This window comes from Camellia sinensis, chromosome 1, assembly GCF_055761805.1.
Source record: "Camellia sinensis isolate YWXY chromosome 1, ASM5576180v1, whole genome shotgun sequence".
In the NCBI taxonomy this organism is placed as follows: domain Eukaryota; kingdom Viridiplantae; phylum Streptophyta; class Magnoliopsida; order Ericales; family Theaceae; genus Camellia; species Camellia sinensis.
The window spans coordinates 13,502,896-13,574,984 of NC_138961.1; the positions used below are offsets into that span (position 1 = coordinate 13,502,896).

Genomic DNA, 72,089 nt, shown 5'->3' on the forward strand with positions numbered 1-72,089 from the left:
TTACTCATACTAAAAGGGGTTAATATAATTATGTAAAAAACATAGGACTAAATTAAGGTGAGATTAATTTATCTATTTTTTTTTTTTACTAATCGATGTGACACGCACATCGACACAAGCTAGAAAATTTCATGTCTTGTGGAAACCATGATGCAAAAATATTCATGGTTAAGAAGAAGGTAGTTCTATTTTTGCAATGATTTAAGAAAGATCTTGAAAAACCAAAACTTTTTTAAGTTTTGGTCTAGAGAGTTATTCTAACTTTAAAATTGTAATATTTGAGGCACATATATACCATAACAAATACTAGGAGTTTTAAATGTAGCAAAAAAACATTTAAGGACAAATTATTGTGTTTGAAAGAATAATCGCTAAAAAGTCGTCTCAAAAGGTTTAAAAAATATATTTAATGACAAATATTTGAAATTATCGCTAATACATGCATTTTTATAAACAAAATAATTTGGTCAAAAAAATTATTTTTTGAGAAAAATTTTGGTCCCAAAAGTAGGGATGTAATCAGTTCCGTATGATCGGTATTTAGGCAAAATTTTCTATCAAACCAATAATGTCGGTTTTATTATTTTGAGTACCAATACAAACTGTTTCTTCTATCAAACCGCACTAAACAGCACCAATTAAAATGGTTCAATTTGGTACGGTTTAATCGGTTGAAGATCTTTCAAATTTAAGCAATTTTTTAGTATAATCACTCACTTATGTAAAAATGTTGAGTTAGCCATTTGTCAACTATTTCAAACATATCATATCCATCCATTTAATAAATATTTTACAATTTCTAGATTAATAAAAATACAAACAAAAAAAATTTTAAAAAAAAATATTAAGGCTTCAAGAATAGTGACTTGGAGTTATATATAATAAAGGTATATTGACTTAGATTAGAGGGATGATAGGCTTAATTAATTGAGATTAATAATTTGTTATACTTATTAATATTATTATATTATTAAATTATATATATTATAAATATAATATATGTTGAAGTGGTTGGTTTCAGTTTAGTTTAATGCATAATGTGCTTAAATCGTTACGGAACCAAACACTGAAAAACAAATAATCAAATTAGAAAACTATATAAACCAATTCTTTTTTTAAAAAAAACAAATCAAATACAGACGGCTTAGTTTGGTTCAATCGGTTAAGTTGGTTTTTTTTATTTTTCTTATAAACCTACCCAAAAGAATAATAATTCATTACTAATTATCTAATTTTACTGCAAAAAATACAATAAGATACTTTTGATAACAAAAATATTTTATTTTTAAAAAATAATTTTGTTTCTAAATTTTTGTTTTTGAAATCTTAATTTATTGTAGTGATAGTAGTTTAAAAAGTAGTATTTTTAAATATATATTTGAATTTTTAACTATTTTAACCTGGATAAAATAGTTACATTTGAGAAGATAATTAGTTTTTTTTATAATAATTAATTTTGAAGGTTGTGAGACAAAAAATAAAATAATTATAAGTTATTTTTTAACTAAAATAATTATAAATTAAAAGCTTAGTGAACTATATCATAATTTTTTATGAGCATTAAATGTGTAACTAAATGAGAGGATCTCTAAGCAATTACCTTTATTGGAACAATTATCAAATTTTATAATACCAAATATATTCTTGCTTCAAGTTTTTTTTTTTTTATTACAAAGTAACAGAGTTTTATTCTAGTAATAAATATAATGGAACTAGACAAATAATTTACATTTAAACTAATTTAAAAATGTATACTTCAAATTGATAAAATATTAAAAATTTTGAGTTTATTTTGTTATTGTAGTCAAATTTTAGTCTTTTTTTCTTTATTTTTTATTGATGAATAATTACGACTCATGTTTATAGAATCTTTTCAAGTTTCTTAAGAGTATGTGTTAACTAATAAGGCTTACATTTAAAACTTAAAAAATTTCTACAATGAAACATTAACTCCAATTCATTTTATTTTGAAAAAGAATAATACTATTGCAACATAATTAATTCAATGTGAGATATTTGGTAAAACTTTTGGTAGAATTTTTGAAATCTCCAGTATTTTTGTTTTTTCCAAAATTTGAAAAATAATTATCTTTAATTACAACATAATTAATTCAAAGTTTGTTAAACACAATTTTATGACATTAATTATGGGTAATACTAGGGAGACCAAATTTTCTACCAAACAAATGACCAAATGTCTCACATGGGTGTGGGGTCTGCAATTTTGTGAGCCCCACACCCATGTGAGACATTTGGTCATTTATTTGGTAAAAAATTTAGGACCTCTAGCATTTTCCATTAATTATTGCTATGTGCTTTATGAGGCATTGTTTGCAGTACCCAAATTTTAGTAATATTCATTTAATTAAAGACTTTGTCAATAGTAGTATTTTAAAAATAGGCACTTGTTTTAATTGCTATCACCCAAAGTTTTTCATAGGAGAACGATATAGCAAAAACAAATCAAAGTTTCAAAAAAATGTTTTGAAATTTTTTTTTGTATTTCAACTACAATAAAATAATAAAAAAAGACAATAAAATAAAAATTATTCAACAACTAACTCATTTATACTACCTTATTAAAGCAAGAAATTAATAGGCAATAACAACCTCTTTAATGCAATAATCATTTTATTTCTTTAATAGAGAAGGGTATTATTAAGGGGTATTTTTTTTAAGGTCCCTGATATTATGATTTTATAATATAAAGGACATCAACTATTTTCATGATGTCTAAGGTCCCTCAACATCAATCCAGAGAAATTTCAGTCCCAGAGAAAATTCGATCCAGAGAAAATTCAACCAGAGAAAATTCAACCAGAGAAAATTTAATCCAGAGAAATTCTCTGGTCCAAACCAGAGAAAATTCAATTTAGAAAAATTCAATTCTGTCTAAAATTTACCTCTCATTCTAGCTAAAATGAGGTGTACAGTTCTAAAAACTAAAGAACGAGAAAATGAAAAACATGAGTTGCAGAGATAAATCTCTCAACAGCAACGGTATACGGACACAGCTCGTTGCCTTGAAGGTGGCATGCACATAATCACCATGATGAGTATGAGAACAATCAGCATAAGAGTTGACTTGATATCTGGAGCTTCGTCTTCACCTTCTGCCATGATCAACACTTCTTGCTCAAGCTTTCTTCTTCTTTAGTTTGTTTCTCTGTAAACTATCAGTTTGATACTTTTGCTTGTTCTTGTACTCTGCCCAAAATAAAATGTAAAGTTGTGGTTAACAACCAAGTTGACTTGTTAATTATTTTGTGCCTGAGTTGGGAGTGTACATTGAATTTGCATTTAGTTTCTTTGAATTTGCATCTAGTTTCTTTGAATATTTGACCTAAAATTCAGTTCAAATGAAAAAAAATAATCGAAATAGACGTTTTGTGAGCTAAATTACCAGAGAAATTCTCAATCCAGAGAAAATTCTCAACCCAGAGAAAATTCAGTTCCATTGCCAAATACTCTTGGAAGCTTGAACCCAGAGAAATTTGAATTTTCTCTGGGTTGAATCCAGAGAAAATTCTCAACCCAGAGAAAATTCAGTTCCATTGCCAAAAACTCTTGGAAGCTTGAATCCAGAGAAAATTCAAATTTCTCTGGGTTGAATCCAGAGAAATTTGAGAAATTCTACTACTAAGAAGGTGGAGAATTTTTAAAAACAGAAAAAGAAAAAAAACCTATTTTAACCTCCTTCACTTGTGCATGTGTTTGGTCTCCGACTTCAGAATTTATCAACTATGAACCATTGCCTCCACTCTCACTCTCATTCACTGACATACCCACTAAATTGATTATGACAATACCAGAACAAATTCCATAAAAACAAGCACACAAGTGTGTTTATAAAATTAGAGAGAGGGAGAGAGAACAGAGTAGTAGAGAAATCCAGAGAAGTTCTGAATTTATCTCCAAAGAAATTTTGAATTTCTCTGGAACTGATATTGATGTTTTATGGCAGGATGGGAAAATACAAAGGCTCAAGGCTTGTATGATGATGCTGAATTTTCTCTGCGTTGAACCCAGAGAAATTTGAATTTTCTCTAGGTTGGATGTATATATAAGAATCAGTTTGTGTGCACACTTTTAAAAAAATCAAAATAGAAAGCACACCGGGATTGAAAAACCTGAAAACACACTCAGATTTCTTCTTCCCACAGTAACGAGTAGCCATTGGATTAAACTAACCAAACTCTTTTTCTCTCTCTCTCTGAAACAGTGATAATAACTGATTCTTGGTTGCTCCAATGGGTTGATGATTGAGTACTGAAACAGAAATTCAATGTAACAACAACACCACCAGTGTCCAATATCAACGCCTCTGGATCGCCGCTCCTCAGACGGCTCGGCGACGCCATTGAAGGTCGGATCCGGTGAAGGTGGAGTTCAATCGGTTGGAGAATGAAGTCAGAGCTGAGGACACAAGAGTTGATCTGGACAGGTATGAGAATGGAGAAGTTTAGAGAGAGAAAGTGAGAGATGAGTTTTGATTTGGTAAGGTCAAATTTCTCTGTGATATGTTTAGGGACCTTAGATATCAAAAAATAATTTTGTGGATCTCTCCCATTATGAAAAGTGGGAGAGGGACCCTAGACCAATTTTCCCTATTATTAACGGGGTGCCTTCAGGGCACACATTAATAAATTTGAAATAGTTATACATTCTCTATAAAGTAGGTTCAGTAGAAAATGTATAACCATTTAATTAATATTTTGTTAACAAAAGCCAATAAAAAAACGAAGGTAAATTATAAATACACCTCTTGAAATTTGCTTAAATGTACAAATTGTCTCCTATGATTATGAAAATTACATCTTGCCTCTTGAAATTTTTAATTTCATAACAAATATGCTTTTTATTAATAAATCATCAAGTCAATTAATAATTTTTAATTATGTCAAAAAAATTATTTTAATTAATAATTCAAATAATTATATTATTGTATAGGAGAGTATTTAGGAATTTTATTTTTTTCAATTAATTCTGTTAAATAAAAAAATTATGACAAAAGGATATTTGAAAATTTTCAAACTCTAAAGGGCAATTTATATTTTAAGCAAATCTTAGAGAGTACATTTATAATTTACCCAAAAAGGGGTACAAATATTAACCATTCCAATAAAGGCAAATGAAAATGAAGATGACATAAAATTGCAAAAACCGATAATTAGATAATAGGTAGGCATTATATATCAAATTTCATTAAACAAACTGAAGCACAACTAATGGGGTATAGCCTGTGAAAAAAAATTACTTAAATTAATGCAGAATTTATGTCATCTTCATTTTTAAAATCATTCTTAAAATTAATTTTTTATGTCATCTTCATTTTAAGTAATATCAAGTTAGTTCTTAAAATCACCATGAGGATGACATAAATTAGTAATAATTAGGCACAATGAAGATGACTTAATTTATGTCATTTTCATAGTGCCTAATTATTGAAATCATTCTTAAAATTACTTAAATTAATTATTAAAAATTGATGAAAAACAATTTTTTTTTTTTTTTTTTTTGAGCAGAGATAGTATTAGATTTAGTCAATACTTCAAAAAAAAAATCTTGTTGAAGAAAATAAAGCCAAACAAATGAATAATTCAATTGTAAATGTTCCTTTTTTTGTTTTAGGCAAGTAGGAAGTACATGTATGATTCAGCCTCCGTTTGAGAAGTGGGTTGGCTTTTTGACTTTTTTGGCTATTTTAGCCTGGGCTAAAAAGCTTGGTTTGGGAAGGGCTTTTTGGCTTTTTGGCTTTTTTGACTTTTTTTGTGAGAGAATAGTGTAATGATTATGGGTTGGATGTGATGTTTTGTTTGTTATGGTTAAAATAGCCTATTTTATTTTTTGTGGCTAAAATAACCAAAAAAGCCCAACCAACTTCTTCCCAAACGGTGCCTCAATTTTGTTGCAAACACCAAACGGATCTCTCAAATTTTGATGCATTCAAAATGTACAAATTAGGTAGAGAATTGAGCAATTTTACCATATAAGAAGTTACTTTGTTAGTATCATTTAACAAATATATTTATTTAGTAAACAAGTCTTAGGTACTGATATCTTGAGTCTTACTAAACAAGTTCTCTACCTCCACTACTAGATACCCTTATTTTGGCAAGAAAGATGATCAACACACAAAACTAAAAAATAAAACACTAATTTGCCAAAATAAAACATGAAACTTTTACCTGATCAATGAAACCATTCATCATGATTGCAGTATAAGCATAAAAGGTATTAAGATTAGCTGGAGGAAAGTTCAGATCAATTGTCTTACTGACCTCTCCATTAAAAGCAGCGCTAAGGCTGTCTTCCAATAGAGCTCTTGTAAGATAACAATGGATCTCATCACAATTTTTTAGACTTGGGGCCATTTCTTCAATGAATTAGAAGAAACGATGAATAATGGCACTTGAAATCTCATATATTTATAGGAAAAATTGAGGGGAGGGTTGGGGTGTCACTAAAATGTGGGCACCACAATTTAACTTTTGCCAGCTATTCAAATAAAAATAAAATTTATTTACAAGCATCAAAACATATTACATAACTATCTACCAAAGACTATTTATCATCTTTTTTTTTTCAAAATTTGAAAAATAAATTTATTAAAAAAATTTTTATCATTATTAGAAGGGATTTTTATTGATAAGTCCAATTCAGAAGTGTTTTAATCCAAGAAGCCCATGAAGGAATTTTTTAACCCATTTAGTCCCATGTATATATAGTTTTATTCCATAAAATCCATTTTCTTGATTTACACTATTTTCTTGGACACTTATGCCCTTATATTTAATTTTGATACCCTTATAAATATTTTTTGAACGATTAGCAATTTAATAACGTGAACATTTATATTTTAAAATTCACATTGGTAGGAATGTAAAATTGGCCCGTGGGCGGCCCAAAACCCACTCGCGAGCCAGGGTGAGCCCGGCCCGTTGACAATGTGAATATTCACATTGACATGTTAATATTCACATTAATAGGAGTGTAAAATTGGCCCCTGTCCCGTGGCGGCGCGAAACTCGCCCGTGGCCCATGGGCGGCCCAGGGCGGGCCTGGTCCGGCTCGTTGACAATGTGAATATTCACATTAACATCTTAACATTCACATGGATAAGAGTATAAAATTGGACCGCGGCCCATGGGCGGCCAAAACCCGCCCGCGGCAAGGGGCCGGCCCGGCCGGCCCGTTGACAATGTGAATATTCACATTGACATGTTAACATTCACATTGATAGGAGTGTAAAATTAGCCCGCGCCTCGTGGCTGCCCAAAACCCGTCCACGGCCCGTGGGCGGGCCCGGCCCGGCCTGTTGACAATGTGAATGTTCACATTGACATGTTAACATTCACATTGATAAGAGTATAAAACTGGACAGCAGGCCAGAGCAGGCCCGACCCGGCCCGGCCCGTTGACTATGTGAATATTCACATTGACATGTTAACATTCACATTAATAGGAGTGTAAAATTGGCCCCCGTTCTGTGGCGGCGCGAAACCCGCCCGCGGTCCATGGGCGGCCCGGGGTGGGCCCGGTCCGGCCCGTTGACAATGTGAATATTCACATTGACATGTTAACATTCACATTGATAAGAGTATAAAATTGGCCCGCGGCCCATGGACTGCCAAAAGCCCGTCCGCGGCCCGGGGCGGGCCCGGCCCGTTGACAATGTGAATATTCACATTGATATGTTAACATTCGCATTGATAAAAGTGTAAAATTAGGCCGCAGCCCGTGGGCAGCCCGAAGCCCGACCGCAGCCCGAGGCGGGCTTGGCCCGGCACGTGACAATGTGAATATTCACATTAACATGTTAACATGCACATTGATAGGAGTGTAAAATTAGCTCGCACCCCATGGCTGCCCGAAACCCGCCCACGGCCTGGGCGGGCCCGGCCCGGTCTGTTGACAATGTGAATATTCACATTAACATGTTAACATTCACATTGATAAGTGTGTACAATTGACCTGTGACTCGTGGGCAGCCCGAAGCCCGACCTCGGGCTGGGGCGGGCCCAGCTCGTTGGCAATATGAATATTCACATTGACATGTTAACATTCACATTGATAGGAGTGTAAAATTAGCTCGCAGCCCATGGGCATCCCGAAGCCAGACTGCAGCCTGAGGCGGGCTTGGCCCGACCCGTGACAATGTGAATATTCACATTGACATGTTAACATTAACATTGATAGAAGTATAAAATTTGTCCGTTGCTCGGGGTAGGCCCGGACCCAAACCCGGGCCGCCCACGGGCTTCGGGTCGCCCATAGGATGCGAGTCAATTTTACACTCTTATCAATGTGAATGTTAACATGTCAATGTGAATATTTATATTGTCAACAGGTCGGGTCGGGCCCGCCTCGGGCCGCCCACGGGCCATGGGCGTGTTTCGGGCAGCCACGGGGCACGGGCTAATGTTACACTCTTATCAATGTGAATGTTAACATGTCAATATGAATATTCACATTGTCAACGGGCCGGGCCCACCTCGGGCCGCCCATGGGCCATGGGCGTGTTTCGGGCAGCCACGGGGCACAGGCTAATGTTACACTCTTATCAATGTGAATGTTAACATGTCAATGTGAATATTCACGTTGTCCGGCCCAGGGCCAGGGCCGGGCTTCGGGCTGTCCACGGGTCACAGGCCAATTTTACACTCTTATCAATTTTAATGTTAATATGTCAATGTGAATATTCACATTGTCAACGAGCCGGGCCGGGCCCGCCCTGGGCAGCGGGCGGGCTTCGGGCCGCCCACGGGCCACGGGTCAATTTTACACTTCTATCAATGTGAATGTTAATATGTCAATGTGAATATTTACATTGTCAACGAGCCGAACCGGGCTTGCCCCGGGCCGCCCATGGAACGCGAGTCAATTTTACACTCTTATCAATGTGAATGTTAACATGTCAATGTGAATATTCACATTGGCAACAGGCCAGGCCGGGCCGGGCACGCCCCAGGCAGCCCACGGGTCGTGGGCTAGTTTCGGGCAGCCACGGGGCGCGGGCTAATTTTATACTCTTATCAATGTGAATGTTAGCATGCCAATGTGAATATTCACATTATCAACGGGTCGGGCCGGGCCCGTCCAGGACAGCCCACGAGTCGCGGGCGGGTTTCAGGCCGGCCACAGGCCGCGGGCTAATTTTACACTCCTATCAATGTGAATGTTAACATGTCAATGTGAATATTCACATTGTCAACGAGCCGGGCCGGGCCGGGCCCACCCCGACCCGGGCCCGGGCTTCGGGCTGCCCACGGGTCACGGGCTAATTTTACACTCTTGTCAATGTTAATGTTAATGTTAATGTTAATATGTCAATGTGAATATTCACATTGTGAACGGGCAGGCCCGGGCCTGCCCTGGGCGGCGGGTTGGTTTCGGGCCACCCACGGGCCGCAGGCCAATTTTACACTCCTATCAATGTGAATGTTAACTTGTCAATGTGAATATTCATATTATCAACGGGCCGGGCCTATTTTTTTGGCCTGTGGGCCGGCCCGGCCCGACTCGAATTTTTCCGAGCACCCACGAGGATCGACATGGGCCGAGCCCCTACACATTGACGATATGAACATTTACATTGACGGTGTAAACATTCACATTATGGGTATTTTGGTAATTATGTCACCCATAGGACTTATTGAAACATAAGAAAATAATGTGAATTAAATTGAACATAAGTAGATGAAAAGGGTATTTTGGTCTTATTATCTCAAATTGGACCTAATGGAATAGTCAAAAAGAATATGGGTTGGATGGAATAAAACTCTTAGAAAATGGATTTACCAAAAAAGCTCCCTTATTAGAACAAAATTTGAAAAATAAATTTATTAGAATTTTTTTTATCATCTTTTTTTTTTCAAAATTTGAAAAATAAATTTATTAGAATTTTTTTTATCATTATTAGAACAATATAAATCAACATGGCAATTGCAAAATAGAGATATCTTTCGAGACAATTTAATGCATTCCAAATTTTAAAAACTAAGTAATCCGGTTACGTTTAACTTGGTTTGGGATGAGGAGGAATTTATTGTACTGGAAAAAAAAATAGCGGCCTCGTTTGGAAACAGACTATTTTAATCACATCACATGATGGTAACCAGTTGATGACTGAGTAAGTTACCGTGGTATTTGTAATGAAGGGCTCATGATGCACATACCATAATTTGATGACATGGTCACTAATGATGGTGATTTCGTAATGGACCTATGCAAAACCATGTGAGGAGGTTTTTGAACAGGTCACTATCATGTTGATAAGGATAAGCCAAAACATACTGAGGTTGTAATTTATTTAGCCGTTTGAATTTTAACTATGTGCAACTAATGAGCCATTTCATGATCCAAGAACTTTTGTACATAATATTGCACCCTCAAAAGCTTAGAAAAAAGTTCCCTATGGCCCTTAACAGTCACACTCACGTATAATTAATTTAAGCGTCAAAGATTCTTAAGACGACACACACTAATATCCCCATCTTTGATAATTCTCTATTTGTTCACTTTTGCTGGTAATCTTCAAGAACTTGAGTTATTGAGATCAAAAACCAATTTCCAACATCAACAATTGCCATGTTTAAGACTCAGAGAAAAACTATTGTCCAAATTTCTTATTAGGTTTGCTTTCATTTATCTAAAACTTCATGCTTAAAGCACCTTGCTCAAGAACTAATCATAGGAACATTGGAATTTATGAATATTGAAGTACGAAGGGGTTTTATGCTCATTGGGAGAATAGAAAATTATACTATTTCAAACTCAAAACATTTCTATTGCAAGAAAAAAAAAATTCTAGCATAAAATTTGTTTTAAAGCAAGTTCTAATTTTTTGAATGTTTTTGCTATATGTATAATTTTAGTTTTGATTTGGAAATCATTTTGGTAGTTTTTCTAACAAATTCTAGTGACTTATCAAAAAAGTTTTCAAATTGGAGTTAGGCAATTGGTTCTTTGCCCTGTTTTAGGTCTTCCTTGGAATGGAAAAAAAAACATAGAAAAAGAAAAAGGGGAAAGCATAAACAAGATTGAAGGAATATAAAATAACAATCTCAATTTGAAACCAATAATGAATTTTTTATTCCTTCATGAAAAGTTAGTACCAATTAGGCCTTGCAATTTTTTTTTAACAATTGCGATTCGTAACTCGAAAGTGTGTGGCTCGAGAGTAGCTCAACACCAAAATGACATCATTTTAGTTTTTTTTTTTTTTTTTCTTCGTGTTTTTCTGAAGATGAAGAAGAAGAAGAAAAAGAAGGAGGAGTTGGGTCTACTGTCTGCTGCTGGGTTTCATCAATATCAACAACATCTTCATCAACTATTTTTTTTTTTTTCCCTTCATCTTCAGATTTTGAAATCATTACAACATCTTCATCAACAAAAAAAAAAAATTCCCTTTCATCCTCAAATCCAAATCTACTGGAAAGGGGAGAAAAAAAAAAAAACCCACCGACAGACAGAGATCGCCATCACCGCCGATCTTCCTTCTCTTCCTCACCATCACCGCCATCGCCTCTTCTCTTCTCTCCTCTCTCTCTCTCTCCCCTCATCTCTTCCCTCTGTATTTGAACGCAAGAGAAAGAAAGAAAAGAAGGGGAAAAAAAAAATACCCAAAACAATGTCATTTTAGGTATTCAGGCCAATTTCAAGCCAACCATTTCGAGCAACGGATCATTTTTCTTTTTCTAATTCAGAATAATTGCTGTCGCACTCAAATTTTCATTTGTAGTTGTTTGTGAAGGGGGGAAAAAAATGATATCAACAACTGTTCACTCATTTTTCCTATGAAATTTCTTGCAACCAAGATTATTCTTTCATACCCTATTTTCATATTCAAGTCATACCTACTACCTAATATATGAAAATTTTGGTAAAAATAATAAGTGGATTTACCATACGTTTAAGTGGATATGACTTTCAAACGATATGTATGACTCTTTGATTTTACTCATGTGGACTTGACAGTTATGCAACAATTAATTGGGCCAATCCAGTCGTGAGTTTATAACATCTCTGAATTCTCCAATAATCGGTATCAAAACTGATGACAAACGATTTATGGATGAACTCCCTTACATTCTCATTAGTGTGCAAAATGAATACCTACGCAAATTTGAATTGGACAACTTACAAACAGAATCAATTTCCTGATATTATACAAGTGGGGGGAAGGAAAAAGCAACATTTGAAATAATCAAAGGCTCGACGAAAAGGAAAGTTTCAGCTCAAAGAACTATTTACCAGACAATCCAATGCTCAAAACTTGTGATTTAAAACACTGGTCTGTGGTCAAAATTTGTTTTTCCATCATGATCATCATCTTCACCATCACCATCAGTGTCATACAATAAAGCATCATCATCGTCATCGTCACCACTAATGCCTAATCCATCATCATTATGTGAAATTGAGTTAGGAGTATTGTATGAGTTCCAATCAGGAGGGAAGGTCTTCTGCAGTGATTCTGTGATCTCTCCACCTGCCCTCTCAATCTTGCTTAGGCACTTGGACCAGTGAACTGCAGTACCCATATCAACAGTCAATCCAGATTGCACCATCTCACCACACACAGACAGAATTCCTGAGTAAATGTACTCTTCGGCCATAGTAGCCCTTGACAACAACGATGTCATCAAGCAATGGTATACAGCTTTGTCCGGCTTCAACCCCACCATCTTCATGTCTTCGAAGCATCTTAAAGCTTTCTCTGGGAGAGATGCACGTGCCCACCCATGTATGAGCGTGGTATAGGTTTTGACATTTGGCTTCACTCCGACAGCTTGCATTTCTTCAATCGTGTTTGTAGCTCTCTGCTAACAAAATCGAATCTTAGCCAACTGGATGAGAATGAAATGATCCCATTACTTGAATTATAGACAAAATGTAAGACTGAGCATTCTGGATTGAAATGGAGCCAGCAACAAAAGACCAAGCTAATAATTGAAAATAACCCGACATGGAAATTTTCCAAGAACATAGAACATAACATAAGGGGACACGTGCAAAATATATAATTTAATATATTTATTAATAAATAATAATTATATGTCATATATATTAATATTTTTGAAGTCTAAATGGGGATAATATGTATAAATTTACAATGTTTTTGTTTTATCATGGGATTCTAATTTATTTTATTCAAACTTGCAATGTGTTTTATACGTTTCCAGGTGTTGAAAAGTGTCCAACAAGCTAAGGAGCATAGACACTTCTAAGAAGATGACGGTTTCGTGTCGTGTCGTTTGTGTCAGACACTGACACTCATTAGACACTTCCTGACACATGTCCTATTTTTTAAAAAAATTTTTAGATCTGGACACTTTCTTTTTAGACACACGTGTCCTTTGCTTAAACATAATGTAAATGAGTGCTATATTACATTTTTTTTATTATCTTCGAATGATATATTCATATATATGACATATAATAAATATATAAAATCACATATTTCGTGTGGGTACCCACGTTTCGTGTCCTACATTTTTTTAAAAATTGGCGTGTTGGCATATCTGTGTCATGTCCGTGCTTCTTAGCCGACAAGTGTCGTGTCGATGTCCGACACGGTGATGGACATGACACGACATGACACAACACGACACCTTCTTAGAAGTGTCTATGCTTCATGGGAGATAATACTATGAGGTTCTGTTAAAGCGAGAACATGAAAATATGACTAATTCTTCCATTCTCTGCCATTTTTTATTCCTGTAGCATTATGAGCCACAAATCCAACTTTTAAAAGCAGTATGACAAAAATATAGTCATAAAAAGAGGAGTCATTGTCATCACATCATGAGAATATGACGCAATTAGAAAAACAAAACAAGGAACAAGTACGAATGCACAATGCATTCAATATAAATATGGTTAGAGAATTTTACTATTTCCAGATGTCATGTTAAATATAACAGAATGATTTAATTTCGAACACCCACTGAAACCCTACATGAACTTAGTTTGAATACACATTGAAAGAAAATTTATAAGGGCAAACGTGTGGAACCCAAGGCACGATAATTTCTCACATCTAGGTAACATACTATGCCAATAATAAAACTAAAAGGGAAAAACTAGGCTAATAGCGGAAGGCATACCAGCATATCTCCAGCTTTGCAACAAGCATTTATGAAAGACGTGTAAGTATGGATGTCTGGCTGAACCCCTTCGCGTTTCATTTGTTGCATCAAGTCAGCAGCCTCCCAAACATCACCTCTCCGAGCCCACCTACATCAAGGGGAAAAAATAACTATGAAATTAAGAGGTAAAAAATTTACAGCATTAGGCACCAGAAGCAGAAAAAGGGCCTATTTGGTATAGCTTCTAGCAAGCGAAAAGTTGATAATTAGAAAACAGAAGGTAAAAGCACATCTCCCAGAGCTCACAAATAATCACTTTTTATTAGCGTATTTAAGTTATTTATGCCTTATAAATGGTAAGTAGAAATTGTACCAAACACATTGGTACAGATTCCAGGGAAAAAAACGAAACAAAACAACTATAAGCAGCTCCATAAGCTACACCAAACAGCCCCACATACAGCTACAAAAAGAGAGGAAACTTAATTATGAAAATCAAAATACAGAAACAAATATCCAGTCAAATAATCCATGCCATGTAGATATGTCATCCATACCCATCAATTAATATGTTGTAGACAAAGGTGTTTCTTGGAATCTTTTGAGAACTCATTTCTTTTGTCACTGCTAAAGCACTTTGCATCCTGCCAGACTTACAACATGCCTTCAGCAATGCCTCGTAAACATACACATCAAGCTCCAGCCCTTCATTTTTCACTTTACTAAAATATTCAAAAGCTTTTCCAGTATCACCAAGCGATGCATAACCATGCATGATGGTCGTATATGTATGCTCATCTGGAGAAATGCCTGCCAGGGACATCTCGTCTAATATTTCAACAGCCTTTTCCATCTGCAATAAATATGAGATAAATGAATTAGCTCTTCCATAGAAAATGGATAATTGAGATCTATAGTCACTAGTCCAGATACTTCCACACGATCCAATATATATATATATCTAACATAACATACCTGACGCTTTTCAACTAGGCCTAGAACCAGAGCGTTGAATGTGTGCACAGTTGGAATGCATCCACTTCTCCTCATCATATCAAAAACCTCTAGGGCTCTTCTCATCTCACCAGCTCTTGCAAAACCATGTATAATAGGCATAAATGTTCGTGAGGTAGGTCTTTGCCTCTCTTTTAGCATTTCATCCACAGTACGAAGGGCACGATCCATGTTACCCATGCCACAGAATGCTCTGATGATGTTATTGAAGAGCACAACATCTGGCTTTAAGCCACCTCTCACTATGTCTTCAAATATCGCAAATGAGTTTGCCCAATCTTTTAGTTTTATAAATCCATTGATCAACATGGAGTAGGTCTTCATGTTATGTTTTATACCCGCCAACTTCATCATATCGCTGACCTCCAAGGCTTTGGAAACTTTTCCCATCTGAAAAGGAAAAACAAATAGATTGACAAATCAATATTAAATCATCAAATGATAAGACATTGAATACATCAAGATAATAAGCTAATTCATGGACATGTAGTAACTATACAGTCTCTACTTACTTTCTGCATTCACTTATTAGATAAAGACACCGTTAACATTTGCCTACAGTTTGCCACGCAACCCAACACAACAAGACGGAACTTCATTTGTTAGGTGTTTCTTGTGAGTGACAATTAAATAACAAGCAAATGTCTTCATGTAGGCAATTTCAGTTGATTGTTCTGGCCTCTTACCCAGCAATGTTTTAACAACCTGGCCTAAAACCTGGCCAGACCGGCCGATTCAACTAGTTAACCCGTCAACTGGTCCTCTTTCCAGTTCAGACAAACCCCTAAAACCATTTACTAGGAAAATTGGCATTTTTTGATAAAACCATTCAAAACAGTGGTTAAACCACCCAATTGGTCAAACCGGAGGCTGTTCCCCCTAACTAGCTGGTATTATATCTACCACTCACGTGATAATTAATTAAAAATTTTAACTGTCTTGGATGGCCCATGTAATCCAATTATCCAATTACAACATGACAAGCATTGTGTACATACTGTCTCCTCCTTTTCCAAATGTGGGAATTGAGACCCCTCAAATCCATTGCTTTTGATGGAAATCTTAGACCAAGTCCTTTACAATTTTGTTTGCTTTTTTTTTTCACATGAAAAAGAAAAAGAATTCCTCTCAACTTGAACAACTGAGACAGTCTGCTAGACCTTCAAATGTAATATGTGCAACAGCTATAATCACTTTTTTCAAGGAATTAGTATAGAAAATTTTCTAAATTTTGTTTATCAAAAATATATTTATAGATATATAAACTAAATTTATATATTGATACACTAATAGACTTTTACACATTCATATACTAAGAAAAATTAAGTTTTAGGTAATTTTAACACCATTTTTTTTAATTTAAATATAATTTTTAATATATTTATAAGGTAACGTTATGGTTTGATTCTAGTTAACCCAATGGTTCAACCAGCGACCCTTGACCCAAGCCCTTTTTCGGTTTGATCAACGGTACGTAGAGGATGCAGCATGTTTGTTTAGGATACGGACAGGGACAGCAGCATTACAATGAAGGGGGCTCTTGTCCTGTACAATAAGAGGGAAATGGAAGTCTTTGCATAATGCTAGTCCAATGGGTGAAAACAGGCACAAAAATGTCACATGTAGTCATAAAATATGTTCCATGCCATGTGATACAGCCCAGTCGATGTGTGGCCCACAGAAACATGTTTCGTGTGATACAGCCCAGGACCCACATAAACATGTTTCATGTGATACACCCAGTCAATGTGGGACGCACAGGAACATGTTTCATGTGATACAATCCAGTTGGTGTGGAACCCACAGGAAGATGATAAGTTGATTATCAATATTAAGTGATTCTTCTTGTTAGGGTCTTTGAAATAATCATATTGTATTTCCATTTTATTAGGATTTTTAGTATTTATCCAAAAAAAAAAAACATTATTAGGATTTTTAGATGCTTATGTGATAGAATTTTTATTGCATTAACTGTGTCAGATTGGTATTTTAGGTACAATTTGATTTAGAGGATATCTATATTTTCAGGGTTTACTTCAGCTGATAAACAGGCCATATTGATGTAAAACGAAATTAGTCTCCTAGATATAAATAGGCTATATTGCCGTAGAATGAAACTAAGCCTCCCCCTTCTTTACTAGTCCCATTCTCATCCTCCTACGTAAATGTTCTATCTCTTATATCTACTCCCTGGGTCTTGCTAACAAGTGCCCCTAGGGCACAAGTAAAAGACAAAAAAATTGAAGAACACAAGAAACTTTTAACTAAATTCAATGCATTTTTACTGAAATCAATATAGTTTTTAATGGTTTACATATTTTTAAGACATTTTATACACACTTCCGACCATTAAACAATGCATAAGGGACACTTATTAGCATTTGCCATTCCCCTTACCCTATCAGTCTTTCTATCTCTAAGGCCCCGTTTGTTTTGGGAGATAAAATGGAGGGGATTGATAGTGATGAATTGTTAAATTATTTTTATATAAAATAATAAAAAAAATATAAAAAAATAAACATTATATTTAAAAAAAAATTCCCAATATATAAAAAATATAAAAAAATAAAAAAATTTCTAATCCTCTCACTATTTTTCTAATACCATCTCTACCTCCTCCTTACCAATCCCCCTTCCTCCTCCTTATTAATACCAATGGATTACTAGTCCCCTCCCTATCTCTCAAAACAAACATCCCATTCTCAATCCCCTCCTCACTATCAAACCCAATCCCCTCTCCATAACCCCAAACAAACGGGGCCTAAATGTGCAAGGCCAACTTTTGTAGCATAACCTACAACTTCTAAGATACTCAATAAACATTTTCTATGAGACATAACGACAATGATTCCTGAGCTAGGGGTGTGCCAGGGGCCCCTTGATTTTTGAAAAGCATGTTTATAGTATTATGCATAAACTTATTTTCATACATTATAATCAATAGCATTTCCCCTTGGGTCCCCCTTGATTTTGAAAAAAAATTAATATTGTATACAAAGATAATATTTTGAAAAATGTTTTATATGGTGTAGTGCAATGACTTTACAACTAACTTAATATAATGACTTTTCTATATTATAACTAACAAAATTTCATTATTCATACTTTGATGTATATAGTTTCTAAGTAAAACTTTAACCTAAAAACATATTACCATGAATGTACACTCGACATAAATTCATCAAATAACTTCTTTTATCGTTTTTTCCTACCATATTCATAATTTAATTAATATATATATATATATATACATAATACACTAATGTTTATATTTACTAGCTATGCTTATGTGTGAAGCTTTTCTATTAAATTGTTCTTGGCCCCCCTTAAAATAAAATCTTGGCTTCGCCTCTGCTCATCATCCACCAGTCCAACTACACACCAATTCTTAATAAATAGGAGGAATCAGCAAATTCTCTACAGACTGAAGCAAAGTTGTTATGTGAGTCCTCTAGTACTATAAAACACGCCAGCATATACTTAGAACTATGAGTTTTACATAAGCAACAAATGAGTGACCATGAATCCCCATGATCATATACTGATGAAAAAATTTAATACAACTACAATTGGCCAGAAGTGATTTACGAACAAACATGTCTTAGCTAGGAAAAGAAGCTTCACAAGCAAAGAGACTGACATTTGAATAAAGAGAGGCGGGAGACACATTGATCACCATCTCAAGCTTGGAATTGAAGGAATAAATAAATTATTCCTTAAATATTAAATTGAAGAAATCCTTAAAAGGAAGCTTTTAAGATGCTGAAAAAGGGGGTGGAAGGTAGCGAGCAAGAAAAGGAAACACTCCAACTAGGGCTGTGTAGTACTAGAAAAAGTAAGAACGATTCATTACAACTCTACAATTTTTCTCACCAGTGCAAATAAATTTAACAAAAAAAACAACACTCAACAACAGTTTGGGGGATCAATAACAACAGTGAAGCATGTGACAGATAATAAGGGGCAAATTGACATAGATTAACAATCTTAAAAACCCAACATCAAGCCTGAAACCTGAATGACACCTTTAGTACTGTTAAGTGTTAGAGGTAATTTGGTCTTTGTGTCTTATTCTTATTAGTATAAATAGTTGTATGTTAAGGGGGAACCCTACGTTTTGAATAATATATAGCAGTTGGTTCTCTTTCTCTCTCTCTCAGTTCTGCAACTTCTTTTTCTCCTTCTCCTTTCCTTCTCATCTATCCATTCAACATGGTATCAGAGCAATATCTTCCTCCTTGAAGATTGTTCCTCTCCTTCCCTCGTTCTTGTATCTCGTACGTTTCAAAAAAAAAAAAAAAAATTACAGTATGCTTGAAAATATATGGACATTCATCCTATAATCTCCTTTTAATTTTTTGGTTATTATTGATTGTGTTTTCCAATTTTTTTGATTTTTCATCAAAAATGGGTGATTTTTTGAAAGTCACCGGTCACACCCTTTTTGCTTGATTTTTTCCCTCTCCCTCACATCCTAGGGAGCCGACTGGGCCTATAGAGGGCTGCGCTGTCCTTATTTTGCTGTATTTTGGCTCTCCCTTGGTTTTTTCTTGAGTTTTGGATGATTTGCTTCAATGTTTGGGCTCCTATGTGATCATGTTACGTTATTCTGGGATTATTTTGCATTGTTTCAACCTTAGAAGGTGCTTTGTTATGCTGGTTAGGTTTTGTCAGGACTTGTTTGATATACTGTTTGTGTTCCTGCCCCATCTTTCTCTTATCTCGTAACTGAACACGAGGGTCAGTACTCTAAGGGCAAGGAGGACAGTGGACTGAGTCGTGGTATGACTCTAGGTGGCAGTCCTTCTCTCCAGATTAGTCTGGTCAAGCTTAATGGCACCAATTACTTGATTTGGTCCCGCTCCTGCAGTCTTGCCATTGCCGCCCAACATTTGACCGGCTATATTACTGGTAGTACTAAGCAACCTACTGAGGACAGTGCTTTATCTGCTCAATGGATTTCAAAGAATGCTTTAGTGATGACCTGGCTGATCAATTCTATGGAACCTACCATTAGTAGGACTTTTCTCTTAATGGATACCGCTCACAAGATCTGGCTAGCGACATCTCAGATGTATTCTCAACAAGGTAATGATGCGCAGGCTTATGAATTGCGAAAGAAGATTAGGGGCTTGGATCAGAAGGATTGCTCTCTGGCAGTCTACTATGCTGAGTTGAGTGGTTTATGGAAGGAGCTAGATTACTACCAAAGTTTCCAACCCATTTGCTCCACGGATGCCACTATGTTTCAACAGGCTGTGGAGAAGGATTGGGTGTATGATTTTCTTACTGGCCTGAATTTGGAGTATGATCAGATCCAAGTTCAGGTGTTGAGTCGCTTTCCGTTTCCCACATTGTGTGAGGCTTATCCACTGGTTCAGCAGGAGGAGAGTCGTCGTAGTACTATAGTGCATGCCCCTATTCCGGATCGATCAACGATGGTTGTCAGCCCCAAGTCCCGTGATACTCCGCCTTGTCCGCCTTAGGGTGGTGGTAAGGGTCCATTGGTTGATCGGGACCAGTTGAAGTATGATTATTGTGGGAAAGATAGACATAATAAAGAACACTGTTGGAAGTTGCATGGTCGGCCTACTCGAGGCCGTGGTGGTGGTGGTAGTGTTCATCCTCAAGCCTATGTGTCTGAGACTGCTGCTAGTGCCTCGGATGATACTGGTTCTATTTCCCAGAATGAGCTTCACACTCTCAGACGTTTGATGGCTCGACTTGATTCTTCCTCTACCTTAGCTCCTTACTCTTCTGCCTCTTCCAACTTTGCCCACACAGGTATTTCTGCTAGTGCACTTAGTGCCTCTTCGTCGTCTCCTTGGATAATTGATTCCGGTGCTACCGATCACATGACGGGTACTTCTAATTTTTTCCATTCTTATTCACCTAGTTCTGGGCGAGATAAGGTTACAGTAGCTGATGGCACTTTATCTTCTATCTCCGGCAAAGGTTCTATTCATTGCACCTCTTTACTTTCGCTTTTCTCTGTTCTTCATGTTCCTAATTTTTCCACTAACTTACTTTCTGTTAGTAGCCTCACTATCGCTCTCAATTGCTCTGTAACCTTTTTTCCGACTCATTGTGTCTTTTAGGAACTGGCTACGGGGAAAATGATTGGCAGTGATAGCGTACACAGTGGACTGTACTTTCTGGATGTCACTCCTGCATCAACTTTGTCCTCTCGGGCTCTTCAATGCACTTCTGGCTCCTCCCTTCGCCTTCTTCATCAATGGCATCGCTATTTGGGACATCCTTCCTTTAGTATTTTAGAAAAACTTTTTCCTTCTTTAGTTCGAGATTGTCCTAGGAATAACTTTGTTTGCGATGCTTGTGAGCTTGCTAAGCATAAACGTACTTGTTATCCTTCCATTAATAAAAGAAGTACTTTTCCTGTAAATTTTGATGTATATTATTGATTGATGTATTGATTCATATCTATTACAATGATTCATGATTCCTATATATAGAAGAGGGTGAGTGTGTAGTAGGTAAGGAGTAGGTGAAGTGGAGGTGGTAGTAGTGTAGTGGGTTAGGTTTAGTGGAGTAGGTGAGGTGGTAGTGGTGTAGTGGGTTAGGTTTAGTGGAGTAGGTTTAAGTGGGTGAAGTAGGTGGAGAGTAGGTGGATTTTAACAGCCCCCCGCAAACTCAAGGGGGATAGGAACTAACCAACTTGAGTTTGGAGAGAGTAACAAAACAAGAAAATACATAAAAATAAAAGAGGATAAGAGACACTGTATGGTCGTGTCAGACCATTGGTGAAGACACTGGATGGTGGTGTCATAACGTTGTAGAGGACACTGTATGGGGGTGTCATAACCATGTAGAGGACACTGTATGGTGTTGTCATAACGGTGTAGAGGACACTGGATGGCGGTGTCAGACCGATGTAGAAGACAGTTTATGGGGTCATGTCGGACCGTTGTAGCAGACAATGTTGTGACAGTTGTTGTGACAGTTTACAGAGTCTTGCTGGACCCTTGTAGAAACTAACCGGAATCAATGTCGGGACAGTTTACAGTCTTGTCGGACCCTTGTAGAAACTAACCGGAATCAATGTCGGGACAGTTTACAGAGTCTTGTCGGACCCATAAAGGAGCTAACCGGAATCAATGTCGGGACAGTTTACAGAGTCTTGTCGGACCCTTGTAGAAATTAACCGGAAATAATGTCGGGACAGTTTACAGAGTCTTGTCGAACCCTTGTAGAAACTAACCGGAATCTATGTCGGGACAGTTTACAGAGTCTTGTCGGACCCTTAAAAAGTCGCACCCTCAAAAGGTGTGCCCAATTTTGTCAAAAAGCGTGCCATCAAAAGGCGTGCCCAATTCATCAAAAGGTGTGCCGGACATGATGGCGAGGCACGTGAGTGCCTTGGTTGGCGTGCCCGTTTGTCGTCTGGCGGCAAGTGGCGCGCGATACGCGTGGCTGCCTCGGCTATATAACCAAGACGAAGGCAGAGGCAGAGGCAGAGAAAAACTGAGAGAAACCTCTGAAAAAATCCTTCGTGTTGCTGAGAAAGAGAGTTCCTTGTGCTGAGAGAGATAGTCTGTAACACTTTGTTGCCCAGAAAATGGCCTCGTCTTCCCGTGGACTGCTCACCCTCTTTCCCGACCTCAACGAGTCAACAAGAGAGAGAACTGGAGCGGTGGCACTGGAACCTCAACCGAGTGCCCCGGAGTTTGCTCCATTGAACTTTCCGATGCGGTCGGTGGAGCAAAAAATGGCAGTGCAAACGGATGTGGAGGCTAATCAGTATACTTTGAAGGCATGTGTGGAGTCCATGACGGCAGTCACAAACTTGTCGCACCGGCTGCAGAGTAGGACAAATGAGGTGCAGCAATTAAACGCCCAGCTGGCTCTGCTCCAACGCATGTATAAGGATGCGCGAACAGAGATAAGCGTGCTAAGGGCAGAAAACAAGGAGCTGAAGCGGAAGGCCACCGTGATGTTTCGATTTGGAGGTCCACCATATGCTGCAGTGGAGGAGCAGGGAGTAGTGATCATGCCCAGTGGACAAGGAAGTACTGAGGCAACACCGGCAAGGGCCGTCCAGGACGGAGGCAAAAAGAAGAGACCGGCAGCAGAGTAGAGAAGAAAAATCCCGCCTGTGGAAGTGTTTTGTTGGATTTTTTTTTTTTTTTTTTTTTTTTTTTTTTTTTTTTTGGTGTAAAAAATGTGATCGGGGTTGATCCCTGAGATGAAGAAAAGATGGTTTGGTGTGCAGGTCGTCTTCTTCTGCTCCGGTTTTTTTTTGTTTTTTTTTTTGTTTTTTTTTAATAAAAAAAAAATAATAATAAATAAATAAAATAAAGAAATAAATAAAATAAAATAAAAGAAAGAAAGTGGAGGGGGGTATTAAAAAAAAGATGAAAGGTGAGTGCATAGATGATAAGAAACATATATATATATATATAGAGATTAAAAGAAAAGAAAAGAAAGGTGAGTGGGGTATTAAAAAAAAAGGTTAAAGGGGAGTGTCATGTAAAGTGATGAAAAAGAAGGTGTTTATCTGAGAAAGGTGCTGCAGCTCTGCGGCAATGTTGATTAAAAAAAAGATAGTAGGTTGATTAAAAAATAGATTGTGGGGGTGGAAAGTGTGAATTGAAAGATGAAATAAAATAATAAAAAGAAAGTTGGGTGATAGGAGAGAGAGAGAGGTTGGCCTGGCCTTGGACTTGCTGCAGTCTCCCGATTTCCAATCTACCCTACGAGATACAATCCCCAATGCAAGATTTCGAACCTCATCAAAGACCAGATTGATGAACCTCAATGAAAGTAGGAGAGTAAGAATAACTTCGGCCACTGGAACACCGAAATTTATCAAGGGAAGCATAAACCATTGCGAAGCCCATGCAAGCTGCTCAGGGGTTGTGGTGGTTAGGCAGAGGTTCACACTCTGGAAGATAGAGAAGGCTAAACAAGCAGATGTACTTGCTACTGACAAGCCCTTTCTTGTAAGTTGTAATGGTCCTAACTTCATTATCACATACGAATAGCCTTCGAAAGATGTTGGAACATTCGGCAATCCAATCAATGAAGGTGGTGGGCTTCTTAACTGGCCAAGAGGAGTTACGCCATCTGTACCCAACCCCAACATTATAAATAAAATCCCACATAGCAGCGACACTCTTCCCAATTGATCCCTCCACACAGGTGTAGGGAGAACCCAAACAGATACTAGAGCCAAGTAGGTGATTAATCCAACACGTATCGTCATATGTGACCTTGCTGGTAAAATAACTAGAGCAAGGAGCCATGCCCATTTAATTCTGGGATCAACAGAATGCAAGCACGTAGTCGGAGATGATATGTACTGAAAAATGGGACTGGAGGTTGCACCAGAGATCAATCTCAGAACCTTATCAACATGGACTGAGAATCCGGTTGTGAAGGCAGCATTTGAGAACAGAGTTTGATTGAGAGAGAGTTGTGGTGTATGGTGAAACCGATCGGAGCTGACGTAGTGGCTGGACCGGCGAGGTTTCGCCGTCGGGTGAGTCGCCGGAGATTTGTCTTCTTCGTTCTCAGATCTGTGAAAGTCTCTCTCTGGAAGGTACAGTGTTTGTGATATGTGTTGAAAAAACTCCCGCGGGCAGCGAAGGCAAGGTTGCCGGCCGGCTGCCCGCCGGAAAGAAATGAGTATAGGCCTAAATCTTATAGCTCTGATACCATGTAAATTTTGATGTATATTATTGATTGATGTATTGATTCATATCTATTACAATGATTCATGATTCCTATATATAGAAGAGGGTGAGTGTGTAGTAGGTAAGGAGTAGGTGAAGTGGAGGTGGTAGTGGTGTAGTGGGTTAGGTTTAGTGGAGTAGGTGAGGTGGTAGTGGTGTAGTGGGTTAGGTTTAGTGGAGTAGGTTTAAGTGGGTGAAGTAGGTGGAGAGTAGGTGGATTTTAACATTTTCCTTTATGCCTATTCATACCAATGTGTGGGGTCCTTATCGTGTGGTTTCTACCTCTGGTTATCGGTGGTTTGTCACGTTTATTGATTATTATTCCCGTGTGACTTGGATTTATTTACTTCGCACTAAAAATGAGATTTTTTTGTACTTCAAAAATTTTTATAAAATGGTTTCCAATCTCTTCAATGCTACTATCAAAATTCTTAGGAGTGATAATGGGAATGAATATGTTGATAGAGCTTTCAGGGCATACCTCGAGGAGCATGGCATTCTTTATCAGACTAGTTGTGTTGGCACACTCCTGAACAAAATGGAGTTGTTGAACGCAAGAATGGCCATCTTCTTGAGGTTGCTTGCTCTCTCTTATTTACCATGAACGTTACTAAGTCTTTTTGGGGGGATGTTGTTCTTACCGCGGCTAACCTTATTAACCGTATGCCCTCTAGTATCCTCCACTTCCAAATTCCTCTTGAGCTCCTTCTTGTCACTTATCCCACTTCTTCCCTTCCGCCTCAGGTTTTTGATAGTGTTTGTTTTGTTCATCTTCAGCCTCGTACTCATGGAAAGCTTGATCCTAAGGCTATCCGGTGAGTCTTTCTTAGTTATTCTGCTACTCATAAGGGTTACAAATGCTACGACCCTCAGATTCATAAGCTATATGTTAGTATGGATGTCACCTTCCGTGAATCTGAATCCTTTTTTCCTTGTCACCCGCTATCTCCTCAGGGGGAGAGTAGTATAGATGAGATTGCGGATGAGACGGAGATGGAGACGGCATCCTATCAGCATAAGTTGTCTTTTTTCCTTCCTAATCAGCGGACTGTTATTTGTGGTGAAGGGGAGCCTACGAGTTTTGTTGATGAGACTGATGTTGGTGGTCGTTTGGACAGAGTTGATCTTAAAACTTATTCACGGCGTCAGAAAGAGCAGGCGTCTCTTGTGCCACCGAGTCAATCATCATCTCCTATGTCAGTTCCACACCCAAGTTTCACTGACTCTACAGGTACGTATCCTCAACCCATTTCTTCACCTGTTGTTGATAGTCCTGTTGCTGATGATCTGAGTCTTCCTATTGCTCTCAGAAAGGGGGTTAGAGCCTATACTCAACACTCCATTTCTAAATTCGTGTCATATAATTCGTTGTCTTCTCCATATCGTGCTTTTGTTTCGTCTCTTTCTTCTATGTGTATTCCGTAGGATTGGAAAAAGGCCATCAATGATCCTAAGTGAAAGGTAGCTATGGTAAAAGAGATGCAAGCTTTGACTAAAAATAACACATGGGACTTGGTGTCTTTACCTAATGGAAAAAAACCAGTCGGATGTAAGTGGGTGTTCACTATCAAGCACAATGCAGATGGGACGATTAAACGGTACAAAGTAAGACTAGTGGCCAAGGGATTTACCCAGACATATAAAATAGACTATCAAGAAACTTTTGCCCCGGTAGCAAAGATGAATTCCATTCGAGCTATTCTGTCGTGTGCTGCTAATTTGGGATGGCCTCTACAACAACTAGATGTGAAGAATACTTTTCTTCATGGGGATTTGGAGGAGGAGGTATATATGGATGTACCTCCAGGATTCTCATCACAGACTACAGTTGGAAAGGTTTGTAGATTGAAGAAGGCTTTATACGGTTTAAAATAATCTCCTAGAGCCTGGTTTGGTAGATTCCTAAAGGCAATGCTGGGATTTGGGTATCAACAAAGCAATGTCGATCACACCTTGTTTGTCAAACACAATGTATATAAGGTAACAATGCTTATTGTATATGTGGATGATATAGTTGTGATAGGTAATGATGAGGAGGAGGTGACCCATCTCAAGATGCTGTTAGCCAAGGGGTTCGAAATAAAAGACCTTGGTCCATTGAGATACTTCCTTAGATTTGAAGTTGCTAGATCTAATAAAGGTATCTTCATTTCTCAAATGAAGTACATTCTAGATCTTCTTGTAGAAACGGGCATGTTAGGCTATAGACCAGCTGAGTCACCGATTGAGACTAATCATCTTCTTTGTAGTAGGGTTGGTGAGCTTGTGGAAAAGAAAAGGTACTGAAGACTTGTGGAAAGACTGATATATCTATCTCATACTCATCCAGATATTACCTATGCAATTGGGATAGTGAGTCAGTTTATGCATGATCCTCGTGCAACTCATTGGATGCAATCTATCACATTTTGAGGTATCTTAAATCTGCTGCTGGAAAAGGAATTTTGTTCTCTAATCATGGTCACTTGAGGTTAGAAGCGTTCACAGATGCAGATTAGGCAGGCTCTATAGATAACAGGCACTCTACCTTTGGTTACTGTGCTTTTGTAGGGGGAAATCTAGTCACATGGCGTAGTAAGAAGCAGGCGGTAGTATCCAGATCTTGTGCTGAAGCTGAATACAGGGCTATGGCACATTGGACATGTGAACTAATGTGGTTTCAATCTTTGTTGAGTGATATAGGGCTTCATTGCAGTGATCCCATGACTTTGTATTGCGACAACAAGGCTACTACTAGTATTGCACACAATCCTGTTCAATGTGGCCGGACTAAGCATGTTGAGATTGACAGACATTTCATTAAGAAGAAGTTGAATAAAGGTGTAATCTATATACCTTTTGTTAAGTCTGAAGATCAACTGGCGGATGTTTTTACTAAGGGTCTTAACAGTAAAGTCTTTCACCCTATTTATTACAAGTTGGGTATGCGAGACATCTTTGCACCAACTTGAGGGGGAGTGTTAAGTGTTAGGGGGGGTAATTTGGTCTTTGTGTCTTATTCTTATTAGTATAAATAGTTGTATGTTAAGGGGGAAACCCTGCGTTTTGAATAATATACAGCAGCTGGTTCTCTTTCTCTCTCTCTCAGTTCTGCAACTTCTTCTCCTGCTCCTTTCCTTCTCATCTATCCATTCAACAAGTACCACTCCCAGCCTAAAGCATCAAAGTAGCCCAGCCAACTAAGAATTAAGCCAAATCATCCCACTTAGGGGATAGGCATACAGGAAATAAAGGAAATTAATGAGAATCACACTTACCTTGGTGTAAAGATTAATAAGACATCCATAACTGATTACTGAAGGAGAAAACCCACATTCCTACAACAACAATCAAATGTCAGTACCTGACCAAACTGAAACCAAATAACTGATGATATCAAATTTCCAAGCAAACCTCTTCACATAAAATATACACACATGTAAAGAGCATCGTATGGGGCACAAACCCGTAGTACAGGAAAGATATATAGGGTGAGAGAAAGAAACGGAATAACAGAGAAGATAAAAGAAGGTTTTTTTATCTAAGCAAAAAGAAAAGGAAGCCAAGGCCCTCCCTGCCAACCAAAAGACAAGGAGCTAAGCAAAGACTGCTTCCGCTTGTAAACCAGCATGTCCCTCAAAAGTATGACACTCCCTCAAAACAAAGGTGAAGGCTTCCATACCCAAGAATACCACCCCAACAACTCTCCTCAACTTCAGCCACCAACAACAGTATATCTATTGGACTCCAAAAGGCAACAAGAAGATGACATAACCCAGGAGCAACAGAGCAATTCAACAATAGATGATTATCCGTCCTATCTGCCTCCTCTGAATTTCACACATGCATCACCAATTTTTTAGAACCCTCTCCTAACCAGATTGTTCATGGTCAAGATCTCTTCCAACACTACCATCTAAGTGAAGAGGGCCAACTTAGTGGGGGTCTTTGCTGCATCGAATACTACTCCATGGATCAGAATCACCGGACTCACCCTCTTCACCAGCTAAGTGAAGGGATCAAGGCAGATCTCTGCAAAAATCCTAGACACAACTCAAGGTACTGAAATCCATAAACTTGAACGTGAAATGCACATCTAACACCTGCAGGCTAACCTTGGGCCTGAAACATATACATGTACAATTTCACTACATGATTCATGCATAAATCTTCAATTATCTTAAAATTTTCTATTTCACTTCAACTTAATAAATGCATTAAAAAAAATTCTTCAAGAGTGACACTTCCAAAGTTCCAAACTGGCAATCAAGCCATTAAGTTTTGACATATGACTGGTAGAATCTTCTGAAATATATATACATGATCATTAAACACCACTTGGAATGTAAAAACATAATAAGACGAAAAAGGTTATGAACAACCTCAGAAACTCAGACAACACAGGTTATTATTACCTTAAGTCTGCTAAACACAACTAGACATTTATCTTCATCCCCAATCATTGTGTAACCATCCATCATGGTGTGATAGATGTCAATAGGAGCATCAATACCTTCTTCTTCCATCTCCCTCACCAAAGCTTCAGCGCAACCCATGTTATAGGTTTGGCTGTTTATTATAGTAAAAGAAAAGGAAACAATATAAAATTAGGAACAAGGAAACCTGTTCCATGCATTGGTATTATACTACACACACACACATACAAAAGAGAGAGAGAGAGAGAGAGAGAGAGAGAGAGGAAGCTGCCAAAACGAATTGTGCTAAGAACTATGTTACCAGAAAATGCTAATACCCTAGCAAATTATGTATTGGTACGCATGTTCCGAAACATGGTACATTTATGTTCCAAAACAGTAAATTTAGTAATCCAAAGCAATCCCAATAGTTTTTTTTTCCAATATATTTCCTTACATGTTACCTTAGGAGGAAAAAATCAAATATAATGAACTAAAATATAAGGTGACTTTAGTTTTGACATGACAAAAACATCAAAAATGGAAAGAAAAAATGTATATATATTTTATTGGAGGCCTAATAGTTAAAATAAAAAATTTTTAAAAAAAAAAATTTACTCTAGAAGTACCTCCAATTTTTAAGTGTAATATATACAAATCTATCCCTATCGTACCACATTTTAGAGCAAGTGGTGTACAACATTACTAGAACGATCCACGTTCCAAGTAACATAGGCTAATAATAAAAAATGAAAGAACAAAGTATACAATTTCATGTCATTGACTATAACAGCTATCCATTTACTACGTATGAAACCAAGAATTTCCTTGTGAAAGCACCAGAAATACAGTATTAAATCAAAGTGAAGGCATCCAACCTCCAGGCAATGTCTAGGGCCTTGGACCTCCCTAAGTAGGCAAAGACCTGGGTGGCACCTAACCAATGCTTTAGTGAACTTAATAAACAAAATATGTTTTCATGCCATTACTTACATGGTTATGCAGACTGTAGAGGTCCAATATTAGGCTTGCGCACAGCAACTTTCAATCACATGGAGGCTTAATTTACTATTTTATTAATTAATTTCCTTCAGTGTTTAATATTTAGTTTCTTATTATTATTAATATTAGTTCTCTTATTTTATTAGGGTTGCTAGACCATAAATAAGAAGCTTTGGCATTTTATTAGGAAGGCTTCATTTCCCAAGTGAATGGCTAATATATAACACAAGCAAAAAAAAAAAGCACAGTACTTGTATATATATAAAGTTGATTTGCTAGACAAGGTAAAGTTTGGGCTAAGAATCGCTATGCTGACTATGGTTACATCAGAGGTCTCCAGGCATCATCTGATATTTCTAAAATTCAGCATAGGAGCATTTCTATCAGATTATTAGCTCACATCAGTTTCAACAATTCTTTGCCCAAAAACAGATACCATAGATAGAATACTACAAATTTTTCAAGACAAATTTCAATATGATAATACCTGACCCATCTTTGAGGTCACTAGCTACAGAAATTAGGAACATGATCTACAAACTTTTCATCTATACATATGGCCGAGCAAAAAAAAAAATAGCTCAAAATCTGTCAAATGAAAAACATACCAATGGGCATATATTATATTTCCATATATGATCGCATTCAATGTTGAATGTTTCTCTTTTGCCTCCTTAAACCATTGATCTGCAGCACTGTCAGAACAACAAAAATAAGTATCAGATCTCAAATATACATGATAGTCCATCCAGCCATTTGTACAACATGACAAATATCCTTAAATGTCTCAAAAAGACTCCTTACTAGAGAGACAGTATTTAGGGCTCAGTCAGAGACGCCAAACTTCAAGGTTTCAAGTCCTATGCCAAACAAAAAGCTTGTTCAAAAAGTAGCAAGTGTCCGTCAGTTATGAATCCTTCAAGAGCTTTAAATTCTGATCAAATTTGTCATACTTTATTTGCAGTTTTTTAGGTTCTAAAGCAAGAAAACAACCTCTAGTCCCATTACAGAGCAACCCATCAGGAATTATTCATGCTAAGGTAGCAAGTCATTGCAACATGGTAATGTTTCACTACTATTTAAAGTGAGTCAAGTTCCATAAAATTCCAAAACTTGATAAACTTAATTCCGGTATAAGAATAAAAATTTTCCCTAAATCAACTACCAAAAATTACAAACCAAAATTTCAATAGTGGTGTTAGCACTAAGGAAACACAGAAAATAAGTAAAAGGGCTGAAAAGCATATCAAACTAAAAGCTTACTTAATCAGGTTATAAAAATGGAACTTAATTCCAGTATAAGGAAAAAATTTCTAAATCAATTACAGAAAACTACAATCAAAATTTCTAAAGCAGAGACAGACACTAAGAAAACATAGGTGGCACAAATAAGGGGGATGAAAACATGTCACTAAAAAAATTTAAGGAAAAAGAACAAAGTCACAATTAGAAAATAGAAGGTCACATTATAATGTTAAAGCAAGAACCATATTCTCCTTGAAGGAATTAATTTTAAAATTTATATTAAAAAAAAAAAAAAAACTTATTGCCTAATATATATATATATATATATATATATATCATTACTTACTCAACATTGCCAACTTTAGCAAATCCCCCAACAAGAATACTGTAAGTCACTAAACTCATTTCGATGCCCTCATCTTTCATTTTCCTCACACAAGCTAATGCTTCTTCCATGTCTCTACCCACTGCATAAGCGTGAATTAGACTGCATAAAATGAATTACAGTTAATGCTGGAACTTAAAATTTCAATATTTAACACTACAAGTTGATGAAAATATAAACTCAAGGTCATGAGACTCACATACCCATGAGCTGAAATAAAGAATTTACCAAAACATTGCCAAACAGTAGCTAAGAACAAGAAGGAAAATTAATATATAAGGAAAGAATACATGTAAAAATTTCAAGTTGAAGAAATTCTCCTGTATTCTATCAGCAAAAGAGTTTGGCTCACCCAAGTAAATTTGAAGGAATTAGTAACTCAAGCACAATATGCAGTCAAAACTAATTGCCCAAATAATGTCTATTGATAACCAACTAGAACAAGCAACCATAAGCTCAAAGTTCAATGTAGAATACCGAACAGTAAAAGTAAATTACAGGTCCAAAGTGAATGAATACTATTAGAGGGTTTTACTTTGTATAGACATGTGAGGTTGGCTCTATTCCCCTGGCCCGCATGATCTCAAAAGTCCCACGTGCATGATGCATGTCTCCCCTCCTAGCATAGTAGTTCACCATCAAACCAAACTCTTTTCTGGAAGGCTAAAAGAATAAAGATTAAGAAAACAAAAATAAATAATTCATATTACATTAACTTAAGTCAAGAAATGATACAGATTTTTCTGCATAATCCACAACATTGAATCTTGACTAATAGCTATTGCTTAGACTACGTGAAATACATTACAAGTATTAATAAAATAACATAGAATCCAATGATATAATAAAAACAATGAAAACTTATACATTTTCTCTTCCTTTAGACTTTAAACATTATTATCTTCGAATTAAATATTTATATATATATGACATATAAAAATTGTTTATCCTTGTACATGCTATCATATAACAATATAGAGATATAATGTTATGAGAAAGACTAGTTGTGTGTTTCGGATTTGAAGGGTAGTTTTATACATATCTTATTGTTATTTTATAGGGTATCCTTTTGGGCAATTGATTCAAACTGGCAACCCCATCTGCCACATTCATGCACTGTGGTGTTTCCCAGAGTTGTATGTGACCATTAAAACTTGCATGAAGGGATGCACACACCGCTTTAGGACAGTCACTAGCCATGCCTCTTGTGATCTCACAGGCTACAGTCGTTCCCTCTTGTTTAATTAGCATTATTATTTTGTTCACATATTTCTTGATCCCAGCACTTCAATTGTTCAATGATTTTTGAGATAGTTTGTTGATAATTTTAACAAGTATTGTTCACTGATCTCCACTACCAAACCCTCGAATTAGAATTGAAAGTAATGCAACATGAACCAAAAAGATTGACAAGAAACAGTACCTTTTTAATCCTCTCAAAAGCTCGAACAACAGCCTGCCAATTCTCCGGCTGAGTCTCCAAAACTTTCCGAAACTCCCTCCGCGAGCCTTCCCTCTCTTCATGCCACTTGGACTTGTACTCCACTCCATCTTCCCCTTCCACCCACCTTGCCCTCTCCGCCGACCTTTCCTTCATTCTCCTCCCATCATCCAGCTTCACAGTCAAAACCCTCCCATGAAACTCCACACCATCAAACTCCACAGCCTTCATTGCCAACTTGTCCGCCATTGGACCACCATAAATCACAAACCCAAACCCCATATTCCTCTCAGTCTCATTGTAACCCTTTATCAATATCACGTCCTTTATAGGCCCAAACTGCCTAAAGAACTCAGCCAATTCATGCTTCTTAATCCACAGTGGAAGATTCCCCACAAAGATTTTCCCTTCTTGGCGGAATTCAATTCTTGGGGGTTCTTCGGCACCCGAATTCTCCCTAATTTCATCTTCTTTGGAAAGTGTTCGACGTGGCGGTGGTGGCAGTGTTGGTGGCGGTGGAGGAGGAGGCGGAGAGAGTTTGCTGCTTAACCAGAGCTTGTTGGTGAGGCTTTGAGGACTGGAATTGGGAATTCTGGTGGGATTTACGAGGGTTTTGAGGGGGTTTGTGGGGGTTTTAGGGTTTGGAGTGGAGGGTTTGAGAGGGTGGTTGTGGGTTTTGGGGCGGCGGAGATTGCCGGAGGAGGAGGAGGTGGTGGGATTTTGGGAATCGGGGTTGGGAGATTTGAGAGCGAGAGTGGCGGTGGTGATGGTGGCGGAGTGGTGTTTTCCGGTGAAGATGGAGGAGGCGGGGAAGGGTGAGGAGTGAGAGCAGTGTGTGGAGGGGAGAGACAACAAATCCATAACTAGGTCGACAGTGGTCCGTATTGGTAATTTCAAAACCTAGGTATTTATATGTGGGGCAGTATACGGGTCTAAGTTTATATCCGAAATTGGATCCGATTAAACCGGAATTGGATCTCCAAACGCCCAAGTCTGTGAATATTCTTAAAAAAATAAAAAATAAAAAGAGGGTAATTACACATGAGCACAGCTCCCTCCACCGAATTTTGACTCGCCCGAATCATTTGAGCCCTGGTTTGACAAATTTCTCAGGCTAAAAAATCATAAAAAGATAAAAATAAAAATAAAAAGTCAAAAAAATCAACAAAAAGCTTGTAATTTCAAAGTCAAAAAAGTCAAATAAGAAAATCAAACAAACAAAAAAGTCTTAGGTTAAAAAAATCAAAAAAATCAAAAAGGTAACTAAAAATCATTACCAAACAATTCCTGAATTTGTGCATGTCAATCGTCCAACCAGTCATTTGGGAACAAAGGCGATAACCTCGATTTACAAGGGTGACAATTGAGATTAACAAGGGTTGCACCGATCATCCAACTTATAAAATTCGAACAATTCGAAAGAACTCAAATTCGGTGTATCAATCATTTTTCATTACAAATACATTCCTGAGATTTGCTTAAAATATGATTCGTTTCCTGTAATTCTGCAAATTACATCCTACCCTCTGAAGTTTCAAATTTCATAACAAATAGTCCTTTTATTAATAAATCATCAAATCAATTAACAGTTTTTAATGATATTAGAAATTTATCTCAATTAATAATTTAAATAATTTTATCATTGTATATGAGAACAATTATGAAATTCATTTTTTCAATTACTTATGTTAGGTAAAAAATTATGATAAGAGTATTTGTAATTTTTCAAACCACATAAAAAAATCTATATTTTAAGCAAACTTTCATCCTTCAAAAAATAAAAATAAAAATAAAAATAAATTAACTTCTGTATTTTGAACAATTGCTTTATTACGTGTATAAGTTTTTTAAAAAGGATCTAATAAGAATAGTCTTAGCAGTTGATCAATAATAAATATAAATATTAAAATATTTATAATTTCAATATATTTTTTATATATTTGTATATATTTTTACAACGCCACTACATCCACCAAATTTATTCAACCAGAATTCGTCCAAATGAGACTCTTCCTTGTAAGAGTTTCTCGAGTCTTATTCAAGTAAAATTGAGCATAACAAATTCGGTAGATGAATCATTAATTATACTTTTATGCATTTTTTTTTATTATTATTTTTTTTTTGTATATTTCTGAATACTAACAATGAGAGGGAAAAATTTTGAAGAAATTTAAGGCTCTGTTTGGTGCAGCTTTGGAAAGTTGATTCCACTCCTTCACCTGAACCGTCTATTTGGATAGCGTGTTAAAAAATTGATTCCACCACAATTTTCAAAACACACTTATGTTTTACGTTTATCAAAACTACTTGCAATTCAGAGCTCTTACACTTTCGTACATACCCTCCGATTCGTCTTCTCCATTCTAAAAAATGTTCACATGCCAAAGAAGAGCAAAGTTGAAGATGCTTGCATGTTGTCTTTACTATCCAAGATTAAAACCGGTATTGATTGAATGGTCAATACCGAGTCAATTTCTTCACTTCGAGCAGAGTCAAAGTCCTAACTCCAATCAATTTGCTGATTCTAAGGACATTTTTATTTTATTGTTGGTCTTATTGATCTTGATCTGGGTTAAGTTTTGTTTTCTTTACTCTGAACTTGGGTTTGATTTATTATTTTTTGGATCTACATTTGAGATTGCAATTATTATATATGAAAGATTTGGGGTTTAAGATTTTTTGGGGATTAGGAATTTGGGTTTATATATTTGGTTTGATTTTGGGTTTGAATCGTTCAACAAGAGAAAAGAGATAGGTGACTGAAGGAGAGAGAGGCAGAAGAGGTGGTTGTGGCAGAGAGGAGGTAGAAAAAGAAAATAGATAAAGAAAGAGAGGAAACAAATATAGATGTGTGTGTGAGAGAGAGAGAAAGGGGGGTGCAAAACACAAGGGGGGGTTGTCCGGGTGGACGACTAGCCGGAAGTTTGAGGGACGATCGGCCAGATGTTCGGGGGAAAACCGACGGTGCGATTTTGCATTGATTCAACCATTTGAATTTCACTATGCAGTTGATGTATATTGTAACATTTATTGATTCCCAGCATACTGATGACAAATTCTTTAGCCATTTATTTGAAAATCATGCTTAACAATAAATAGCAAATGATTTGTAACAGTAATTATGCAAAATATAAAAAATATTCTAGGTCAGAAATATCTAAACAAAATAATTATAATCAAATATATATTCAAAAGTTATTTTAAAACAGTAATTGAAAATTTATTTTTTTTTAAAATATTTTGTTTGTAATTTTTCCAATTAAAAAAAATTTAATGTCATTTTTTATAAGGTATTATTTTTTTGAATTGAATTTTAAACAAGATTGGTTATGCATTTTGAATATAAATTTTAATAGTATTTTTAGTTATGTGTTTGATTATGAGTTATAACTCTCTGAATTAAATTCTGAAAACTTTTTTCAACATTTATAACTAAACAAATTTTCTTAACTCATATGTCACTTCAACAATTCAAAAATCTTTTCAAAACTCATAACCAAACAAATTTTATCTTTTCAAATCATAATTCCAAAACTCAAACTCAAACTCAAAATACAACTCGATAATCAAATCGTAATTCTAAAACTCTACCAAACGTAACATTAAAGTTTGTGTTATAGATGGCTTCCAAATTAGAAACTATGGTTTATTTCTAATGAAAAAATTACGAAGGTTTAGGTTGAGTTTGGTAATCTTCAAAGCTTTCAGAGTTTGGTAATCTTCAAAGCTTTCATTCTTTTGACAACAGGGGGGGGGGGGGGGGGGGGGGGGGGGAGGAGTTTTCAGTTACCACTCATTTAAAATGTGTGACCAATGCATATGCTACTCTTATTTTCATCATATTCTGAGTCCATGGGCAAGATGGCCACCCTCAAATGTTTCTAATCAACTGAGTGATAATCCCATGAGGGAATCAAGATTGGTGACATTTCATAAGATCCACAAATGTCCTTCAGACAAGCACCTCTATGCCCAAACGAGGTCCAGGACGGAGTTGCAGAGGCAAGAGACACGGGAAAGAGTAGTGAGTACGTCCAAACTTACAAAAATGATGAGACGGTAAACATAATGCCAAGGGAAAAGAAAAACCTAGAGATGTAGATTAGTAAAATGTCTCATTAACTCCAACCTGGTTAAATTGTTAACCAAATAAAATAAAATAAAAATTGGTCTGAACAACACTGATGATGACAATTCTCTCTCCTGTGACATCACGGGAGAATCTTGCGTCTCCGGCGTGGAGTCTCTCGCTTCACATACATTTTCTCCATTTCATTCAAAGGTCTGCTGGATCCATCTGCCACGCTCATGAACTTCCATCCGCCACCATTTCCACGCCTGCCCCGAGGCCCCATTTTCTCAACCATGATACTCCAGCCCTCATCAGGACGACGCCTGCTATACTTGTGGCATTTCACCTTCCCCGCCATCTGTATACACAAACAAAACCCCCATCATCAAAAGTTTCTATAGAGGATGGGATATGGGAAGAAATTGAAAATTTTACCTTCATTTTGTTGAAGTTCATCCTTTGGACGAATTCCTGATATAACATCTCATCTTCTTTCATTGATATCTCGTAATGAACTTCATCTGGGTCCCTAGTGGTGCCATCCCAACCCTCGGGCATTACCTTGAAATCTGGTTTGTAGGGAAGAGAAGCAACATGAAATTCTCTGTCATGGGAATTGAAGAATCTGCAACAAGAAAGAAGTTAAAAAGCCACAAAGAACACTATGATAACTTTCATTGCCAAGCAGAGAATGCTAAAAGAATAGCTTATTCTTTGGAAGAAAGAACCATCCCATTCCAGAACATGTCCTGGCAAACATGAATGCCACCACAACAATCTCATGCAGAAATAACATAAATGCTTATAAGAATATCTACACTAGGGCTGTGTTTGATTTGTGGAGAGGGGAGTGGGATTGGACTAAACCGGGCCAGGATAAAAAAATCACATGCCAACTTTTATCCCGCATATGCAGGATTATTCTGTCGGGGGAAGACAATTAATCAGGGTATAACTCTTGCAAGTGAATTATTAACATGCCCCATTCCCGCCTAATCCAATATGTGAATCAAACATAACCTAGCAAAATGAAGATAAACCCACAGAACTACACATAAAAACTCCGCAAATTGTAACAAGAATCATATCAGTTGTAGAAAAAGGGGGGAAGGGATAATAATAATATATATATATAATACAAATTGCATTATGTGAATGGACAAACACAAAGATAACATATGTGTTCAGCAATGAATCACCTATCATCAGTAGGCATGGAGAAAAAAAAATTAGAATGCACCAAGATGATTAATTGCAGCATGTTTGCGTGGGGGATTTATCCAAGCAATTATCCATTTCAACTTTTCAGCACTACTCATTAGTATTAGGATAAGAACTAAAAATCTAACAGGAACCTGTACCAACGGCAAAACCTTCATTAAAATTACCATGCCCAACCCTCATCAGCAATCCATCAAAGCAGAAGACACTTGCTCTTCAGGAAACTCCAGCTCAAGCTTTACTCTGCAGCTTGTTTGACAAACTTTGACCTCTCTGTGTGTCATTTTCTAGGGCATGTGTCTCTGCTATCACTGAGATGTCTGGACTTTCTAAAAGTCTGTAAATAGACTTGTAATTTCTAAAAGAGAATTAATATTGCCATACCAGAAGAAGACATGTATGCTATCTTTTTATCTTTTCTTTTCTTTTTTCTTTTGATAAGTCACATCTATGCTCTCTGTTTAAGAGAGGAATAACATAGTTCTTCATCTCTCACTTTCTCAGGAAACTTGTCTTTTCTACGTTGATAAGTATGATTCACACCCATGTCCCATAGAAGAGACATCAAACCTGGAGGGGGCAGAAGATGCCATTCAAGCTAACAGCTGGTCGTCCAATTAATCAATCAATGCAAATTATTCTCGCTTTTTGAAAATATTTTTAAAAGAATTTAGATAGAGAACTAAGGGGTTGGTGATAATGGCTGGAGTAAGCAATGAAGATAACAGGGAACAAATTAGTACAGAAGAGAAAAAGAAATTCAAAATAAAATTACACACAACTGCCACACCTGGAATAATTTTACCTAGAGTTCATGACGTCTATTCTCCAAAAAGGGAAAAATGGGGGAAATGGGAAAGCAAAATATATATAAAGCAGAGAAACAAAGGTAGCATTTGGTAGAGTTTTAGAATTATGATTTGAGAATAGAGTTATATTTTGAGTTTGTGAGTTTTGGAATTATGATTTGAGTATGAAAAATTTGTTTGGTTATGAGTTTTGAAAAGAGTTCTAAATTGAGTTTGAAACTTTTGATGTGACATGATATTTGATTAAAAAACTTACAACTCATAACCAAACACACAACCCAAAATTCTATTCAAAACTCATAAATTTTTTAAAAAAAATTCAAAAAATATTTTTTATTTAAAATATAAAAATAGCAAGTGCAAAAAAAAAAAAAAAAAAAAAAAACACGAATACTATTCCGGTCAAACGTCCGGGAGAATGACCAAGTAGACGTGTTTTTAGAAGTGGGTGTGGAATCAATTTTTGAAAACTCTAACCAAACACCACACTCAAACCAAGGGTGGAATTGAGTTTTGAAATCTCCACCAAACACAACCAAATATTTTCTTAAATAATTAATGAGCAAATTAAGCAACTACTTAACAAGTAGTTTGCATACAGAGTAATTCTAATGGAAATGATCAATATGAAGTAATACAACTTTCAAATGAATTGTTAAAATGCTACAAGGGATCCCATAGATAGGAGCATCCATAAGTAAAAGAATCGCTTTTTTAAGTCTTAGACTATCCTCTCATGGTTATTGGCAAATGGAAAAGATTAGATATATTAGAAACTCCTAATATTTCGAATATTTTTCACACTCACATAGATAAGGTTGCAATGAGTAAAAACTGACAAAATCCTAGAAGGAAAAAAAGGCATCAGGAATGCAAAAAGGTTCAAATAACTATCATCTCAATATCTCTTAGCGTCGAAGTTAGCAATCCTTAAATTCAAAATTGTTTTTCTTTCTACACACATTATAGTAAAAAGAGATTGGAAACTTTTCAAATGAAATAACAACTGCATCTGCAACTCTAATATCAATCCAACATCCACTAAACTAGGTAACATTATCAAGCCAAGCTTAAACTAGAATCTAAAATAATTTTATGCAAACTTTGAGAGCTTACTCAGGGCAAGTGTCTAGCAAGAGCTCAACAGAGTCATCTAGAGGGTGCCCAAGCTTTTTCTCCTCTTCCTCCTCAAGTTCTTTCAGCCACAAAATCGCATGCACCCTCTGCCTCATAATTCTGTAATCTCGAGCTAACTTCTCGACGGTATATACTTCTGGGTTCTCCTTGTGAAGCCGATACATTTCAGCCTTCTCAGAGTCCTTCAGATATGCACCTCTTGCTCCAGGTTCCCTCACTTGCTTCATCAATACACTCATTTCCCGCATTTTCTCACCCCATCCATCAACAAAGGCTTTGCCCTTGCGGTTCTCTTCCTCCAGTTGCTTCAAATGGTCCACTTCTTGAGAAGCTGTTGATGCAAACTGAGGCACAACATTGTCTCTGGCAACAGCAGCAGGAGCGGTCACCTGATGACCAACCACCTCTCCGTCAAAATGCTCCTTGGTCAATCCTGTTGACCATGACGAGGCAACATCCCAACCCAAATCATCACCAATAGGCGTAGTTCCACCAATTTTCTTCCCCCATTCACCGTCCTGGTCTGCACCCCCATCAGGCTTTGTTGACAAGATTCGAGAATTAAGAAAAACCTTCAGATTTGATGTGTTTGTCCCATTTTTCAATGTGCTGGTGCTTGGAGTAGCAGAAATTTGGGATATAACACGCTGCAAAATCCGCATCTCCACAGTTATGTTTTGGCACTATATCCTGTGAATAGAATAACTGAAAAATAAATTATGAGCTCCCAAGGCGACCATAAAATCTCATAGAGCCGTGCTGTTCGTTTGGTCTTACTTAAAAACCTAGAATATAAGCAATCTGATAGGCCAAGCGTCATACATATAATTCACAAAACAAAACACAACCACAATTTTTTTTTTTTTTTTTTTTTTTGATAAATACAAAACACAACCACATATAACACAATGCAGTATAGCCAAGATTGGCAGAGATTTTGGATATAATGCATGTCAGAGCTCTGTATTGCCACTATGTTCCAGAATTACATAGGCAAATAGTTTACAATGACTACAAAGAATAACCACTAAATTTGGGATAGAGAACCATTTGGAATTCAAAAAGACAGAAAAAGTACAAAATAAACAAACATTGAACCCTATGTTTGTCTCTATTGTTTTGGGGTAATGATGTATGCAAGTTATTACACTTGTGGCGTTGATCCTATCAGAGCCATAACTATAAAAATAAAAATAAATAAAAATGAGTTATAACCAAACATCAGATAATGTATAACTAAAATAATATCACAACCAATATCACAATGAGTCATAACTAATACTAACACCACAATGTGTATACCCAAGTCATAATCAAGTCATAACTAGCACTCCAATAGGTCATAACCACAGACCTCAAAGGTTGTAACTAAGGAGGCATATAGTACACACCCCAAACAATTTCCCATTGTTTTGTTCCAATAAAGAACCAAACCTTACAAGATCAAGAAGAATTTCTATATTTGGAGCCCAAAAAAAAAAAAAAAAAAAAAAAAAAATCCGTAATATATATTCAACACACTATTGAGCACCCAAACAAGGAACAAACAAAATGCATAGAAGACTACAACTGCACATCGCATATAAATTTTGTTTTTTTCAGTTTATAAAGAACTGAGAAAATAATTCAAATTAAACCCCCCATAAAACAAACCAAACTTAGATTAGCTACTGTATTTTGAGACCCAAACATCCAAAAAACAAAAAACAAAAAATCATAACTTATGGTAGATGCACACACACATATATGTATGACTATTGACAGTATTTAACACTATAATCAACTCAATCAAGAAAACAAAACAGTAATAAACCCTAAATCATACACAATTTGGTAAACAAAACTTGAAATTGAGACAAACCTTAAGCTTTTCTAATGCTCGGAGGAATCGCTTGAACCCTAGCGATGTTGAATCAGAGAGAGAGAGAGAATGGTGAGCTTCAGCAAGGGGCCTGAGCATTGGGCCTAAGAACGAAGAGTTCAGTAACATAGAGAAAGAGGGAGGAGTTAATTTAGGGCTGGACTTTGGGCCGGCAGCCCATAAATCTATCTATGCCGGCCCATTATTTATAGGTCTTGCTATTTCTTTGTTTTTATATTTAAATGGGATTTTCAAATAAATGACCTTTTATTTATAAGGATTCTAAAAGATAACATACGTTTTAAATATTAATATTAAAAAATAATCAGTATGTTTGGTTTCAATTTTTTGAATTCAATTTTTTAAAATTAAAGTTTTTTGTTTTTAATTTTTTTTTATTTTTAGTGAATATTTTTTAAATTTTAAGCAATTTTTTTTTTTTTACGTTTTTAGATGTACCTTACTTAGATATATCTAAATAGTAAATTATTTATAAAAAATAATTTAAAAAATTAACAAATATACAAAAATATGAAAAATGCACTGAATTTTTGTATTTTTTTTGTATTCTTGGTATTTAGTGAATTTTTTAAAGTTTTTTTTCACAAATATTATACTTTCTAAGTATATTTATGTTAGGTGTGTCTAAATTTTTTTTTTTGAAAAAAATTGCTTAAAATATTAAAAAAAATTAGTGAAAATAAAAAAATACAAAAAACAAACTAATAGAATTTTCTGAAAAGTGAATTCTAAAAGCTGGAAACAATTAATATTCAAAAGTTTATTTTTTTTAATTTCTTATATCACATATATAGCATTAAAATTATTCTTCTCAAATTTTTTATCTTCCTTTCTACGTGGTGCTTTTTGGAACAGAAAAATTGGTTTAATATCTCTCTTCAACTTTAGATATAGTAAGATAGGTCATAATAATTTTTTTGTTAGTTAAGGTCCATATTCGTTTTTTACATTGTAAAATACCTAATTCATAAAATACATTGATTTTGATTTGAGAATTGAAGATCTTTTTTGCTATGTTGATAAAGATTGCAAAGAGATTGAGGTTTGATTATGATTTCGATGGTAATTGTGTAGGGATTTCAATTTGATTTGTATGTAAGGATTTCGATTTAGAATTAAATTTTCGAGTTGATTTCTGATCGTGTTGATGGAGATTGCATATGGATTGGGTTTTTTTTTGTTGTGTTGAAAGAGATTGCATAGGGATTGGATTTTGATTTTCAATTTTGATGGAAATTGCATAAGGATTTCGATTTTGATTTTGATTTGATTTGTATGTAAGGATTCCAATTTCAAATTAGATTTTCTAGTTAATTTATGATCATGTTCGTTGTTCGTTGTTCTAGTAGAGTTGATTTAAAGTTGTTCGTTGTTTGTTGTTCATTGTTCTTTGTTCATTGATTTTTTATTAGTAAATTTCTCTAACTTTGCAGACAAATTTTATATGCAAGTCAGATTGCAAGTGTGTGATGGCCAAAGAAGATCGACATGGCATAGAAATTTCAGAGAAAATCAAATATGTCAGAGAAATTATCATGCAAGTAAATATATCTGGCTACATTTACAGAGAAATTCCAGAGAAAGTCAAATGTATTAAACAAAATTAACATGCAAGTAAATTTCTCTAACTATATTTGCAAAGAAATTTCAGAGGAAATCAAATGTGTTAGAGAAAATCAACATGCAAGTAAATTTCTCTTACAACATTTGCAGGGAAATGTTATATGCAAATCAGATTGCAAGTGTGTGATGGCCAAAGAAGATCAACATAGTAGAGAAATTTTAGAGAAAATCAAATGTACCAAAGAAATTAACATACTCTGACTACATTTATAGAGAAATTTTAGAGAAAATCAAATGTGTTAGAAAAAATCAACATGCAAGTAAATTTATATTTGCAGAGAAATTTCAGAAGAAATCAAATGTGTTAGAGAAAATCACCATGCAGGTAAATTTTTCTTACTATATTTGCAGAGAAATTTTATATGCAAGTGTGTGATAGCTAAAGAAAATCAACATTGCAGAGAAATTTCAAGAAAAATCAAAATTTCCAAAGAAATTAACATGCAAGTGTGTAATGTGTCTAATGAAAATCAAATGCACGCTATGTTTGGTTGTGTTTCCAAACAATGATTCTACACCCATATTCAAATATGATGTTTGGAACGAATTCTCAAATCAAGTTTCCAAAACTCCGCAGAAAACTCTGTCTCAGGTGCGATTTTCACTTTTTTTTTTTTCAAATTTGGCCTAGCCGGTTGTCCCACCGGTTGACCGGAACAAGGCAATTTCTTTTTTTGAATTGTATGTTGTAGACGTCCCCGAACGTCCCGGGAGGATGAATCCCGTTTTGTTCATTTGGGCTCACTACAGTTCAGGACTCAAACGTCACGGTCCTGTATCTAATCTCGCAGAGTGTAATGCAAGACCGATGAATCATCAAAGAGTCCAAATCTGGCAAACCGTTTTGAAAAACTGATTTTTAGAAAGAAGTGCCAAACATGGACCGCTTTGCCAGATGCAGAGTCGCCACCTAAATATTTTATTTTGGAAAATTTAGGAAACCCTGACTCGTTGCCTAAGGCCACGTGTCCGTCATCACCAAAGTTGCCTCGGCTCGGGAACTTGGGTACGATTGGGGAAGGTCACTTCGTGAGCACCCCCGCTCGCCTGATCAAAGATCGGCCTCTACTAACCATGATATCTAGTTTTGAAAACATTATGCGTTCTTATTCCGGTTATTAGCCTAGATTTACTATGTGATGCGCACAGTATATAAGTATAGACTAGATCGCCTGAATTGGAACAAAACATTTCATGTTTGTTTTTTAAAGTGGTTTGATGGTGCTACTCGCAAGTAGGCTAAGACGTGAATTTGCCACCCTTAAGTGGGTTTAGAAAACATGGTTTTGCCACTATCTAGTGGGCTTAAAACTCGCAATCGATGAATTGTTCCAATCCAAATAACCCAACCTCCACCCACAGGCATTCAGGCAGATATATCACATAAGCACATAGCCTCATGGTAAGCATGCTATCATGACAGTCACTCACACACATGCAAGGATGCTAAAGCATAAACACTTATCGAGTACTCCAAGCCAAAACAGAAGCTATGTTAGAAATCCATGCATGATCCTAACTATGCTGAAATGCCTAATACAACACATGCAGGAATGCAACTACAATAGGCTCGGCTATTCTAAACATGGCATGTGAAGTGCTACAACTAACAAATATTCAACTCAGAATTGAAATACAATGCAGTTAGTATGATGCGCCGAGCCCGGTGCATGCAAGACAGATGAATGAATGCAAACATGCGAGCATAAGTATGCTAATTGAAACATGCCCTAATCTAACCATCATAAGCTGGTAAATAAAAGGGAGAAAGAAGTGGGGGTTGGAAGACATACATCACACACACGCACACTTATTACAACATTGCCCTCGCTCGGAGGGTCCAAATAAATAATACAGTCCGAATAAATAATTACAGTCCGAATGAATGATCAAATATTACAAAATCCTATTTAAGTAACAAATTAACTAGGAAAGTAAATAAACTAACATGCAAATTCATGGACCGCCTCAGCTCTGTTCCAAATGATGGAAGATGCATGCTCGAGTTGCCTTGTGCGGAAATCCATTGCGATGCCCCGATTCGCCTCTGTTTGCAATTAACCCCAGAATGCTGTGCAAGGCTTTAGAAAGTTGTTGATTTCTGATTTGCTGCAACAGAGAGCAAGAAAGGGGCATGGTAAAGTATTTTCACATATGTATGCACACCTCGATCCTCGTGCCACCAATCACGCATCTCGATGGACGATGGCCGATGAGTCGAATTGCACGACTCGATGTGAAATGAATGCGCATATAAACACAACAAGGCCTAGACTCCATCATGGTTAATCCGGAGTGTCGGCGACCAGGAATTGAGACGTGTTTCGTCACTTGGAGTACGGAACGTCCCTCGTTTCCCGTGCTTGGGCTACCTCCTATCCTAAACACAATGCAAATGAGATGGCATACACAATGCGACTAACATGTAACCTAGCATACGCAATACTATGGACTAAGATGGCATACACAATGCACGTGATGTAATATGGCATACACAATGCTCTAACATACAACCTAACATACGCAATGCTATGGACTGAAATGGCATACACAATGCACGATGGACTTACACCAACATAAGTGGACCTCAGCCACACTCACATCAGTGGCCATATGATGGAAATGAGACAACCGAAACACATACAAACATGCACGATGCAAGGGATCGATCCTAAGGCATCAAATGCCACTCTACCAAAGCATGGAAAAGGATGCAATATGGCATACAAGCACACAAACTCCAGCTCTGAAACATGATACAAAATGGTCCCGAAACATGCAAACATGGCACGCAATGCAAGCTAGGGGGCCCGGGTACCGAAACTAGTGAAGTGCGTTACTCTAGAGGTACCCAAAACAATGCACTAATGGCAAAATCAACCCCAAACAGACCCTAGGCAGGTCTGAAACAGTGGGGAAATGGCCTAAAATGATGGCTCGGAATGCAAAGAAATGAAGCTCATTCAATAGTCGGTAAATGAGGCATACAAGCCCGACTCTCAAACGCATTTAAAGAGTACAAAACATGGCAATATGACATTCAAACAAGCTCTGAAATATGATGTATAATGGACCCAAAACATGAACACACCTTAGTATATGCATGGAATGAGCCTCAAAACTCAAAGTTAAGTATGGATATTGAACTACAAGCATTCAAAACAAATATCATTCGACCATGAGACCCGAAAACAGAGCTAAGGCATTCCAAAATATGCACAACATCAGTTTAAGGCATGGCCAAAAAGAGCTAAAATCAAGGGTCAACAAAGCATGCGAAATAAGCTAGTGAACCATGATTTACACTACAAGTATGTGAAACACATGAGGGCTCACCAAACCAGCCAAAAATAGAAGTATGCCATGCCAAAATATGTCCAAATAACCACTGAAACTCAGTCAATGCATGTAAAAATGAAGTGTTCCTTTGGAAGGCCATGAGGTGGATTACTCTACACATACATGATGGACATACAAAGTGGCAAAACTACCTCTGGAAAGAGGTTATGAAAGCCCTAAAACTCACTGAAAAGGACCTGAAATGGGTCAATGAAACATGCAATGAAAGGTCCCTTTGAAAGGCCTTGAGGAGGATTGCTCTACACATGCATGAAGGACACAAAATATGGCCAAAAGGGCTCTGAACAGAGCTAAGGAAGACCTTAAAACTCACCAAATAGGGCCTAAAATATGACTTCACAACATGCAAGTAGGGGCCCCTTTGGAAGGCCAAAAGGGCCAACAATCAAGACAAGGAGAAAGGGGGTCACCCCCCTCTGATTTTGGCTCTCAAAACAGTGTGATAGTCACTAAAAATCCACTAGATTTCAGTGGCTAGAAGGCCAAACAAAGCATGAAACAAAGGCCTAGGTGCAAAGCTCAAAACAAGAGGCAAACAAGCATACAAGGGGGTAGATGACCCCCAACAGAAAAATGCCCTTAACCAAAATTCAAGAGGGTCTCAAAACAAGACTCTTTTCAGTTTATGAAAAACCTCGAAAATGCTTGCAAGCAAGGCTAAGATAGGAAGCAAAATAAGCCTACAAAGAGGGATAGAGCATACAAGGAGGTAGATTACCTCAAACAACAAAGTGTCCTTAATCAAACTTCAAGAGGAGCCCAAAATAAGACACTTTTCAGTTTAAGATGAAACCCAGAAATACTTACAAATAGGGCTAAGTTATGAAGCAAAATAATACAAAAATGTTGGAAATGATGACTTACCCTTGTAGCACAACAATGCAGCAAGTTCTGGACCAAGAAGGTGAGCCTTCAACCTCTGAAAAATAGCTTCGGGGTGATTGAATGGATGGTGAAGGTGGTAGGCTATGAGGTGTAGTGTAAATAGCCAAGAATATTAGGGTTGGAGCTTGAAGAAGAGAGCTATGGAGGGTGGGGTGTATCTATCTCAGCCAAATGTTTCTTACCCTTGCAAATGGAGAGGGAATGTTTGTTTTATAGAGGAAAAGAGCCAAGGCTTCTTGGACAAGCCTCAAGAAAGGGTCAAAACTTCTCAAAGAAGCTTAACCAAAAGGGTCAAGCTTCTCTTTGAAGCTAAGCAAAAGGATCAAATCTTCCTTAAGAAGACAAACAAAAGGCTCAAAATCCCGGAGGAAGGGTCAAGTGCTTCACAGCTGGCACAGCTGTGTTGCGCTCAGGAAGGCCAAAAAGTAGAAGGCTGGCCGACCAACCAAGGTGGTCGGCCGACCACTCCCCCTAGTCGGCCGACCAGGGGTCAAAAGGGTCAAAGTGAAATACTGGTCGGCCATACCAGAAAGGTGGCCCCCCAGATAAGTAGAATACAGCTGTATGGTGGGAGACTAGAAATTGTGGCCCAAGAGAAAGGAAAACCAACTTTCTAGCAAGGTTCAAAAGGGTCATGAAGAAAGTCTGGTCGGCCTACCCATATTGGTGGCCTCCCAGATGAGTACAACACAATGGTGGTATGGGAGACCAGAAATTATGGCCCAAAAGTGAGGAAAACCAGCTTTCTGTCAAGAAAACTGGCTAGAGGAGAGAGAAAATGATTTCCAAAAGAATTGTTGGTCTCCCCCTATAGTACCACCTCCCAAACAACGAAAATAGGGTCCATACCAAAAATGAACCCTAACCGATGCAAAACGAGAGTTCGGGGGCTAAAACACGCGGCCTGGGGCCCCGAAAACCGGCTGTTAGGTACCGGAAGTGGCGTGCGACCACGAAGGTGGTCTCTCAGGCCACAGTGTCCCTCAAAAGAGAGGAAACAAGGTGTGTGCCAAAACCCGGAGCAAACGGAGGTAGTTAAGCGGTCCCGAACCGAGGCACACGACCGACGGCTCCAAAAACCAGAAACTGGTCTCCAAACGGGAAAAATGGCCTACGACCACGAAACATAGCCTACGGCCACTGAGAGATGGTCTACGAGACCTCTCCCTCCCTTCAGAAAGAGAAAATAGAGAAAACAGGACCTGGTTCGCAAACCGAGGCAAAGCACAAAAGAGCCCCGAAGTCCAGAGGCAAGACTCGCAACCGAGACTCTGAAACCTCAGAATGAGCACAATATGCATCATCACCGAGCGCTCAATTAGTGACGTCTGAGTCTTAAGGTCGGTCAAAAATGGGGTGTCTACTGTTGCCCCTCTTTGACAGAACTCGGAAGTCATAAGTGACGGGAGTGAATGTCAAAGCCCAGAGACGACCTATTTTTGACAAGGCCGAAGACTTAGACAAATAAGCGAGATAAACAAAGATGTGCCCGCATACAAAATGCAAAATGATATGCACAAAGCCGAACGCAACTCATGATCATGCAAAGCAGCAAGCTGTAAGGAAGCAAGTATTCACAATAGATGCAACAGTTTTAGGCAAGGATGCAAAGTAACGACTACATTTCATGCAGTTTAAGAATGCGGAGAATTATTCAATTCTCGCCACGTCTCACTCGGAGAAGATACAATACCTGCGCAGTTCGTCTGGTCGCACCAGCCTCAAATGAACCGTACATACAATTTCGTGCCTGCAAGAGAGAGAAACTTAACAAGCACAACATAGTTAGCAACATATGTTCAACACTATGTCGAACGCAAACGAACATGGTGCCGATAAGAGAGTGCATCGCAATGCAAGAAGAAACGTGCGTGACAACGCAAGTTAAGCATGGAGGCATGACAATACCAATGAAACGTGCACAACAATGCAAGTAGTGTGCATGAGAATGCAAGTGACATGCATAACAATGCAGGATAAGTACAACTTTGAATGCACATTTAACACAAAACAACGGGCAAAGAAATGCAAGTTTCGACGAGGGCGACTCAATCGCGGCCTTCGGTTTACCTCCCGAAAGGGTCACAACGTACTCAAAAAGGATACATCTTGCTTTTGACGAGTAACGATGAAACACGCATCGAAAGTTGGAGTTGAAGTTCCCGCGGAGGGATTTCGCGACGAAAAGTGCACTTTTCTTGTACTTTCTCGGGTGCCGGGGACTCCGATCACTACCAAATTTTGCAGAGAGCTCAAAGAGGCATTGGGGACCATCTTGGGAACACCACCGGCCAGGTTTGGAGGCCACCAACCAGGTTTGCTGCATGGGGTGGTCGGCCTACTAGAAAAGGTGGTCGGCCTACTAAAAAAGGTTGTCGGCCGACCACCTAGACAAAAACAGGTGCAGTTTGGTACATTTGCACTCGGATCTTTAAATACACTCGGCCAAAACACTTTTCCTCACAACTTCAAGTCTGAAATCAGCTCTCCTTCCTTCCTAGACCATTTTCCCTCTCAGATCTACGCTCTATACGCGTTTTCCAACGCCCCATGCAAAGTTATTTCGCGAAATCTTTTAGTTTTCTTTACTTTGAACCGATTAAATTTTGATTTCGGTGCTTCTTTCTCCATTTTCACCACTTGAGGTAAGTTTGTCTCAATATTTGGAACATTTTCTCGGGAGTTGACTTTTGTTGACTTTTTCTAATTTTGGCTCATTTTGCTCATTTTTGCTCCCTTTTGCAGATTTCTTGAGATGGCGAGTCATTTCCCTTATGGAGGAGGTCCTCCAGGTGCAGGGGGTGAGCCAGATATCATGTCTTTGCCTACGAGGGTTCGGCCATTCGATCCCGAGAGGTATCACCCTCGGGAGCATATCCTTTCCCGGGCCGTCTTCTACCATTTTACCGATTTTGATAATCGAGCACCTGTGGATCTGTTATTACGGGAGCTGGAGTCCCACCTCTCTCATCAGGTACGGGAGGTATGTACTTTACTTTTATGTTTTTCGCAATGTATTATGCATTTTCTGTGCATTTCATGCTTTCGCTATGTTTATCAGCTCATTCTAGCACACAGCTTGTTCTGAACACTTAGTTAATCACCCAATATTCCGTTTGCATCTTGAACACACAGCTCAATCACTTGAATTTCTGAACACGCAACCCACATATTGATTGTGAACACACAGCACACACTCATTGAGAGTTGAACACACTGCCCAAACTGTTGATTTTCTAAACACGCAGACCATTGTTGATTGTGAACATGCAGCACACACTTGTTAAGAGTTGAACACGCAGCCCAAACTGTGAATTTCTGAACACGCAGCCCATTGTTGATTGTGAACACACAGCACACACTTGTTGAGAGTTGAACACACAACCCAAATTTTGAATTTCTGAACACACAGCCCATTGTTGATTGTGAACACACAGCACACACTTGTTGAGAGTTGAACACACAGCCCAAACTTCGAATTTCTGAACACACAGCCCATTGTTGATTGTGAACACACAGCACACACTTGATGTTGAACACACAGCTCGAACTTTGAGATGAACACATAGCCCACTATTTCTGAAGTCTGAACACGCAGCCCGAAACACTTGATGTTGAACACACAGCTCGAACTTTGAGATGAACACACAGCCCACTGATTTTGAAATCTAAACACACAGCTCACTGACTTAACGTTGAACACACAGCTCGAACTTTGAGATGAACACACAGCCCACTAATTTTGAAATCTGAACACACAGCTCACTGATTTTAAATGAACACACAGCCCACACTTGTTGAAAGTTGAACACGCAGCCCAAACTCTAAGTTCTTGAACACGCAGCCCAAATTTGAGGTGAACACATAGCACACACTTGTGTTTGCACGTAGCTCATACACTTCCATTCTGAACACACAGTTCGTATACTTCATGTTGAACACACAGCTCACAGCATTGTATCTGATTTGGTTTGCACACAGCTCATACATTTCATTTGCACGCAACTTATTCATTTCATTCTGAAGCTGAATACATGTGTTGATTATGAATGCAAGTGTCTTCCCGGGTTACACGAGGATATGGCTCCATCGTTGCGAGGGAGTGGTACACAAAGCACCCGGAGGCCGTTCGTGATTGGGTTGATCAGGTAGGGTTCAGACCCTTCTGCACGGGGATATCTCGCTATCCTGCTAGCAGGACGTTGATGGGCGCCCTTGTAGAGAGATGGTGGGACACCACCAACTCCTTTCATTTCTCCGCTACCGGGGACATGACTATGACCCCGTTCAACTTCGCTGTGCTGACAGGCATTGACGTGGGAGGCTGGTCGATCCCTTATGACGAGGACATGGGCGAGTGGGAGGCTGCCTGGATTTATCTGTTGGGAGCTCGCCCACCGGTTGACAGATCATCGAGCAAGGTCCGATACACTTGGTTTTCCACACATTTCAGGGGGACCGAGCCTAAGACTCCCGAGGAGATAGCACAGTACACTTGAGGGTTCTTGATGTTCCTCCTTGGGATCACTCTGTTCTCCGATAGGGGGAACACCATCGGACTCTATCTGCTGAGTGCTCTGGTGGACCTATTGCAGGTCAGTCAGTATGACTGGGGTGGCGCCGGCTTGGCTACCCTCTATTGCTACATGAGTACGACCTCCCGCAGACGGGGGAACATAGTCGGCGGTTATTGGAGAGCCTGGGAGGTACTTTTTGCCCTCTTGATTTACATTTCTGCTTTTCGTTATCTGTACACTGCACACGCGGCACACTTTACATTCTGTACTTTGCATTCCGCTCTCAGCATTTTGCATTCTCTGTACATTCTGCATTCACATTCTGCACTCAGCATTTTGTATTCTGATGGCTATTGCCATATTTTTCACAGCTATGGGTTTTCGCGTACTTTCCGATGCTGGCCCCGGTGCTCGAGGTGGCGGTGCCTCTCACGATCCCTTACTCGCTTGTATTCGAGGGCCAGTACCGGCCGAGGGCCCGGGAGACTTTACCCTATCTACGGCAGTATTTTGACACAGTGCGGCCGACAGAGGTAATTCAGAACTCTCAGTTCTCCGTGTTTTCATCTTTAATTCATCTTGCACATTTACGATTTCTAATCGGCTTATGCATTGGTTATCCGCAGATCACATGGCAGCCCTGGGCACCCTTGGGTGGAAAGGCCCGATTTCAGCTTGCTGGGGGGTGGGCCGCTTCCCGGTACAGGATCTTATTTGAGGGGCCCGTTGGTAGGGCCTGGTTTCTGGGAGACCGCTTCATGCGTCAGACTATGGGTTACCCCGCAGCACTTCCGATCGATATGCGGTCTACTGAGGGGCTCACTTCCCAAGATGTTGAGTCGGCTATGCTGGGCACCGATGTACTTCTGCATTTGGAGGAGGGAGAGTACACGACCTACCGCCATACATACTTGATGCCTCCATTGACTGGTGTCCGCACTCCCACAAGGAGGTCTGCTGGCATGCCATCATCGAGCCGGGCCCAGGCTACAGATATTCCTTCGACCAGCAGGGCCGGCACATCAAGAGGCGGAGCTGGACTAGTCCCCCTGATTCCCCCAACTTATCATCAGGTTGGATGGCCAGATATCCCGACTGAGTTGACAGGATGGCGATACGCGACTTCCTACCCGATTCCGATAGAGCCCCCTATGCCCGATCACCGATACGTCAGTGATCCTGACTCACCACCGGTATGTTCCATTACTTTTCGTTTACCACTCAGGTACTTAGGCATTTATGTACTCATTGATGTCTTGAACTTGTATCTGCAGCCTACCAGGGAGTATATAGAGGGGTTACTCGGGTTAGTAGCCTCACTCGAGGACATGGTCTTATGGAGAGAGACGCAGTTGTCCATCGTCGGTGTCCCGGTACTCTTTAGTTTTCTTGCATTTATCATAATTCTGATGACATGCTGAACTTGAATATTTCACTACATTAATTGACTGTATATGTAGAACACATCCGACACACACCACATTCATGTACTGTATCTGCATACACCCACTCTTTGTAGCTTTCTTGCATCTGCATCTGATATACATACTTTGGCTGATGTATTCAAATTGCGCTCTTTCTTTTCAGATGCCTCCGCTACATACTGGGCCACAGGCCGGGCCATCCAGGCCTTCTCGGAGAGCTAGGAGAGGGGGTTCGACTCGCGGCCGAGGCGGACGCAGAGCACCTGTCATAGAGGAAGAGTCCAGCGACGAAGAGGAGTCTGCACATCCCTAGTCAGAGACATCCGCTGGTAGAGAGGATGACTCTGGTTCCGGTTCTGGTAGTGGAGATGATGCCGAGGAGGATTCCGAGGGCGGCAACTCCGATTCCGATGATGATGATGGTGCAGAGGTTGTTCCACAAAAGAGGACGAAGAGGGCTTCTTACTCCTGTGCTTGATAGTCGTTCCTGCTTTATTTGCCTTTTTTACTAGTAGTTGTAACACATTGTACACTTTTAGGCAATTTTATTTTCTGTAAAACTTGTACCCTTGTTGTAAAAAGTTGTAACAAATGAAGCATGATGGAATGAAATAGCTTTTTGAAAAAATGTTGCATTTTATGTTCTTAGCATTGCATCGTATCATTTCGCACGAAAATGAGATTGAATGGAATTGTACACTGAAAATTACCAAGTCGGGTAGTGAACCGACACAACAAACTAAACAACTTAACTTACAAAGTAACAACAAAACCTTAGCAAGTTTACAACTCGATAAGAAAAACACAACAATGTTGATTAAACAAAGAGTAGCAACTTAATACACGAAACTCGATGACTCGATAAACAATACTCGATAAATAAAACAACTTGGTAAACAAAACAACAACTCGATAAGCAAAATAACAACTCGATAACAACAACTCGATAAACAAAATGCATTTTGGATGATCGGAGTGACAGAATGCATCCGAAACAGAGGAAAACTCGCACCTTCAACACTCCCGATGCATGGAAATGCTAGGAACTTTCTTCTAGAAGCTAGGACAAGACCAAAGCCCCACTTCTCTTTATGGCCGACCATCAGAGGCAGCTGGCCGACCAACTTTTTCCATTAGAAACCAAAGGGGTGGTCGGCCTACCAGAAAAGGTGGTCGGCCAACCACCTGGCTTGGTAGCCACCAAATTGTTGACACGTGTCCCCCGAACAGTGCCTTATCCTCTATAAAAGTCCTAGCTTCGTGGTTCATTCATTTTATCTCAGTTTTGCATCAAAATGGAGGCATTCCTCATCCAAAATCTCACAGCTTGGATTGCTTCTTTGGATGGCTCAGAAAAGTTGAACTTCCGGGGCTTTGGCTTGAATGCACTATTCACGCTGAGCCGTACTCCGCTGCATCTTCCTTTCCTCCATGTCGCGGCAAGGTTTTGGAACCCGGTAACACACGTCTTTAGCTTCAGCGAGCAAGAGATGTGTTCTACTTTTGATGATTTTCAAGCTTTGATGGAATCCGAGCGCAATGAGGAAATCTTGCCTCAACTCCGATTTGGCCACGTCCAAGCCCTAGGGCGAATGTGCGGCCTCACTTTGCATAACGCTCGATCGTTGATTCACGACGGGGAAGTGGACATCCCAAGCTTGGTTCGCTGGTTTTCTGATGCTGGTGACCGCGGCAACCATCATTGGCAGGGCTATCAGCGACACGCGCTTTGCCTATGCTTGCTATCTCATTTCTTGCTTGCCCTGGGCTCCGGTGGATTCAGTGTCCGGTAGATCGAGGTTGTCCAAGGTTTGAAGGAGGGCAAGAGCTGTATTCGCCATGACATTGGCTGAGACATTGATGGGCTTAAATGCTTTTCATCACCGGGAGACGGCTAGGCTTGCGGGGAGCCCATTACTATTGCAGGTAATGTTTCCCACCCAATCTCACATATGTATTGCTCACATCACTCGGCCCTCAGGCTCGGTTTTTCTCACAAAACCCTTTTCTTTCTTTTCTCTCATCGTACATTTCTCTATTCTTTATTATCTCATTTTTTATCCCTCCCCAAGTGTGGTTGATGGACAAGTTACAGATTGTGGAGTCTTGCCCAGCATACTCAGCTCGCGGCTACTTTTTTCAACAATGCCTGGTCGATGCCCTGGATGAGGGGTGGTGGTACAACTGGATGTGCAGTTTGTCTGCAAATCGCATCGCTTGGCGCTGCCCTTGGCTTAATCTGCCGGGAATGAGTTACAACATGACCCGTCAACCTGGGATTCAATTGATTGGCATGACACACTGTGTCTTCTATTTTTCGTTTCGGTTCCAACACCAGTTCGGGCATGATCAGACTTGCCCGCCAGAGGGGATAGAGTACCCTGCTGCATTCCCAGTCCGAGGCGCACAGCTTGCCCGATATGCCACAGCATGGAGGACTAGAGAACTCCTGGCCCCCACTCCCACTTTTAGTTGCACTTTGTCTGATGAGTGCTTAGATTGGCTCAATGAAGAGGCACGGGAAGGGCCCACTTTGGCATCAGAGGCTTCGACCAGCTCTGGGAGGGGGCGCAGGAACACCTGACTTATCTATGCCCTAGATTTATTACTTTATTAGTGCTTTCAAGTTTTCTTTATGAATGTAATAAAAAGCAACTTCAATTTGTATGCAAGAGCAGGAGAACTCTGTATTGAAATCAATGAAATTGAAGGTTGTGGGCACTGAAAATTTTCCGCTTTGGTTCAAAAATGGTTTATGTTGTAAAAAGATTAATTTTGAACGAAGTCCACCTTGATTGAAACTTTTCAAAACCATTTTCGATATGGATCAGAACAGGACACGCCTGGAACTTGTCACTGAGATGCACAACCTCGGATTCTAGCAACTGGAAAGTTGCCCCTAGTCTGAATAGTACCGCGGCACTGCATAGCAACGAAAAGTTGCCCCTAGTTTGAAAAGCACTGCACCAGAGATCATAACCGAACTCTTCAAATGCTGAATAGACAAAGATGGCAGAGATAATCGAATGGACAAAGTTGATCGGGAAAAAGTCTATGGCTGAACTTCAAGATGAAGTTGCCCACGTATCCCAAAGATAGGAATCAAGCCTTACGTAGTTCAGGCTCGGGTTCACTCGAGTATTTTCACTCTCCTTTTATGCTCTAACTTTTGCCAAGGCTGTCATTTGCGGATTTTCAACCTTGCGAGCTCAGTTTTTATAATTTCAAATTTTTTGTGCTCTGACTTTTGCCTAGGTCGCTCTTTCGGGTTTTCGGCCTAGCGAGCCTCTCAGGGGTAATATTTCTTCAACTTGTCCATGTTGATCGGCTGTGAGAACTCTAGGCCATCTAGGTCCATCAGAACCACAGCTCCACCCGATCAAATTGACTTCATGATGTAGGGACCAGTCCAATTGGGTCTGAACTTGCCCCTAGGGTCGTGAATGGGAGCTCGGTTATCCTTGAGCACCAAATCTCCTTCTTTTAGATTCCTGGACTTAACTTTCTTGTTGAAAGCCCGGGCAATTCTACGCTGATAACCTTGAACATGGTACAGTGCTTTCAGTCTTCTTTCGTCAAAGAGCATGAGTTCCTCAAATCTGCTCTGCTGCCAATCTGCTTCGGCTATTTGACACTCAGCCAGTACACACAAAGACGGAACCTTAATTTCAATAGGTAGAACGGCCTCCATCCCATAAACTAATGAATACAGAGTTGCCCCAGTAGAAGTTCTAATTGAAGTCCAGTAGCCCCACAGAGAAAACGGCAGCTTATCTGGCCAGTCCCGGTAGGTTTCCACCATCTTCTGCAGTATGTGCTTGATGTTCTTGTTGGCGGCCTCAACCACTCTATTGGTTTGCGGCCGGTATGTGGATGACTTATGAAAAGCCACATTGGGTTTCTCCAACAAGTCAATCACTTCCTTCTTGAAGTGGGAACCATTATATGAAATGACCTTGTTTGGGACCCCATAACGACATATGATGTTGTTTCTGATAAACTTTGCAATGTATGACACCTTCAACATCGCATAAGATTGGACCTCAACCCACTTCGTGAAATAATCTATCCCGACTAGGATGAACTCATGCCCATTCAACCCCTTCGGAGTAACAGCCCCGATCACATCGATTCCCCAAACTGAAAATGGCCATGGCGAAGTCATATTGTACAGCTTCGACAGCAAAATGTTCATGCGGTTCGCATGGATCTGACACTTGTGGCATCGCCGAATAAAGCCGATACAATCCTCCTCCATGGTGGACCAATAATAACCTTGTCTGAGGATCTTCCGCGCTAGCATTACCCCGTTCATATGCGCACCGCATTCTCCTCCATGGATGGCCTCCATCAGGCATTTTGATTCTTCAGCTTCGACGCACAGCTTATGCATTCCCAGATGACCTCTCTTATACAATTTACCTCCGCAGATGATGAACAGAACGGCCATTCTTCTGATTGCCCTTTTATCCTTGGCATTTACCCCTAGGCCATGTTTGTTTGGGTGGACATGAGCTTGAGATTGGACTAATAGTCCAATAAAATTATTAATCCGATGTTTGGTTAAACAATTGAAGTACGGACTAATTATTTTAAACTTGACTATTAGTTAAGATAGGATATATAGTCCAACGGATTCGTAATCCTAGGACTATTAGTCATGGGAATGCTAATCCAGTCCACCCAAACAAACATGGCCCTAGTGGATATGCTTCATTCTCCAAGAAATTCCAAATATCGTAATACCAGGGGTTCTTATCTTGAAACTCGTCTATAGCAGCAATCGACTCGTAAGCCGGCACAAATTTTTGGTCGATAATGACTGGACGCATCTGGACTCCAAACGGGATGTCTATCATGGAAGATAGAGTTGCTAGTGAATCTGCGAACCTGTTGTTTTCTCTTAGTGGGTGAGTGAAGTTTAGCTTCTCAAACCGAGGAATCAGCAGATCCAAGGTCTGGTGGTACATTATCATCTTTTCCTCTTTGACCTTCCAGTCTCCTTTTGCTTGAGACACAACAAGGTTTGAGTCCCCGATGACGTCCAACCGTTTTGCCCCAAGTTCCAAGGCTGCTTCTAGACCGGCAATGCATGCCTCATATTCTGCTTCGTTGTTCGAGACTTTGAATCAGAGTTTGAATGCTAGAGGGATACGGGAATTGTCGGGTGCTATCAGTAACACCCCTATCCCATACCTGTATTGGTTTGACGCTCCGTCAAAGTACATCGTCCAAGTTTCGTCTTTGATATGCAAAATGGCCTTATCTGGGAATAAGTACTCAACTGCTTCACCTCCTTTCACTGGATGATCGGCTAAGAATTCTGCTACTGCTCTTCCCTTGACTGACTTGCGCGTCACATATTTCAGATCGAATTCGGAAAGCAACAGCAACCAACGAGCTAGCCTACCCGTAAGTGCCAGTTTCTCGAAGAGATATTTGACGGGATCTAGTCGTGAAACCAACATTATGAAGTGAGCTAAAAGTAGTGCCGCAGCTTCCTAGTAGCCCATACCAAGGCTAAGCAAGCCTTTTTCAACGGTGTGTAGCGAGTCTCATACTCTAGCATCTTCTTGCTCAGATAGTAGACGGCTCTCTCAACTTTGTCTTCAGATTTTTGTGCGAGCATGAAGCCCATTGTAGTCTCAGTTACTGAAAGATACAAAATCAACGGCTTCCCCGGCTCAGGTAATGACAGCACAGGTGGGTTCTGTAAGTATTCTTTGATCTGTTCAAAAGCAGCTTGGCATCGGCCGTCCCATTGGAATTTCTTTCCTTTCTTCAGGAGGCCAAAAAGTGGTTCACAAGTCAAGTTAATTTTGAGATAAGCCGTCTTATGAATTGCACTTTACCCAGAAAGCCTCGCACCTCCTTTTCAGTCCTTGGTAGTGGCATTTCTAAGATGGCCTTGATTTTGGAAGGGTTGACTTCGATACCTCTTTGTGTAATCGGAAACCCCAGGACCCCAGCATTTTCCCTGCTGTAACACCAAACGTACACTTCTGAGGATTCAGCCGCAACCGGAATTCTCTGATCCTTTGAAAGAACTTTTGCAAGGCGGTGTAATGGCCTTCTCTTTCCTTGGACTTGACAATCATGTCGTCCACGTACACCTCAACCTCTTTGTGGATCATGTCATGCAATATCGTGGTCGCGGCCCATTGATATGTAGCTCCGGCGTTCTTTAACCCAAACGGCATCACTCTGTAGCAGTATGTCCCCCAAGGGGTGGTGAATGCAGTCTTTTCTCGGTCTTCAAGTGCCATCACTATCTGGTTGTAGCCCGAAAAGCCATCCATGAACAAAAGCAAAGCATGCGCCGCTGTGAAGTCCACTAACTCATCGATATGCGGCAAGGGAAAGTCGTCCTTCGGACTAGCTCTATTCAAGTCCCTGTAATCCACGTCCGAGAAGTTATCCCCCAAGCACTTCTGTTCGATCGGAGGATCTGAAAGTAGACACGCCAGCGCTACTCCCATTTCACTTTCGGCATCCTCAAACTCCACTTTGTTGCTCTGCTCATCCTCAGCTAATGGGTTCGTCTGCTCTTCGGCAACGTCATCTCCGAATAACTGTAGGTCGAAGAAAATCTCAAACCCTGGCACGCGCTTCCTCTCCGCGTTCAACCATGGTTCCAGGAAGCCACAAAATGGAAAGTCCTCCCCCTCCCGGACAAAGCGTCCGTTTAAGGTACCCTGGATGGGTTGGTGCATTAACTCATATGGCTTCTCTGCCTTCTTTGCTCTGGCTCTCCCAGCCATCTCCTTACCTTTCCTTATCCAATCCTCCTTGGTGGGCAGATAACCCAAGCCAAAGGTGTGTGGGTTATGTGGCACTTCGGCCAACGCTGCAACGCCCTTCTGGCCGCTCTTTCCCAATCCCATCCCGGGAATGTGTTGAAGCTTGTTCATGAGGTATACTGATTGAGCACTGACATACACCCCCTCATTAACAGCCAAAATGTTCTGCACGACCCGGCCTCAGCCAGAGTGAAACCGGATAAGAACACATCCTCCATACCGTGCTCAATTTCCAAGACTGGTATAGACACCTCTGGCGGTGGATGGATCGATGAATTCCCAAAAACAATGGCTACTCCCTTTCCATGGGGGTATTTCACCATCTGATGCAAGGTGGACGAAACTACCTTTACTTGGTGCAACCACGGCCGCCCCAAAAGTAGATTGAAGGTCGCAGGAACTTCTAAGATGTGAAAGTCTACCTCATGCTGTCCCGGCCCAACCTTGGTCTGAATTTTTACTGTCCCCATTACTTCTCTGCTCGTGTTATCATATGCCCGAATCACCTGGGCTGTCGGCACAAAGTCCGCAGTCTTTAAACCGATTGCATATGCAGTTCTTGTCGGGCACACATTGATGGCGGACCCTGTGTCGACAAACACCACGGGTATCCATTTGTTTCTACACTCCACAGAGATGTAGAGTGGCTTGTTATGGTTCGCACCCTCAGGTGGCAGTTCTTTGTCGGAGAAAGTCAACATCGGGGTAGCCCCTCCCGGAAAAACTAAGCCCACTAGCTGTTCAGGCGTGGTGTCTATTGAAAGCTTGGCCTTGTCCATGACCGATAAGACAGCTTGTCGATGCACTCGCGATGCCATAAGCAATCTCCAGATGGAGATGTCCGCTTGTATCTTTTTCAACTGCTTCAGTACAGCCTCTTCTTCGAGTTGTTTCTCTTTCTGTTTCTCGGCCTCCTTATCCTTCCCAGACGCCTCTAACTGATCTAGATGTGGGGGCTTGAAATACTGCCCACTTCTAGTCATATGATCAACTTCGCCAATGTACTAGGTATCGTCTGGCTGGTTACTCCCCCAATCCTCATCCGTGTGGGCAAGACATAGATCATCGTCTTCCCACCATATTCTATCGGCAGTCAACAGACACCTATCCGGCTCCGGTACAATTATACTCGCAGTACTTTTCGTCCACATGCTCGCAGCATTCTCTACCCTCGTGTACACAGCATTTTCAGTCCCCTCAGGGGCCTTGGCTTTTCTGATTCTCTGAAACTCTTCGACTCCTTTTTGCTCCAACTGCGTCAGCACAGCTGGCTGCTCTATAATTCTTGTATTCCAAATGCCCAGATCCTGAGCGAAATTCTTAGCACCGGCGCTCTCCGGCGATGCATTCTGGTCTCCAGCCCTTCCGGCCACAGCTGATGTCCTCGCCCCTGCCGGGCCTTGTTCTAACTGAGTTTCGTCGACAACATCTGGTAGGTCATCAAGCCACCCGGTTACCTTTGATGACTCCTTAAAATCTGCCCAGTTGACTATCATGCCCTCTGGATCTTGTTCATTGAAGAATTGGAGGTTAGCAAAGTCCTCTTCCACAACTACCAAGTCATCTATCCTCTGACCAGATTCATCCCCCTGTATCACACAAAGCTCTGCCCCTGCCGGCAATTCCACATTTGGCCCAACCTGGCCTACTGATAGAATGTAGTCACTCTGACTGTATTCCTTCTCAGCAAAACTCCCAGATACCTCTGATTCTGACTTAACAATCTCATTCTGCCCTAAAATCTCCCATGTTCTGTCTTCGACAGTCACCTCCATTGGTTCAGGTTGGGTTCTGGAGATGTCCAACATGCACAAGTCAGTGCCGTCAAGAAGGGGCACCTCCGGCTTGGGTAGGTGGGATAGGGTGATATATATGCTAGGATCGTAAGATACGACCCAGTCTGGATAAAGTTGATACGTTTGGGGGGTGGAGCTTGGTTGTGCGGTGGGAGAGGGTTTGTTGTGACAATGGGTTTTTCGGGAGGCACAATCACTTGCTTGTCAACGAGATCCTGAATCTCGTGACGCAATCTAAAACATTAGTCAGTGTCGTGACCATGTTGTTGGTGATATGCGCAGTATTTTGCTGGGTTATGAGAGGGAGGAAGTGGATTTGGCAATGGCCTTGGCTCCAGGGGCTTTAAGTGCCCTTTCCTGATTAATACCCCCAGAGCCTTGGACAGGGGCATATATAATGGGGTGAAGGTTCTTTGGCCTCGAGGTTGGTATTTGGTGGTTTGTGTGTTGCTTCCGGACGTGCCGGAGAAAGGTGTAGTTGCCACAGGTCTTGGAGAGGGAATGATAGTGACCATACTTACTTCTGAAGCTCTAGCATTTGCGGCATTGCTGGTGCCTGTATTGTTGTTGCGGTTGAAGGTTCTTCTGGGTTGCTCTCTGTCATTATCAATCAAGCCCTGCTTCAAGGCATCCTCAATCTATACTCCCATCTCGTGCAGATCTAAAAAGATAGGGAAGGGGAGCACAATCATTTTCTACATCAGCTTAGGCTGGAGATTGTGCATAATCATCCGGATTTGATCTTTATCGGTAGGCCTTAGGGTCATCATTGAGGCCTTCGCCCTCCACCTGGCTACGAACTCCGAAAAGCTCTCCTTCGGCTCCTGCCTTGTTGTCTCAAGATTACGGGTTGTAATCTCGATTTGCGTATTATAGGAGTACTGTGTAATGAAAGCCTCGGCCATCTCATCCCAGTTCCGCTTAACATCGTCTTCTAATTTTGCGTACCAGATAACGGCCACACCCGACAGGGTCCGGCCAAATAATGAAAGCTTCTGCGGTCTGGTGAGGCCCATCGGCCGTAGTATATCTGAGAACAACCGGAGATGCACCATGGGATCCCCAGATCCGTCAAAGCAGTCGATTTGTGGCATTTTGAATCTATCTGGTAGCATCACAGCCACGTCAGTGTACCCGTCTTCAATGTCTGGGATAGACTTCACCCCTTGGGATTTCTTGAACAATTTCTCAAGCTTGCTCAATTTCAACGCGGTAGGGTCGACCTCAAACTCGAAGGGAGAGTCGGGTAGATTGGTAGGTGTTTTGGATAGCTGGGGTAAAATTAGGGGCGGAGCCGGCCCTACCAGAATGTCCGTACCTTCCTGGACATTTTTGTGTTTCCCCATGTGTCTGAACCCCTGGTGGTAGAGGAGCTTGGTGTGAAGCAGATGCCCCGGTTTATTGTTACAGCCTAGCAATTAACTCTGCCTACTGGGCCATGATCTCGGCCTGTTGTTTGGCAAATTCATCTCGACGAACAGCGTCCTGTTGCATGGCTCTCATGGTTTCCTGCATCTGACGCATCATTTCCTCAACTCCTGTCGTTTCTGCCATACCGTCCTGATCTATCTGAACTACCGGTAGGTCTATCTCTGGAGTAGCCTCGGGAAGCTCAACCTGACTGTTCAAAGTCCACTGATCTGGCAATCTCTGCTCGGATACACTACGTTTTCTCGGCCTCCGTCTAATAACCGGGGGTAGAGAGTGGAACACTGGTTGTCCGTCAACCAGATCCTCAGATCGATTGAGTCGGCGACCTCTAGTCCAGAGTGCTTGGGGAATATCTACTTGGTCTGAAGCAATTGTGCTAAACTACCCCTAGCAAAAAGATAAATAAAGCAAAAATAAGGAAATAAACAACCAGACAAACGGACAGTATAACGGCTTAAAATAAACACACAACACACAGTTGGGCATCACAACACACAGTCGATAAACTGAAAATACTGTTCTCAAACACTGATCATTATCCCCAAATCACTGCCTCCAAAACTGAATCTGAAACCCGCAGATAATTGATTCCCAAAATACTAATCTGGTGCCCACAAGCCTGATACCTAAACTTGCAAACTGATACATGCATTCCTGTAGAGGCGCACTCTAAAAGCACATAACAAGCAAGTGAGAGCCAAAACACCCCTATGGTGGGGTAAGGTTTCCAAGTCCTATTTTGTCAGGAACTAGGGTTTCACTACGCACGCAGCGGTTTCAAATAACCTATGATCGGATAAGCAACCTGTCCTAGTTTGGAATGGTCACTATGGATTCTGAATATGCACTAAGTCGAATGGTCAAAAAGAGTGCCCCGGTAAAACCAGGGTTTGTGTTCCCGTCGTGGCAGAGCCCGCAACCGGTCAGCCTTATGGCACGCTTCTGGAAGCGAGCCTCCGGCAAACCGTTCAGGAATAACATACGGCAAACACGGTGTCCTAGGCGCACCAATGCAAGTGTAATGCAAAGAAACACACAGGTGTAGTCAAAACCAGATATCACGAGTTCGAGTCAAGTTCTCTAACTCCCTAGCAGAGTCGCCAGAAACTGTAGACGTCCCCGAACGTCCTGGGAGGATGAATCCCATTTTGTTCATTTGGGCTCACTACAGTTCAGGACTCAAACGTCACGGCCCTGTATCTAATCTCGCAGAGTGCAATGCAAGACCGATGAATCATCAAAGTGTCCAAATCTGGCAAATCGTTTTGAAAAACTGATTTTTAGAAAGAAGTGCCAAACATGGACTGCTTTGCCAGATACAGAGTCGCCACCTAAATATTTTATTTTGGAAAATTTAGGAAACCCTGACTCATTGCCTAAGGCCACGTGTCCGTCATCACCAAAGTTGCCTCGGCTCGGGAACTTGGGTACGATTGAGGAAGGTCACTTCATGAGCACCCCCGCTTGCCCGATCAAAGATCGACCTCTACTAACCATGATATCTAGTTTTGAAAACATTATGCGTTCTTATTCCGGTTATTAGCCTAGATCTACTATGTGATGCGTACAGTATATAAGTATAAGCTGGATCGCCTGAATTGGAACAAAACATTTCATATTTGTTTTTTAAAGTGGTTTGATGGTGCTACTCGCAAGTAGGCTAAGACGTGAATTTGCCACCCTCAAGTGGGTTAGAAAACATGGTTTTGCCACTATCTAGTAGGCTTAAAACTCGCAATCAATGAATTGTTCCAATCCAAATAACCCAACCTTCACCCACAGGCATCCAGGCAGATATCTCACATAAGTACATAGCCTCATGGTAAGCATGCTATCATGGCAGTCACTCACACACATGCAAGGATGCTAAAGCATAAACACTTATCGAGTACTCCAAGCCAAAACAGAAACTATGTTAGAAATCCATACATGATCCTAACTATGCTGAAATGCCTAATGCAACACATGCAAGAATGCAACTACAATAGGCTCGGCTATTCTAAAGATGGCATGTGAAGTGCTACAACTAACAAGTATTCAACTCGGAATTGAAATACAATGCAGTTAGTATGATGCGCCGAGCCCGGTGCATGCAAGACAAATGAATGACTGCAAACATGCGAGCATGAGCATGCTAATTGAAATATGCCCTAATCTAACCATCATAAGCTGGTAAATAAAAGGGAGAAAGAAGTGGGGGTTGGAAGACATACATCACACACACGCACACTTATTACAACATTGCCCTCGCTCGGAGGGTCCGAATAAATAATACAGTCCGAATAAATAATTACAGTCCGAATGAATGATCAAATATTACAAAACCCTATTTAATTAACAAATTAACTAGGAAAGTAAATAAACTAGCATACAAATTCATGGACCGCCTCAGCTCTGTTCCGAATGATGGAAGATGCATGCTCGAGTTGCCTTGCGCGGAAATCCATTGCGATGCCCCGATTCGCCTCTGTTTGCAATTAACTCCGGAATGTTGTGCAAGGCTTTAGAAAGTTGCTGATTTCTGATTTGCTGCAATAAAGAGCAAGAAAGGGGCATGGCAAAGTATTTTCACATATGTATACACACCTCGATCCTCATGCCACCAATCACGCATCTCGATGCACGATGGCCAAGGAGTCGAATTGCACGACTCGATGTGAAATGAATGCGCATATAAACACAACAAGGCCTAGACTCAATCATGGTTAATCCGAAGTGTCGGCGACCGGGAATTGAGACGCGTTTCCTCACTTGGAGTACGGAACATCCCTCGTTTCCCGTGCTTAGGCTAACTCCTATCCCAAACACAATGCAAATAAGATGGCATACACAATGCGACTAACATGTAACCTAGCATACGCAATGCTATGGACTAAGATGGCATACACAATGCACGTGATATAATATGCAAACACAATGCTCTAACATACAACCTAACATACGCAATGCTATGGACTGAAATGGCATACACAATGCACGATGGACTTACACCAACATAAGTGGACCTCAGCCACACTCACATCAGTGGCCATATGATGGAAATGAGACAACCGAAACACATACAAACATGCACGATGCAAGGGATCGATCCTAAGGCATCAAATGCCACTCTACCAAAGCATGGAAAATGATGCAATATGGCATACAAGCACACAAACTCCAGCTCTGAAACATGATACAAAATGGTCCCGAAATATGCAAACATGGCACACAATGCAAGCTAGGGGGCCCGGGTATCGAAACTAGTGAAGTGCGTTACTCTAGAGGTACCCAAAACAATGCACTAATGGCAAAATCAACACCAAACAGACCCTAGGCAGGTCTGAAACAGTGGGGAAATGGCCTAAAATGATGGCTCGGAATGCAAAGAAATGGAGCTCATTCAATGGTCGGTAAATGAGGCATACAAGCCCGACTCTCAAACGCATTTAAAGAGTACAAAACATGGCAATATGGTATTCAAACAAGCTCTGAAATATGATGTATAATGGACCCAAAACATGAACACACCTCAGTATATGCATAGAATGAGCCTCAAAACTCAAAGTTAAGCATGGGTATTGAACTACAAGCATGCAAAACAAACATTATTCAACCATGAGACCCAAAAACAGAGCTAAGGCAGTCCAAAATATGCACAACATCAGTTTAAGGCATGGCCAAAAAGAGCTAAAATCAAGGATCAACAAAGCATGCGAAATAAGCTAGTGAACCATGATTTACACTACAAGTATATGAAGCACATGAGGGCTCACCGAACCAGCTAACAACAGAAGTATGCCATGCCAAAATATGCCCAAATAACCACTGAAACTCAGTCAATGCATGCAAAAATGAAGTGTTCCTTTGGAAGGCCATGAGGTGGATTACTCTACACATACATGATGGACATGCAAAGTGGAAAAACTACCTCTAGAAAGAGGTTATGAAATCCTTAAAACTCACTGAAAAGGGCCTGAAATGGGTCAATGATGCATGCAATGAAAGGTCCCTTTGAAAGGCCTTGAGGAGGATTGCTCTACACATGCATGAGGGATACAAAATATGGCCAAAAGGGCTCCGGACAGAACTAAGTCAGACCTTAAAACTCACCAAATAGGGCCTGAAATGTGACTTCACAATATGCAAGTAGGGGCCCCTTTGGAAGGCCAAAAGGGCCAACAATCAAGACAAGGAGAGAGGGGGTCACCCCTCTCTAATTTTGGCTCTCAAAATAGTGTGATAGTCACTGAAAATCCACTGGATTTCAGTGTCTAGGAGGCCAAACAAAACATGAAACAAAGGCCTAGGTGCAAGGCTCAAAACAAGAGGCAAACAAGCATACAAGGGGGTAGATGACCCCCAACAGAAAAATACCCTTAACCAAACTTCAAGAGGGGCTCAAAACAATACTCTTTTCAGTTTATGACAAACCTCAAAAATGCTTGCAAGCAAGGCTAAGATAGGAAGCAAAATAAGCCTACAAAGAGGGATGGAGCATACAAGGAGGTAGATGACTTCAAACAGAAAAGTGTCCTTAATCAAACTTCAATAGGAGCCCAAAATAAGACACTTTTTAGTTTAATACGAAACCCTAAAATGCTTGCAAATTGGGCTAAGTTATGAAGCAAAATAATGCAAAAATGGGGGAAATGATGACTTACCCTTGTAGCACAGCAATGCAGCAAGTTCTGGATCAAGAAGGTGAGCCTTCAACCTCTGAAAAACAGCTCTGGGGTGATTGAATGGATGGTGGAGGTGGTTGGCTATGAGGTGTAGTGTAAATGACCAAGAATATTAGGGTTTGGAGCTTGAAGAAGAGAGCTATGGAGGGTGGGGTGTATCTATCCCAGCCAAATGTTTCTCACCCTTGCAAATGGAGAGGGAAGGTTTGTTTTATAGAGAAAGAGAGCCAAGGCTTCTTGGACAAGCCTCAAGAAAAGGTCAAAGCTTCTCAAAGAAGTTTAACCAAAAGGGTCAAGCTTCTTAAGGAAGCTAGACCAAATGGGTCAAGCTTCTCCTTGAAGCTAAGTAAAAGGATCAAATCTTCCTTAAGAAGACAAACAAAAGGCACAAAATCCCGAAGGAAAGGTCAAGTGCTTCACAGCTGGCACAGCTGTGTTGCACTCAAGAAGGCCAAAAAGTAGAAGGCTGGCTGACCAGCCAAGGTGGTCGGCCGACCACTCCCCCTGGTCGGCCGACCAAGGGTCAAAAGGGTCAAGGTGAAATGCTGGTCAGCCATACCAGAAAGGTGGCCTCTCAGATGAGTAGAATATAGTTGTATGGTGGGAGACCAAAAATTGTGGCCCAAGGGAGAGAAAAACCAGCTTTCTAGCAAGGTTCAAAAGGGTCATGAAGAAAATCTGGTCGGCCTACCCATATTGGTGGGCTCCCAGATGAGTACAACACAATGGTGGTATGGGAGACCAGAAATTATGGCCCAAAAGTGAGGAAAACCAGCTTTCTGTCAAAAAAACCAGCTGGAGGAGAGAGAAAATGATTTCCAAAAGAATTGCTGGTCTCCCACTATAGTACCACCTCCCAAACAATGAAAATAGGGTCCATACCAAAAATGAACCCTAACCGATGCAAAACGAGAGTTCGGGGGCCAAAACACACGGCCCGGGGCCCCGAAAACAAGCTGTTAGGTACCGGAAGTGGCGTGTGACAACGAAGGTGGTCTCTCGGGCCACAATGTCCCTCAAAAGAGAGGAAACAAGGTGTGTGCCAAAACCCGGAGCAAACGGAGGTAGTCCTGAACTGAGGCACATGGCCGACGGCTCCGAAAACCGAAAGCTGGTCTCTAAATGGGAAAAATGGCCTACGACCATGAAACGTAGCCTACGACCACTGAGAGATGGTCTATGAGACCTCTCCCTCCCTTCAGGAAGAGAAAACAAAGGAAACAGGACCTGGTTCGCAAACCGAGGCAAAGCATAAAAGAGCCCAAAGTCTAAAGGCAAGGCTCGCAGCTGAGACTCTTAAACCTCAGAACGAGCACAATATGCATCATCACCGAGCGCTCAATTGGTGACGTCTGAGTCTTAAGGTCGGTCAAAAATGGGGTGTCTACATATGTTTGGTTATGAGTTGTAAGTTTTTGTATCAAATATCATATATTACATCAAAAATTCTCTACTCAATTCAAAACTCTTTCACCAAACAAATTTTTCACACTCAAATCATAATTCCAAAACTTACAAACTCAAAATACAACTCACACTCTCAAATCATATTTACAAAACTCTACCAAACGCAATCTAAGTTTTTTTGACTACATTTGTAGAGAAACTTTATATACAAGTCAGAGAAATTTCATAACCACAAGAGAGTATTAAGTGTGTAAAATGTAAAGTGACTAGAGCAAATCTACATCTTAGAGAAATTTCACACACAGCTCAAGAAATAACAATTGTGTGTGATGGCCAAAGAAAATTAATATGCTAGAGAAATAAGTGTGTGATAGCCAGAGAAATTTCATACATGAACATACACACACATGAACACACAAACAGACTCAGAGAAATTTCAAAGGGATTGTGATATATTTAAAGAAATTCCAGTGAAAAACAAACAAGCCAAAGAAATCACTGTTAATTCAGATTTTCATGTTTAAAGACTATGGGGGGCGGATGTACGGATGTCTAGAGAAATTTTAGAATTTGTCAAAGAAATTTCAAGATGAAACCCTAATTGCGAACAATGATGAACTGAAATGAAGATGAACTACCTTAAGGCTGAACGGTGAAAATGCGTCAGAGAAATTTGGTTTGGTGGTGAGGATGAAAATGCTTTCACAAATTTTGCTATCAATCGTGAAGATGGAACCCTAATTTCACTGTTGATTGTGAAGATGATGAACTCGATCATGGACACGATGAACTCGCTCATGGAGAAGATCAGTTGTCGGAAAAAATAGGAGCTAAATTTCTCTATTGATGGTGGAGGGTATTTTGGTCCAAAAACTGAATACAAAACACGCCCTTTTTTTTTTCAGGGACCTGAGCTACTATATTTCTTTTTAGTGTCATTTATCCTCTAAATTCATATTATTATGGACTTTTAAAAAATTTCCCCTTTTGAAACACTCTAAACTTTTCTTTTCTTTTTTTTATTTTGCCTGAGGAAATTACCAAAAAAAAACTCAAGAGTTTTACTTTTGTAACAAAACTAGCAGTTAACTCGTGCAATACACAGATTAAAATGTATAATAATCTTAATCATATCCTTTTATAAAAGTGTTATTTAAATAAATATATAATAATTTTAGATAAATTATTTATGTGTATTTTAATAATTTAGCCCTGCTGTGCTATAAAAATATAATTTAAATAAGTATATATAATAATTTTATACAGTATTAAATTATAACATAGTAAAAGAAATACTGATTTTGATAATTTTAGCTCCATCATAATATAAAAATATTATTTAAATAAATATATGTAATGATTTTGTATGATATTAAATTATAACATAATAAAAGGAACACTATTTTGATATTAAAAATGATAGTAATAGTTATAAAATTAAGTGAAAAGAGGGGATACGCACGAGAGAGAAAAAAATTAAAAGTAAAACACTACTTTAAATATATATATATATATATATATATATATATATAAAATAATAATCTTCATCTTCAATGAACCAAATACAAAAAATATAAAACCAGAAAGAATGTTGAAAAACTTACAACAGTTGAAGAAGTAGCCCAATACACAATCTACAACGATCTCTGAATATATATTTATTGCCGATTTCTTCTAGTGAGTTGTGATTGTATAGAATAAAATAGGGAAGATTTATACAATTAAAATATAGGGTATGACTTATGTTCAGTCCAGGATCGGATTAGACCGTGTTGTTGGGTCTGTGGGGGCCTAC

General features: G+C 39.3%; 3 protein-coding genes across 6 annotated transcripts; all 3 read right to left on the reverse strand.

The window, feature by feature from the left end:
- Positions 1-11,994: 11,994 nt before the first annotated feature.
- Positions 11,995-34,158, reverse strand: LOC114310075 (pentatricopeptide (PPR) repeat-containing protein). 3 transcript variants are annotated; one of them, XM_028255982.2, is made up of 10 exons: positions 33,249-34,158; positions 32,361-32,488; positions 31,787-31,927; positions 30,804-30,890; positions 29,194-29,347; positions 28,057-28,116; positions 15,069-15,497; positions 14,651-14,946; positions 14,112-14,241; positions 11,995-12,824 (listed from the first exon to the last, which is right to left on the reverse strand). In XM_028255982.2, exons 1-10 carry the CDS (start codon positions 34,125-34,127, stop codon positions 12,285-12,287), a joined length of 2,844 nt encoding a protein of 947 aa, XP_028111783.2. In that variant the 5' UTR covers positions 34,128-34,158; the 3' UTR covers positions 11,995-12,284. The 3 variants fall into 3 exon arrangements, with proteins under 3 accessions (XP_028111783.2, XP_028111782.2, XP_082728081.1); XM_028255981.2 differs by having other exon boundaries at positions 11,995-12,827; XM_082871955.1 differs by lacking the exon at positions 28,057-28,116.
- On the reverse strand, positions 23,230-25,645 carry LOC145790782 (uncharacterized). The gene is made up of 2 exons (XM_082869469.1): positions 25,451-25,645; positions 23,230-24,816 (listed from the first exon to the last, which is right to left on the reverse strand). The coding sequence occupies exons 1-2, from the start codon at positions 25,643-25,645 to the stop codon at positions 23,578-23,580; spliced, it is 1,434 nt and encodes a 477-aa protein (XP_082725595.1). The 3' UTR covers positions 23,230-23,577.
- A 3,186-nt stretch (positions 34,159-37,344) lies between the features above and the next one.
- GCD1 (ribosomal protein L20) lies at positions 37,345-42,547 on the reverse strand. Of its 2 annotated transcripts, none has more exons than XM_028255985.2 (4): positions 42,367-42,547; positions 40,485-41,195; positions 37,774-37,963; positions 37,345-37,696 (listed from the first exon to the last, which is right to left on the reverse strand). In XM_028255985.2, the coding sequence occupies exons 2-4, from the start codon at positions 41,165-41,167 to the stop codon at positions 37,478-37,480; spliced, it is 1,092 nt and encodes a 363-aa protein (XP_028111786.2). In that variant the 5' UTR covers positions 41,168-41,195; positions 42,367-42,547; the 3' UTR covers positions 37,345-37,477. The 2 variants fall into 2 exon arrangements, with proteins under 2 accessions (XP_028111786.2, XP_028111787.2); XM_028255986.2 differs by having other exon boundaries at positions 40,485-41,210; positions 42,367-42,490.
- Positions 42,548-72,089: the final 29,542 nt, after the last annotated feature.

Bases quoted from the DNA above. Each gene is read 5' to 3' on its own strand.
- LOC114310075 (XM_028255981.2), bottom strand. From the start codon at position 34,127: ATGGATTTGTTGTCTCTCCCCTCCACACACTGCTCTCACTCCTCACCC. The intron at 31,928-32,360 runs GTAAAACCCTCT...CATTTTATGCAG, and splicing joins ACCTCACATGTCTATACAAA to TCTAATTCACGCTTATGCAG. The intron at 28,117-29,193 runs GTAATAATAACC...TTGTTGTTGTAG, and splicing joins TTGTGTTTAGCAGACTTAAG to GAATGTGGGTTTTCTCCTTC.
- GCD1 (XM_028255985.2), bottom strand. From the start codon at position 41,167: ATGCGGATTTTGCAGCGTGTTATATCCCAAATTTCTGCTACTCCAAGC. The intron at 37,964-40,484 runs GTAAGCTCTCAA...TTCTTGTTGCAG, and splicing joins TTGCTAGACACTTGCCCTGA to ATTCTTCAATTCCCATGACA. The intron at 37,697-37,773 runs GTAAAATTTTCA...TTGTGTATACAG, and splicing joins TGAACTTCAACAAAATGAAG to ATGGCGGGGAAGGTGAAATG.
- LOC145790782 (XM_082869469.1), bottom strand. From the start codon at position 25,645: ATGAGTAGCAGAATAACTAAGAAAGACTCACCGGATAGCCTTAGGATC. The intron at 24,817-25,450 runs GTTAGCCGCGGT...ATATGAATCAAT, and splicing joins GAGGGCATACGGTTAATAAG to ACATCAATCAATAATATACA.